Here is a 68886-nt window from a genome sequence, read left to right on the forward strand (position 1 = left end):
GGTGTTCTCATGGTAGCAGTGCTACGATGGCACAGTGCTCTAATGGGGGCAGTGCTCTGATGGGAGCTGTGCTCTGGTGGAAGCAGTGCTCTGGTGGGAGCAGTGCTTCGATGGGGACTGTGCTCTGATGGGGACAGTGCTTTGATAGGGACAGTGCTCTGATGGAGGCAGTGCTCTGTGGAGTCAGTGCACTGATGGGAGCAGTGCTCTGGTGGAAGCAGTGCTCTGGTGGGAGCAATGCTCTGATGGGGGCAGTGCTCTGATGGGGGCAGTGCTCTGATGGGGGCAGTGCTCTGATGGGGGCAGTGCAACGATGGGGCAGTGCTCTGATGGGGGCAGTGCTCTGATGGGGGTAGTGCTCTGGTGGAAGCAGTGCTCTGATGGGAGCAGTGCTTCGATGGGGACAGTGCTCTGATGGAGGCAGTGCTCTGAAAGGGGCAGTGATACGATGGGGCAGTGCTCTGATGGGAGCAGTGCTCTGATGGAAGCAGGGCTCTGATGGGAGCAGTGCTCTGATGGAAGCAGGGCTCTGATGGAAGCAGTGCTCTGGTGGAAGCTTTGCTTCGATGGGGCAGTACTACGATTGGGCAGTGCTCTGATGGAGGTGGTGTTCTGATGGAAGCACAGCTCTGGTGGAATCAGTGCTCTGATGAGAGCAATGCTCTGATGGGAGCAGTGCTCTGGTGGAAGCAGTGCTCTGGTGGAAGCAGTGCTCTGGTGGGGACAGTGCTCTGGTGGAAGTAGTGCTCTGGTGGAGGCAGTGCCATGATGGGGCATTGCTCTGATGGGAGCAGTGCTCTGATGGAAACAGTGCTCTGATGGGAGCAATGCTCTGATGGGAGCAGTACTTCGATGCGGACAGAGCTCTGATGGAGGCTGTGCTCTGATGGGGGCAGTGCTCTGATGGGAGCAGTGCTCTGGTGGGGGCTGTGCTCTGATGGAGGCAGTGCTCTGGAAGGGGCAGTGCTACGATGGGGCAGTGCTCTGATGGGGACAGTGCTCTGATGGTGCTCTGCTGGAGGCAGTGCTCTGATGGAGGCTGTGATCTGATGGAGGCAGTGCTCTGATAGTGCTCTTTTGGGGGCAGTGCTCTGATGGGGGCAGTGCTCTGATGGGGAAAGTGCTCTGATGGGAGCTGTGCTCTGATGGGGACAGTGCTCTCGTGGGGACAGTGCTCAGGTGGGAGCTGTGCTCTGGTGGAAGCAGTGCTCTGATGGGGGCACTGCTCTGACAGTGCTCTGATAGTACTCTGATGGGGGCAGGGCTCTGATGGGGACAGTGCTCTGATCTGATGAAGGCAGTGCTCTCATAGTGCTCTGTTGGCGTCAGTGCTCTGATGGGGGCAGTGCTGTGTTGGTGCTCTGTGGGAGGCAGTGCTCTGATGGGGGCAGTGCTTCGATGGGGACAGTGCACAGATGGAGGCAGTGCTCTGTTGGGGCTGTGTTCTGATGGAGTCTGTGCTCTGATGGGAGCAGTGCTCTGTTGGAAGCAGTGCTCTGATGGAAGCACAGCTCTGGTGGAATGAGTGCTCTGATGGGAGCAGTGTTCTGACGGGGACAGTGCTCTGATGGGAGCAATGCTCTGATGGGAGCACTGCACTGGTGGAAGCAGTGCTCTGGTGGAAGCAGTGCTCTGGTGGGGACAGTGCTCTGATGGGAGCAGTGCTCTGATGGAAACAGTGCTCTGGTGGAAGCAGTGCTCTGATTGGGAGCAGTGCTTCGATGGGTCAGTGCTAGAATGCGACAATGCTCTGATGGAGGCAGTGCTCTGATGGGAGCAGTGCTTTGATGGGGACTGTGCTCTGATGGGAGCAGTGCTCTGATGGGAGCAGTGCTTCAATGGGGCAGTGCTACAATGGGGCAGTGCTCTGGTTGAGGCAGTGCTATGATGGTGCTCTGATGAAAGCAGTGCTCTGATGGAGGCAGGTCTCTGATGGGAGCAGTGCTCTGATGGGAGCAGTGCTCTGGTGGAAGCAGTGCTCTAATGGGAGCAGTGCTCTGATGGGAGCAGTGCTCTGATGGGAGCAGTGCTCTGGTGGAAGCAGTGCTCTAATGGGAGCAGTGCTCTGATGGAGGCAGTGCTGTATTGGTGCTCTGTTGGAGGCAGTGCTCTGATGGGGGCAGTGCCGTGTTGGGGCTCTGATGGGAGCCGTGCTCTGATGGAGGCAGTGCTAAAAAGGGGCAATGCTCTGCTGGGGGTGGTGTTCTCATGGTAGCAGTGCTACGATGGCACAGTGCTCTAATGGGGGCAGTGCTCTGATGGGGACAGTGCTCTGATGGGAGCAGTGCTCTGGTGGAAGCAGTGCACTGGTGGGAGCAGTGCTTCGATGGGGACAGTGCTCTGATGGGGACAGTGCTTTGATAGGGACACTGCTCTGATGGAGGCAGTGCTCTGTGGAGGCAGTGCAATGATGGGAGCAGTGCTCTGATGGGGGCAGTGCTACGATGGGGCAGTGCTCTGATGGGGGCAGTGCTACGATGGGGCAGTGCTCTGATGGGGGCAGTGCAACGATGGGGCAGTGCTCTGATGGGGGCAGTGCTCTGACGGGGGTAGTGCTCTGGTGGAAGCAGTGCTCTGAAGGGAGCAGTGCTTCGATGGGGACAGTGCTCTGATGGAGGCAGTGCTCTGAAAGGGGCAGTGCTACGATGGGGCAGTGCTCTGATGAGGACAGTGCTCTGATGGTGCTCTGCTGGAGGCAGTGCTATGATGGAGGCTGTGCTCTGATGGAGGCAGTGCTCTGATGGGAGCAGTGCTCTGATAGTGTTCTTTTGGGGGCAGTGCTCTGATGGGGGCAGTGCTGTTTTGGTGCTCTGATGGAAGCGGTGTTCTGACAGTGCTCTGATAGTGCTCTGATGGGGACAGTGCTCTGATCCGATGAAGGCAGTGTTCTGATAGTGCTCTGTTGGGGCCAGTGCCCTGATGGGGGCAGTGCTGTGTTGGTGCTCTGTTGGGGGCAGTGCTCTGATGGAAGCAGGGCTCTGATGGGAGCAGTGCTCTGATGGGGGCAGTGCTCAGATGGGAGCAGTGCTCGGATGGGAGCAGTGCTCTGATGGAGGCATTGCTCTAATGGGGGCAGTGCTCTGATGGGAGCAGTGCTCTGATGGAAGCATTGCTCTGGTGGAAGCTGTGCTTCGAAGGGGCAGTACTACGATGGGGCAGTGCTCTGATGGGAGCAATGCTCTGATGGAAGCACAGCTCTGGTGGAATGAGTGCTCTGATGGGAGCAGTGTTCTGACGGGGTCAGTGCTATGATGATAGCAATCCTCTGATGGGAGCAGTGCTCTGGTGGAAGCAGTGCTCTGGTGGAAGCAGTGCTCTGGTGGGGACAGTGCTCTGATGGGAGCAGTGCTCTGATGGAAACAGTGCTCTGGTGGAAGCAGTGCTCTGAATGGGGCAGTGCTCTGGTGGAAGCAGTGCTCTGGTGGAGGCAGTGCCACGATGGGGCTTTGCTCTGATGGGGGCAGTGCTCTGATGGGAGCAGTGCTCTGGTGGAAGCAGTGCTCTGGTGGAGGCAGTGCCAATATGGGGCATTGCCCTGATCGGAGCAGTGCTCTGGTGGAAGCAGTGCTCTGATGGGAGCAGTGCTTCGATGGGGACAGTGCTCTGATGGGGGCAGTGCTCTGATGGGAGCAGTGCTCTGGTGGAAGCAGTGCTCTGATGGGAGCAGTGCTTCAATGGGGACAGTGCTCTGATGGAAACAGTGCTCTGATGGGAGCAGTGCTCTGGTGGAAGCAGTGCTCTGATGGGAGCAGTGCTTCGATGGGGACAGTGCTCTGATGGGGGCAGTGCTCTGAAGAGAGCAGTGCTCTGATAGAAGCAGTGCTCTGTTGGGGGCAGTGCTCTGATGGGGGCCGTGCTGTGTTGGTGCTCTGGTGGAAGCAGTGCTACGATGGGGCAGTGCTCTGGTGGGAGCAGTGCTCTGGTGGAAGCAGTGCTCTGATGGGGGCAGTGCTCTGACAGTGCTCTGATAGTGCTCTGATGGGGGCAGGGCTCTGATGGGGACAGTGCTCTGATCTGATGAAGGCAGTGCTCTCATAGTGCTCTGCTGGCGTCAGTGCTCTGATGGGGGCAGTGCTATGTTGGTGCTCTGTTGGAGGCAGTGCTCTGATGGGGGCAGTGCTATGTTGGTGTTCTGATGGGAGCCATGCTCTGATGGAGGCAATGCTACGATGGGGCAGTGCTCTGGTGGAAGCAGTGCTCTGATGGGAGCAGTGCTTCGATGGGGCAGTGCTACAATGCGACAATGCTCTGATGGAGGCAGTGCTCTGATGGGAGCAGTGCTCTGATGGGGACTGTGCTCTGATGGGAGCAGTGCTCTGATGGGGACTGTGCTCTGATGGGAGCAGTGCTCTGATGGGGACTGTGCTCTGATGGGAGCAGTGCTCTGATGGGAGCAGTGCTTCAATGGGGCAGTGCTACAATGGGGCAATGCTCTGGTGGAGGCAGTGCTCTGATGGTGCTCTGATGAAAGCAGTGCTCTGATGGAGGCAGGTCTCTGATGGGGCAGTGCTCTGATGGGGACAGTGCTCTGATGGAGGCAGTGCTCTGATGGGAGCAGTGCTCTTGTGGAAGCAGTGCTCTGATGGGGGCAGAGCTCTGACAGTGCTCTGAAACTGCTCTGATGGGGGCAGGGCTCTGATGGGGACAGTGCTCTGATCTGATGAAGGCAGTGCTCTCATAGTGCTCTTTTGGTGTCAGTGCTCTGATGGGGGCAGTGCTGTGTTGGTGCTCTGTTGGAGGCAGTGCTCTGATGGCAGCAGTGCTCTGATGGAGGCAGTGCTCTGATGGGAGCAGTGCTCTGATGGGAGCAGTGCTTCGATGGGCCAGTGCTACAATGGGGCAATGCTCTGTTGGAGGCAGTGCTCTTATGTTGCTCTAATGAAAGCAGTGCTCTGATGGAGGCAGTTCTCTGATGGGGCAGTTTCCTGATGGGGACAGTGCTCTGATGGAGGCAGTGCTCTGATGGGAGCAGTGCTCTGGTGGAAGCAGTGCTCTGATGGGAGCAGTGCTCTGATGGGGGCAGTGCTGTATTGGTGCTCTGTTGGAGGCAGTGCTCTGATGGGGGCAGTGCCGTGTTGGGGCTCTGATGGGAGCCGTGCTCTGATGGAGGCAGTGCTAAAAAGGGGCAATGCTCCGCTGGGGGTGGTGTTCTCATGGTAGCAGTGCTACAATGGGGCAGTGCTCTAATGGGGGCAGTGAAATGATGGGGACAGGGCTCTGATGGGAGCAGTGCTCTGTTGGAAGCAGTGCTCTGGTGGGAGCAGTGCTTCGATGGGGACAGTGCTCTGATGGGGACAGTGCTTTGATAGGGACAGTGCCCTGATGGAGGCAGTGCTCTGTGGAGGCAGTGCTCTGATGGGGGCAGTGCTCTGAGGGGAGTAGTGCTCTGGTGGAAGAAGTGCTCTGGAGGGAGCAGTGCACTGATGGGAGCAGTGCTCTGGTGGAATCAGTGCTCTGGTGGGAGCAGTGCTCTGATGGGGGCAGTGCTCAGATGGGGGCAGTGCTACGATGGGGCAGTGATCTGATGGGCGCAGTGCTCTGATGGGGGCAGTGCTACGATGGGGCAGTGCTCTGATGGGGGCAATGCTCTGACGGGGGCAGTGCTCTGGTGGAAGCAGAACTCTGATGGGAGCAGTGCTTCGATGGGGACAGTGCTCTAATGGAGGCCGTGCTCTGATGGAGGCAGTGCTCTAATGGTGGCAGTGCTCTGACCGGGGCAGTGCTCTGGTGGAAGCAGTGCTCTGATGGGAGCAGTGCTTCGATGGGGACAGTGCTCTGATGGAGGCTGTGCTCTGATGGAGGCAGTGCTCTGATGGGGGCAGTGCTCTGACCGGGGCAGTGCTCTGGTGGAAGCAGTGCTCTGATGGGAGCAGTGCTTCGATGGGGACAGTGCTCTGATGCAGGCAGTGCTCTTTTGGGCGCAGTGCTACGATGGGGCAGTGCTCTGATGTGGGCAGTGCTCTAATGGGGACAGTGCTCTGATGGTGCTCTGATGGAGGCAGTGCTCTGATGGAGGCAGTGCTGTTTTGGTGCTCTGTAGGGGGCAGTGCTCTGATGGGGACAATGCTCTGATGGGGGCAGTGCTCTGTTGGTTCTCTGTTGGGGGCAGTGCTGTGTTGGTGCTCTGATGGGAGCAGAGCTCTGATGGAAACAAGGCTCTGATGGAAGCAGTGCTCTGATGGGAGCAGTGCTTTGGTTGGGACAGTGCTCTGATGGGAGCAGTGCTCTGATGGAAACAGTGCTCTGATGGGGGCAGTGCTCTGGTGGAAGCAGTGCTCTGATGGAGGCAGTGCTGTTTTGGTGCTCTGTAGGGGGCAGTGCTCTGATGGGGGCAGTGCTCTGATGGGGGCAGTGCTCTGATGGAAGCATTGCTCTGGTGGAAGCTGTGCTTCGAAGGGGCAGTACTACGATGGGGCAGTGCTCTGTTGGGAGCAATGCTCTGATGGAAGCACAGCTCTGGTGGAATGAGTGCTCTGATGGGAGCAGTGTTCTGACGGGGTCAGTGCTATGATGGGAGCAATCCTCTGATGGGAGCAGTGCTCTGTTGGAAGCAGTGCTCTGGTGAAAGCAGTGCTCTGGTGGGGACAGTGCTCTGATGGGAGCAGTGCTCTGATGGAAACAGTGCTCTGGTGGAAGCAGTGCTCTGAATGGGGCAGTGCTCTGGTGGAAGCAGTGCTCTGGTGGAGGCAGTGCCACGATGGGGCTTTGCTCTGATGGGGGCAGTGCTCTGATGGGAGCAGTGCTCTGGTGGAAGCAGTGCTCTAGTGGAGGCAGTGCCAATATGGGGCATTGCCCTGATCGGAGCAGTGCTCTGGTGGAAGCAGTGCTCTGATGGGAGCAGTGCTCTGATGGGGACTGTGGCCTGATGGGAGCAGTGCTCTGATGGGGACTGTGCTCTGATGGGAGCAGTGCTCTGATGGGAGCAGTGCTCTGATGGGGACAGTGCTCTGATGGGAGCAGTGCTCTGATGGGAGCAGTGCTTCAATGGGGCAGTGCTACAATGGGGCAATGCTCTGGTGGAGGCAGTGCTCTGATGGTGCTCTGATGAAAGCAGTGCTCTGATGGAGGCAGGTCTCTGATGGGGCAGTGCTCTGATGGGGACAGTGCTCTGATGGAGGCAGTGCTCTGATGGGAGCTGTGCTCTGGTGGAAGCAGTGCTCTGATGGGAGCAGTGCTTCGATGGGGACAGTGCTCTGATGGAAACAGTGCTCTGATGGGAGCAGTGCTCTGAAGAGAGCAGTGCTCTGGTGGAAGCAGTGCTCTGTTGGGGGTAGTGCTCTGATGGGGGCCGTGCTGTGTTGGTGCTCTGGTGGAAGCAGTGCTACGATGGGGCAGTGCTCTGATGGGCGCAGTGCTCTGATGGGGACAGTGCTCTGGTGGGGACAGTGCTCTGGTGGGAGCAGTGCTCTGGTGGAAGCAGTGCTCTGATGGGGGCAGTGCTCTGACAGTGCTCTGATAGTGCTCTGATGGGGGCAGGGCTCTGATGGGGACAGTGCTCTGATCTGATGAAGGCAGTGCTCTCATAGTGCTCTGCTGGCGTCAGTGCTCTGATGGGGGCAGTGCTATGTTGGTGCTCTGTTGGAGGCAGTGCTCTGATGGGGGCAGTGCTATGTTGGTGTTCTGATGGGAGCCATGCTCTGATGGAGGCAATGCTACGATGGGGCAGTGCTCTGGTGGAAGCAGTGCTCTGATGGGAGCAGTGCTTCGATGGGGCAGTGCTACAATGCGACAATGCTCTGATGGAGGCAGTGCTCTGATGGGAGCAGTTCTCTGATGGGGACTGTGCTCTGATGGGAGCAGTGCTCTGATGGCGACTGTGCTCTGATGGGAGCAGTGCTCTGATGGGGACTGTGCTCTGATGGGAGCAGTGCTCTGATGGGAGCAGTGCTTCAATGGGGCAGTGCTACAATGGGGCAATGCTCTGGTGGAGGCAGTGCTCTGATGGTGCTCTGATGAAAGCAGTGCTCTGATGGAGGCAGGTCTCTGATGGGGCAGTGCTCTGATGGGGACAGTGCTATGATGGAGGCAGTGCTCTGATGGGAGCAGTGCTCTTGTGGAAGCAGTGCTCTGATGGGGGCAGAGCTCTGACAGTGCTCTGAAACTGCTCTGATGGGGGCAGGGCTCTGATGGGGACAGTGCTCTGATCTGATGAAGGCAGTGCTCTCATAGTGCTCTGTTGGCGTCAGTGCTCTGATGGGGGCAGTGCTGTGTTGGTGCACTGTTGGAGGCAGTGCTCTGATGGGGGCAGTGCTATGTTGGTGTTCTGATGGGAGCCGTGCTCTGATGGAGGCAATGCTACGATGGGGCAGTGCTCTGGTGGAAGCAGTGCTCTGATGGGAGCAGTGCTTCGATGGGACAGTGCTACAATGCGACAATGCTCTGATGGAGGCAGTGCTCTGATGGGGACTGTGCTCTGATGGGAGCAGTGCTCTGATGGGAGCAGTGATCTGATTGAAGCAGTGCTCTGATGGGAGCAGTGCTCTGATGGGGGCAGTGCTTCGATGGGGACAGCGCTCTGATAGAGGCAGTGCTCTGAAAGGGGCAGTGATACGATGGGGCAGTGCTCTGATGGGAGCAGAGCTCTGCTGGAGGCAGTGCTCTGATGGGGGCAGTGCTCTGATTGAGGCAGTGCTCTGATGGGAGCAGTGTTCTGATAGTGCTCTTGTGGGGGCAGTGCTCTGATGGGGGCAGTGCTGTTTTGGTGCTCTGATGGGAGCGGTGCTCTGACAATGCTCTGATAGTGCTCTGATGGGGACTGTGCTCTGATGGGAGCAGTGCTCTGATGGGAGCAGTGCTTCAATGGGGCAGTGCTACAATGGGGCAGTGCTCTGGTGGAGGCAGTGCTCTGATGGTGCTCTGATGAAAGCAGTGCTCTGATGGAGGCAGGTCTCTGATGGGGCAGTGCTCTGATGGGGACAGTGCTCTGATGGAGGCAGTGCTCTGATGGGAGCAGTGCTCTTGTGGAAGCAGTGCTCTGATGGGGGCAGAGCTCTGACAGTGCTCTGAAAGTGCTCTGATGGGGGCAGGGCTCTGATGGGGACAGTGCTCTGATCTGATGAAGGCAGTGCTCTCATAGTGCTCTGTTGGCGTCAGTGCTCTGATGGGGGCAGTGCTGTGTTGGTGCACTGTTGGAGGCAGTGCTCTGATGGAGGCAGTGCTATGTTGGTGTTCTGATGGGAGCCGTGCTCTGATGGAGGCAATGCTAAGATGGGGCAGTGCTCTGGTGGAAGCAGTGCTCTGATGGGAGCAGTGCTTCGATGGGACAGTGCTACAATGCAACAATGCTCTGATGGAGGCAGTGCTCTGATGGGGACTGTGCTCTGATGGGAGCAGTGCTCTGAGGGGAGTATTGCTCTGGTGGAAGAAGTGCTCTGGAGGGAGCAGTGCACTGATGGGAGCAGTGCTCAGATGGGGGCAGTGCTACGATGGGGCAGTGATCTGATGGGGGCAGTGCTCTGATGGGGGCAGTGCTACGATGGGGCAATGCTCAGATGGGGGCAGTGCTACGATGGGGCAGTGATCTGATGGGGGCAGTGCTCTGATGGGGGCAGTGCTACGATGGGGCAGTGCTCTGATGGGGGCAGTGCTCTGACGGGGGAAGTGCTCTGGTGGAAGCAGAACTCTGATGGGAGCAGTGCTTCGATGGGGACAGTGCTCTAATGGAGGCTGTGCTCTGATGGAGGCAGTGCACTAATGGGGGCAGTGCTCTGACTGGGGCAGTGCTCTGGTGGAAGCAGTGCTCTGTTGGGAGCAGTGCTTCGATGGGGACAGTGCTCTGATGGAGGCTGTGCTCTGATGGAGGCAGTGCTCTGATGGGGGCAGTGCTCTGACCGGGGCAGTGCTCTGGTGGAAGCAGCGCTCTGATGCGAGCAGTGCTTCGACGGGGACAGTGCTCTGATGCAGGCAGTGCTCATTTGGGCGCAGTGCTACGATGGGACAGTGCTCTGATGTGGGCAGTGCTCTAATGGGGACAGTGCTCTGATGGTGCTCTGATGGGAGCAGTGCTCTGATGGGAGCAGTGCTCTGATGGGAGCAGTGCTTCGATGGGGCAGTGCTACAATGGGGCAATGCTCAGGTGGAGGCAGTGCTCTGATGGTGCTCTGATGAAATCAGTGCTCTGATGGAGGCAGTTCTCTGATGGGGCAGTGCTCTGATGGGGACAGTGCTCTGATGGAGGCAGTGCTCTGATGGGAGCAGTGCTCTGGTGGAAGCAGTGCTCTGATGGGAGCAGTGCTCTGATGGGGGCAGTGCTGTATTGGTGCTCTGTTGGAGGCAGTGCTCTGATGGGGGCAGTGCCGTGTTGGGGCTCTGATGGGAGCCGTGCTCTGATGGAGGCAGTGCTAAAAAGCGGCAATGCTCTTCTGGGGGTGGTGTTCTCATGGTAGCAGTGCTACGATGGGGCAGTGCTCTAATGGGGGCAGTGCTCTGATGGGGACAGTGCTCTGATGGGAGCAGTGCTCTGTTGGAAGCAGTGCTCTGGTGGGAGCAGTGCTTCGATGGGGACAGTGGTCTGATGGGGACAGTGCTTTGATAGGGACAGTGCCCTGATGGAGGCAGTGCTCTGTGGAGGCAGTGCTCTGATGGGGGCAGTGCTCTGAGGGGAGTAGTGCTCTGGTGGAGGAAGTGCTCTGGAGGGAGCAGTGCACTGATGGGAGCAGTGCTCTGGTGGAATCAGTGCTCTGGTGGGAGCAGTGCTCTGATGGGGGCAGTGCTCAGATGGGGGCAGTGCTACGATGGGGCAGTGCTCTGATGGAGGCAGTGCTGTTTTGGTGCTCTGTAGGGGGCAGTGCTCTGATGGGGGCAGTGCTCTGATGGGAGCAGTGCTTCGATGGGGAGAGTGCTCTGATGGGGGCAGTGCTCTGATGGGTTTCAGTGCTCTGGTGGGGGCTTTGCTCTGATGAGGGCATTGCTCTGATGGGGGCTGTGCTCGGATGGGAGCATTGCTCTGGCGGAAGCAGTGCTCTGATGGGAGCAGTGCTTCGATGGGGACAGTGCTCTGATGGAGGCTGTGCTCTGATGGAGGCAGTGCTCTGATGGGGGCAGTGCTCTGACCGGGGCAGTGCTCTGGTGGAAGCAGTGCTCTGATGGGAGCAGTGCTTCGATGGGGACAATGCTCTGATGCAGGCAGTGCTCTTTTGGGCGCAGTGCTACGATGGGGCAGTGCTCTGATGTGGGCAGTGCTCTAATGGGGACAGTGCTCTGATGGTTCTCTGATGGAGGCAGTGCTCTGATTGAGGCAGTGCTCTGATGGAGGCAGTGCCACGATGGGGCAGTGCTCTGATGGAGGCAGTGCTGTTTTGGTGCTCTGTAGGGGGCAGTGCTCTGATGGGGACAATGCTCTGATTGGGGCAGTGCTGTGTTGGTTCCCTGTTGGGGGCAGTGCTGTGTTGGTGCTCTGATGGGAGCAGAGCTCTGATGGAAACAGGGCTCTGATGGAAGCAGTGCTCTGATGGGATGAGTGCTTTGGTTGGGACAGTGCTCTGATGGGAGCAGTGCTCTGATGGAAACAGTGCTCTGATGGGGGCAGTGCTCTGGTGGAAGCAGTGCTCTGGTGGAGGCAGTGCCACGATGGGGCAGTGCTCTGATGGAGGCAGTGCTGTTTTGGTGCTCTGTAGGGGGCAGTGCTCTGATGGGGGCAGTGCTCTGATGGGAGCAGTGCTTCGATGGGGAGAGTGCTCTGATGGGGGCAGTGATCTCATGGGTTTCAGTGCTCTGGTGGGGGCTTTGCTCTGATGAGGGCATTGCTCTGATGGGAGCAGTGCTTCGATGGGGACAGTGCTCTGATGTGGACAGTGCTCTGATGGGAGCAGTGCTCTAATGGAGGCAGTGCTCTAATGGGGACAATGCTCTGATGGGAGCAGTGCTCTGATGGGGACAGTGCTCTGACAGTGCTCTGATAGTGCTCTGATGGGGGCAGGGCTCTGATGGGGACAGTGCTCTGATCTGATGAAGGCAGTGCTCTCATAGTGCTCTTTTGGTGTTAGTGCTCTGATGGGGGCAGTGCTGTGTTGGTGCTCTGTTGGAGGCAGTGCTCTGATGGCAGCAGTGCTCTGATGGAGGCAGTGCTCTGATGGGAGCAGTGCTCTGATGGGAGCAGTGCTTCGATGGGGCAGTGCTACAATGGGGCAATGCTCTGGTGGAGGCAGTGCTCTGATGGTGTTCTGATGAAAGCAGTGCTCTGATGGAGGCAGTTCTCTGATGGGGCAGTGCTCTGATGGGGACAGTGCTCTGATGGAGGCAGTGCTCTGATGGGAGCAGTGCTCTGGTGGAAGCAGTGCTCTGATGGGAGCAGTGCTCTGATGGGGGCAGTGCTGTATTAGTGCTCTGTTGGAGGCAGTGCTCTGATGGGGGCAGTGCCGTGTTGGGGCTCTGATGGGAGCCGTGCTCTGATGGAGGCAGTGCTAAAAAAGGGCAATGCTCTGCTGGGGGTGGTGTTCTCATGGTAGCAGTGCTACGATGGGGCAGTGCTCTAATGGGGGAAGTGCTCTGATGGGGACAGTGCTCTGATGGGAGCAGTGCTCTGGTGGAAGCAGTGCTCTGATGGGAGCAGTGCTACAATGGGACAGTGCTCTGATGGGGGCAGTGCTCTGATGGGGACAGTGCTCTGATGGGGGCAATGCTCTGACGGGAGCAGTGCTCTGATGGAAACAGTGCTTTGATGCGAGCAGTGCTCTGGTGGAAGCAATGCTCTGATGGAAGCAGTGCTTCGATGGGGACAGTGCTCTGATGGGGGCAGTGCTCTGATGGGAGCAGTGCTCTGATAGGGGCTGTTCTCTGATGGGAGCAGTGCTCTAGTGGAAGCAGTGCTCTGATGGGAGCAGTGCTTCGATGGGGCAGTGCTCCGATGGGGGCAGTGCTCTGATGGGGGCTGTGCTCTGATGGGAGCATTGCTCTGGTGGAAGCAGTGCTCAGATGGGAGCATTGCTACAATGGGACAGTGCTCTGATGGGAGCAGTGCTACAATGGGGCAGTGCTCTGATGGGAGCAGTGCTCTGATGTGGACAGTGCTCTGATGGGAGCAGTGCTACAATGGGGCAGTGCTGTGATGGCAGCAGTGCTCTGATGGTGACAGTGCTCTGATGGGGGCAGTGCTCTAATGGAGGCAGTGCTCTAATGGGGACAATGCTCTGATGGGAGCAGTGCTCTGATGCGGACAGTGCTCTGATGGGTACAGTGCTCTGATGGGGACAGTGCTCTGATGGGGACAGTGCTCTAATGGAGGCAGTGCTCTAATGGGGATAATGCTCTGATGGGAGCAGTGCTCTAATGGGGACAATGCTCTGATGGGAGCAGTGCTACGATGGGGCAATGCTCTGATGGGGACAGTGTTCTGATGGGGGCAGTGCTCTGACGGGGGCAGGGCTCTGATGGGGACAGTGCTCTGATGGTGCTCTGATGGAGGCAGTGCTCTGATGGAGACAGTGCTCTGATGGTGCTCTGATGGAGGGAGTGCTCTGATGAAGACAGTGCTCTGATGGGATCAGGGCTCTGATGGGGACAGTGCTCTGATCTGATGAAGGCAGTGTTCTCATAGTCCTCTGTTGGAGGCAGTGCTCTGAAGGGGGCAGTGCTATGTTGGTGTTCTGATGGGAGCCGTGCTCTGATGGAGGCAATGCTACGATGGGGCAGTGCTCTGGTGGAAGCAGTGCTCTGATGGGAGCAGTGCTTCGATGGGGCAGTGCTACAATGCGACAATGCTCTGATGGAGGCAGTGCTCTGATGGGAGCAGTGCTCTGATGGGGACTGTGCTCTGATGGGAGCAGAGCTCTGATGGGAGCAGTGCTTCGATGGGGCAGTGCTACAATGGGGCAATGCTCTGGTGGAGGCAATGCTCTGATGGTGCTCTGATGAAAGCAGTGCTCTGATGGAGGCAGTTCTCTGATGGGGCAGTGCTCTGATGGGGACAGTGCTCTGATGGAGGCAGTGCTCTAATGGGGACAATGCTCTGATGGGAGCAGTGCTCTAATGGGGACAATGATCTGATGGGAGCAGGGCTGCGATGGGGCAATGCTCTGATGGGGACAGTGTTCTGATGGGGGCAGTGCACTGACGGGGGCAGTGCTCTGATGGGGACAGTGCTCTGATCGTGCTCTGATGGGGGCAGTGCTCTGATGGAGACAGTGCTCTGATGGTGCTCTGATGGAGGCAGTGCTCTGATGGAGACAGTGCTCTGATGGTGCTCTGATGGGCAGTGCTACAATGGGGCAATGCTTTGATGGAGGCAGTGCTAGATGGGAGCAGTGCTCTGGTGGAAGCAGTGCTCTGATGGGAGCAGTGCTTCGATGGGGACAGAGCTCTGATGGAGGCAGTGCTCTGTTGGGGCAGTGTTCTGATGGAGTCTGTGCTCTGATGGGAGCAGTGCTCTGGTGGAAGCAGTGCTCTGATGGAAGCAGTGCTCTGATGGAGCAGTGCTCTGATGGGGACAGTGCTCTGATCTGATGAAGGCAGTGCTCTCATAGTGCTCTGTTGGCGTCAGTGCTCTGATGGGGGCAGTGCTGTGTTGGTGCTCTGTTGGAGGCAGTGCTCTGATGGGGGCAGTGCTTCGATGGGGACAGTGCTCTGATGGTGGCGGTGCTCTGATGAGAGCAGTGCTACAATGGGGCAGTTCTCTGATGGAGGTGGTGTTCTGATGGAAGCAGTGCTCTGATGGGGGCAGTGCTGTGTTGGTACTCTGAGGGGAGCAGTGCCACGATGGGGCAATGCTAAAATGGAGGAGGTGTTCTGATAGAAGCAGTGCTCTGATGGGAGCAGTGCTTCGATGGGGCAGTGCTACAATGGTGCAATGCTCTGATGGAGGCATTGCTCTGATGGGGGCAGTGCTCTGATGGGGAGTGTGCTCTGATGGGGGCAGTGCTCTGATGGTGGCAGTGCTCTAATGGGGACAGTGCTCTGATGGTGCTCTGATGGAGGCAGTGCTCTGATGGAGGCAGTGCCACGATGGGGCAGTGCTCTGATGGAGGCAGTGCTGTTTCGGTGCTCTGTAGGGGGCAGTGCTCTGATGGGGACAATGCTCTGATGGGGGCAGTGCTGTGTTGGTTCTCTGTTGGGGGCAGTGCTGTGTTGGTGCTCTGATGGGAGCAGAGCTCTGATGGAAACAGTGCTCTGATGGAAGCAGTGCTCTGATGGGACCAGTGCTTTAGTGGGGCCAGTGCTCTGATGGGAGCAGTGCTCTGATGGAAACAGTGCTCTGATGGGGGCAGTGCTCCGGTGGAAGCAGTGCTCTGGTGGAGGCATTGCCACGATGGGTCAGTGATCTGATGGGGGCAGTGATCTGATGGAAACAGTGCACTGATGGGAGCTGTGCTATGATGGAAACAGTGCTCTGATGGGGACAGTGCTCTGATGGTAGCAGTGCTTCGATGGGGACAGTGCTCTGATGGGGGCAGTGTTCTGATGGGAGCAGTGCTCTGGTGGGGGCTTTGCTGTGATGAGGGCAGTGCTCTGATGGGGGCTGTGCTCTGATGGGAGCATTGCTCTGGTGGAAGCAGTTCTCTGATGGGGGCAGTGCTCTGGTGGAAGCAGTGCTCTGTTGGAGGCTGTGCCACGATGGGGCAGTGCTTTGATGGGGGCAGTGCTCTGATGGAAACAGTGCTCTGATGGGAGCAGTGCTCTGATGGAAACAGTGCTCTGATGGGAGCAGTGCTTCGATGGGGCAGTGCTCTGATGGGGGCAGTGCTCTAATGGGGGCTGTGCTCTGATGGGAGCAGTGCTACAATGTGACAGTGCTCTGATGGGAGCAGTGCTACAATGGGGCAGTGCTCTGATGGGAGCAGTGCTCTGATGGGGACAGTGCTCTGATAGGAGCAGTGCTACAATGGGGCAGTGCTCTGATGGGAGCAGTGCTCTGATGGGGACAATGCTCTGATGGGAGCAGTGCTCTAATGGAGGCAGTGCTCTAATGGGGACAATGCTCTGATGGGAGCATTGCTCTGATGGGGACAGTGCTCTGATGGGGACAGTGATCTGATGGGGACAGTGCTCTGATGGGGACAGTGCTCTAATGGAGGCAGTGCTCTAATGGGGACAATGCTCTGATCGGAGCAGTGCTCTAATGGGGACAATGCTCTGATGGGAGCAGTGCTACAATGGGGCAATGCTCTGTTGGGGACAGTGTTCTGATGGGGGCAGTGCTCTGACGGGGGCAGTGCTCTGGTGGAAGCAGTGCTCTGATGGGAGCAGTGCTCTGATGGAAACAGTGCTCTGATGGGATCAGTGCTCTGACAGTGCTCTGATAGTGCTCTGGTGGAAGCAGTGCTCTGAAGGGAGCAGTGCTCTGATGGAAACAGTGCTCTGATGGGGGCAGTGCTCTGACAGTGCTCAGATAGTGCTCTGATGGGGGCAGGGCTCTGATGGGGACAGTGCTCTGATCTGATGAAGGCAGTGCTCTCATAGTGCTCTGTTGGCGTCAGTGCTCTGATGGGGGCAGTGCTGTGTTGGTGCTCTGTTGGAGGCAGTACTCTGATGGGTGCAGTGCTATGTTGGTGTTCTGATGGGAGCCGTGCTCTGATGGAGGCAATGCTAAGATGGGGCAGTGCTCTGGTGGAAGCAGTGCTCTGATGGGAGCAGTGCTTCGATGGGGCAGTGCTACAATGGGGCAAAGGTCTGGTGGAGGCAGTGCTCTGATGGTGCTCTGATGAAAGCAGTGCTCTGATGGAGGCAGTTCTCTGATGGGGCAGTGCTCTGATGGGGACAGTGCTCTGATGGAGGCAGTGCTCTGATGGGAGCAGTGCTGTGGTGGAAGCAGTGCTCTGATGGGAGCAGTGCTCTGGTGGAAGCAGTGCTCTGGTGGAGGCAGTGCCACGATGGGGCATTGCACTGATGGGGGCAGTGCTCTGATAGGAGCAGCGCTCTGGTGGAAGCAGTGCTCTGGTGGAGGCAGTGCCATGATGGGGCATTGCTCTGATGGGGGCAGTGCTCTGATGGGAACAGTGCTCTGATGGAAACAGTGCTCTGATGGGAGGAATGCTCTGGTGGAGGCAGTGCTCTGATGGGAGCAGTGCTCTGATGGAAACAGTGCTTTGATGCGAGCAGTGCTCTGGTGGAAGCAATGCTCTGATGGAAGCAGTGCTTCGATGGGGACAGTGCTCTGATGGTGGCAGTGCTCTGATGGGAGCAGTGCTCTGATAGGGGCTGTTCTCTGATGGGAACAGTGCTCTGGTGGAAGCAGTGCTCTGATGGGAGCAGTGCTTCGATGGGGCAGTGCTCCGATGGGGGCAGTGCACTGATGGGGGCTGTGCTCTGATGGGAGCAGTGCTCTGGTGGAAGCAGTGCTCAGATGGGAGCAGTGCTACAATGGAACAGTGCTCTGATGGGAGCAGAGCTACAATGGGGCAGTGCTCTGATGGGAGCAGTGCTCTGATGGGGACAGTGCTCTGATGGGAGCAGTGCTACAATGGGGCAGTGCTCTGATGGCAGCAGTGCTCTGATGGGGACAGTGCTCTGATGCGGACAGTGCTCTGAAGGGGACAGTGCTATGATGGGGATAGTGCTCTGATGGGGACAGTGCTCTAATGGAGGCAGTGCTCTAATGGGGACAGTGCTCTGATGGGAGCAGTGCTCTAATGGGGACAATGCTCTGATGGGAGCAGTGCTACGATGGGGCAATGCTCTGATGGGGACAGTGTTCTGATGGGGACAGTGCTCTGATGGTGCTCTGATGGAGGCAGTGCTCTGATGGAGACAGTGCTCTGATGGTGCTCTGATGGAGGGAGTGCTCTGATGAAGACAGTGCTCTGATGGGATCAGGGCTCTGATGGGGACAGTGCTCTGATCTGATGAAGGCAGTGCTCTCATAGTCATCTGTTGAAGGCAGTGCTCTGAAGGGGGCAGTGCTTCGATGGGGCAGTGCTACAATGGGGCAATGCTCTGGTGGAGGCAGTGCTCTGATGGTGCTCTGATGAAAGCAGTGCTCTGATGGAGGCAGTTCTCTGATGGGGCAGTGCTCTGATGGGGACAGTGCTCTGATGGAGGCAGTGCTCTGATGGGACAGTGCTCTGGTGAAGCAGTGCTCTGGTGGGAGCAGTGCTTCGATGGGGACAGTGCTCTGATGGGGACAGTGCTTTGATAGGGACAGTGCTCTGATGGAGGCAGTGCTCTGTGGAGGCAGTGCTCTGTGGAAGCACTGCGCTGAAGGGGGCAGTGCTCTGAGGGGAGCAGTACTCTGGTGGAAGCAGTGCTCTGGTGGGTGCAGTGCTCTGATGGGGGCAGTGCTACGATGGGGCAGTGCTCTGATGGGGGCTGTGCTGTGATGGGGGCAGTGCTACGGTGGGGCAGTGCTCTGATGGGGGCAGTGCTCTGACGGGGGCAGTGCTCTGGTGGAAGCAGTGCTCTGATGGGAGCAGTGCTTCGATGGGGACAGTGCTCTGATGGAGGCTGTGCTCTGATGGAGGCAGTGCTCTGATGGGGGCAGTGCTCTGACCGGGGCAGTGCTCTGGTGGAAGCAGTGCTCTGATGGTAGCAGTGCTTCAATGGGGACAGTGCTCTGATGGAGGCAGTGCTCTGAAAGGGGCAGTGCTACGATGGGGCAGTGCTCTGATGGGGGCAGTGCTCTGATGGAGGCTGTGCTCTAATGGAGGCCGTGCTCTGATGGGAGCAGTGCTCTGGTGGAAGCAGTGCTCTGATGGGAGCAGTGCTCTGGTGGAAGCAGTGCTCTGATGTGAGCAGTGCTTCGATGGGGACAGTGCTCTGGTGGAAGCAGTGCGTCGATGGGGCAATACTACGATGGGGCAGTGCTCTGATGGAGGTGGTGTTCAGATGGAAGCACAGCTCTGGTGGAATCAGTGTTCTGATGGGAGCAGTGCTCTGATGGGAGCAGTGCTCTGATGGGAGCAGTGCTCTGGTGGAAGCAGTGCTCTGGTGGGGATAGTGCTATGATGGGAGCAGTGCTCTGATGGAAACAGTGCTCTGATGGGAGCAATGCTCTGGTGGAAACAGTGCTCTGATGGGAGCAGTGCTCGGGTGCAAGCAGTGCTCTGATGGGAGCAATGCTCTGATGGGAGCAGTGCTCTGGTGGAAGCAGTGCTCTGCTGGAAGCAGTGCTCTGGTGGGGACAGTGCTCTGGTGGAAGCAGTGCTCTGGTGGAGGTAGTGCCATGATGGGGTATTGCTCTGATGGGGGCAGTGCTCTGATGGAAACAGTGCTCTGATGGGAGCAGTGCTCTGGTGGAAGCAGAGCTCTGATGGGAGCAGTGCTTCGATGGGGACAGTGCTCTGATGAAGGCAGTGCTCTGATGGGAGCAGTGCTCTGATGGGGGCTGTGCTCTGATGGGAGCAGTGCTCTGGTGGAAGCAGTGCTCTGATGGGAGCAGTGCTTCGATGGGGACAGTGCTCTAATGGAGGCTGTGCTCTGATGGGGGCAGTGCTCTGAAAGGGGCAGTGTTACGATGGGGCAGTGCTCTGATGGGGACAGTGCTCTGATGGTGCTCTGCTGGAGGCAGTGCTCTGATGGAGGCTGTGCTCTGATGGAGGCAGTGCTCTGATGGGAGCAGTGCTCTGACAGTGCTCTGATGGGGGCAGTGCTCTGATCTGATGAAGGCAGTGCTCTGATAGTGCTCTGTTGGGGCCAGTGCCCTGATGGGGGCAGTGCTGTGTTGGTGCTCTGTTGGGGGCAGTGCTCTGATGGAAGCAGGGCTCTGATGGGAGCAGTGCTCTGATGGAAGCTTTGCTCTGGTGGAAGCAGTGCTTCGATGGGGCAGTACTACGATGGGGCAGTGCTCTGATGGAGGTGGTGTTCTGATGGGGGCAGTGCCGTGTTGGTGCTCTGATGGGAGCCGTGCTCTGATGGAGGCAGTGCTAAAAAGGGGCAATGCTCTGCTGGGGGTGGTGTTTTCATGGTAGCAGTGCTACGATGGGGCAGTGCTCTAATGGGGGCAGTGCTCTGATGGGGACAGTGCTCTGATGGGAGCAGTGCTCTGGTGGAAGCAGTGCTCTGGTGGGAGCAGTGCTTCGATGGGGACAGTGCTCTGATGGGGTCAGTGCTTTGATAGGGACAGTGCTCTGAAGGAGGCAGTGCTCTGTGGAGGCAGTGCTCTGTGGAAGCACTGCGCTGAAGGGGGCAGTGCTCTGAGGGGAGCAGTGCTCTGGTGGAAGCAGTGCTCTGGCGGGAGCAGTGCTCTGATGGGGGCAGTGCTACGATGGGGCAGTGCTCTGATGGGGGCTGTGCTCTGATGGGTGCAGTGCTACGATGGGGCAGTGCTCTGATGGGGGCAGTGCTCTGACGGGTGCAGTGCTCTGGTGGAAGCATTGCTCTGATGGGAGCAGTGCTTCGATGGGGACAGTGCTCTGATGGAGGCTTTGCTCTGATGTAGGCAGTGCTCTGATGGGGGCTGTGCTCTGATGGGGCCAGTGCTACGATGGGGCAGTGCTCTGATGGTGGCAGTGCTCTGACGGGGGCAGTGCTCTGGTGGAAGCAGTGCTCTGATGGGAGCAGTGCTTCGATGAGGACAGTGCTCTGATGGAGGCAGTGCTCTGAAAGGGGCAGTTCTACGATGGGGCAGTGCTCTGATGGGGGTTGTGCTCTTTTGGTGCTCTGATGGAAGCGGTGCTCTGATAGTGCTCTGATGGGGGCAGTGCTGTTTTGGTGCTCTGATGGGAGCGGTGCTCTGACAGTGCTCTGATAGTGCTCTGATGGGGGCAGTGCTCTGATCTGATGAAGGCAGTGCTCTGATAGTGCTCTGTTGGAGCCAGTGCCCTGATGGGGGCAATGCTGTGTTGGTGCTCTGTTGGGGGCAGTGCTCTGATGGGAGCAGTGCTCTGATGGAGGGATTGCTCTGATGGAGGCTGTGCTCTGATGGAGGCAGTGCTCTGATGGGAGCAGTGCTCTGATAGTGCTCTTTTGGGGACAGTGCTCTGATGGGGGCAGTGCTTTTTGGTACTCTGATGGGAGCGGTGCTCTGACAGTGCTCTGACAGTGCTCTGATGGGGGCAATCTTCTGATCTGATGAAGGCAGTGCTCTGATAGTGCTCTGTTGGGGCCAGTGACCTGATGGGGGCAGTGCTGTGTTGGTGCTCTGCTGGGGGCAGTGCTCTGATGGAAGCAGGGCTCTGATGGGAGCAGTGCTCGGATGGAGGCATTGCTCTGATGGGGGCAGTGCTCTGATGGGAGCAGGGCTCTGATGGAAGCATTGCTCTGGTGGAAGCAGTGCTTCGATGGGGCAGTACAACGATGGGGCAGTGCTCTGATGGAGTTGGTGTTCTGATGGAAGCACAGCTCTGGTGGAATCAGTGCTCTGATGGGAGCAATGCTCTGGTGGAGGCAGTCCCACGATGGGGCATTGCTCTGATGGGGGCAGTGCTCTGATGGGAGCAGTGCTCAGGTGGAAGCAGTGCTCTGGTGGAAGCAGTGCTCTGGTGGAGGCAGTGCCACGATGGGGCATTGCTCTGGTGGAAGCAGTGCTCTGATTGGGGCAGTGCTCTGGTGGAAGCAGTGCTCTGGTGGAGGCAGTGCCACGATGGGGCATTGCTCTGATGGGGGCAGTGCTCTGATGGAAACAGTGCTCTGATGGGAGCAGTGCTCCGGTGGAAGCAGTGCTCTGGTGGGGACAGTGCTCTGATGGGAGCATTGCTCTGGGGGAAGCAGTGCTCTGGTGGAGGCAGTGCCACGATGGGGCTTTGCTCAGATGGGGGCAGTGCTCTGATGGAAACAGTGCTCTGCTGGGAGCACTCCTCTGGTGGAAGCAGTGCTCTGATGGGAGCAGTGCTTCGATGCGGACAGTGCCCTGATGGGAGCAGTGCTCTGATGGCGGCCGTGCTCTGGTGGAAGCAGTGCTCTGATGGGAGCTTTGCTACGATGTGGTCAGTGCTCTGATGGGGGCAGTGCTCTGAAGAGAGCAGTGCTCTTTTGGAAGCAGTGCTCTGTTGGGGGCAGTGCTCTGATGGGGGCCGTGCTGTGTTGGTGCTCTGGTGGAAGCAGTGCTCCAATGGGGCAGTGCTCTGATGCGGGCAGTGCTCTGATGGGAGCTGTGCTCTGATGGGGACAGTGCTCTGGTGGGGACAGTGCTCTGGTGGGAGCAGTGCTCTGGTGGAAGCAGTGCTCAGATGGGGGCAGTGCTCTTACAGTGCTCTGATAGTGCTCTGTTGGGGCCAGTGCCCTGATGCGGGTAGTGCTCTGATGGAGGCAGTGCTCTGATGGGATCAGTGCTCGGATAGTGCTCTTTTGGGGGCAGTGCTCTGATGGGGGCAGTGCTGTTTTTGTGCTCTGATGGAAGCGGTGCTCTGACAGTGCTCTGATGGGGGCAGTGCTCTGATCTGATGAAGGCAGTGAACTGATAGTGCTCTGTTGGGGCCATTGCCCTGATGGGGGCAGTGCTGTGTTGGTGCTCGGTTGGGGTCAGTGCTCTGATGGAAGCAGTGCTCTGGTGGAAGCAGTGCTCTGGTGGAGGCAGTGCCATGATGGGGCATTGCTCTGATGGGGACAGTGCTCTGATGGGAGCAGTGCTCTGATGGGAGCAGTGCTCTGGTGGAAGCAGTGATCTGATGGGAGCAGTGCTTCGATGGGGACAGTGCACTGATGGGGGCAGTGCTCTAATGGGAGCAGTGCTCTGGTGGAAGCAGTGCTTCGATGGGAACAGTGCTTCGATGGGGACAGTGCTCTGATGGGGGCTGTGCTCTGATGGGAGCAGTGCTCTGTTGGAAGCAGTGCTCTGATGGGAGCAGTGCTTCGATGGGGACAGTGCTCTGATGGAGGCTGTGCTCCGATGGAGGCAGTGCTCTGATGGGAGCAGTGCTCTGATAGTGCTCTTTTGGGGGCAGTGCTCTGATGGGGGCAGTGCTGTTTTGGTGCTCTGATGGGAGCGGTGCTCTGACAGTGCTCTGATAGTGCTCTGATGGGGGCAGTGCTCTGATCTGATGAAAGCAATGCTCTGATAGTGCTCTGTTGGGGCCAGTGACCTGATGGGGGCAGTGCTGTGTTAGTGCTCTGTTGGGGGCAGTGCTCTGATGGAAGCAGTGCTCTGATGGGAGCAGTGCTCTGATGGAAGCATTGCTCTGGTGGAAGCAGTGCTTCGATGGGGCAGTACTACGATGGGGCAGTGCTCTAATGGAGGTGGTGTTCTGATGGAAGCACAGCTCTGGTGGAATCAGTGCTCTGATGGGAGCAGTGCTCTGATGGAAACAGTGCTCTGGTGGAAGCAGTGCTTTGATTGGTGCAGTGCTCTGGTGGAAGCAGTGCTCTGGTGGAGGCAGTGCCACGACGGCCATTGCTCTGATGGGGGCAGTGCTCTGATGGGAGCAGGGCTCTGGTGGAAGCAGTGCTCTGGTGGAGGCAGTGCCATGATGGGGCATTGCTCTGATGGGGGCAGTGCTCTGATGGAAACAATGCTCTGATGGGAGCATTGCTCTGGTGGAAGCAGTGCTCTGGTGGAAGCAGTGCTCTGGTGGGGACAGTGCTCTGATGGGAGCAGTGCTCTGATGGGAGCAGTGCTCTGGTGGAAGCAGAGCTCTGATGGGAGAAGTGCTTCGATGGGGACAGTGCTCTGATGGGGGCAGTGCTCTGATGGGAGCATTGCTCTGATGGGGGCCGTGCTCTGATTGAAGCCCTGCTCTGGTTGTAGCAGTGCTCTGATGGGAGCAGTGCTCTGGTGGAAGCAGTGCTCTGATGGGAGCAGTGCTCTGGTGGAAGCAGAGCTCTGATGGGAGAAGTGCTTCGATGGGGACAGTGCTCTGATGGGGGCAGTGCTCTGATGGGAGCATTGCTCTGATGGGGGCCGTGCTCTGATTGAAGCCCTGCTCTGGTTGTAGCAGTGCTCTGATGGGAGCAGTGCTCTGGTGGAAGCAGTGCTCTGATGGGAGCAGTGCTCTGGTGGAAGCAGTGCTCTGATGGGAGCAGTGATTCGATGGGGACAGTGCTCTGATGGGAGCAGTGCTCTGATGGGGGCTGTGCTCTGATTTGAGCAGTGCTCTGGTGGAAGCAGTGCTCTGATGGGAGCAGTGCTCTGATGGGGACAGTGCTCTGACGGGGGCAGTTCTCTGATGGGAGCAGTGCTCTGATGGGAGCAGTGCTTCGATGGGGACAGTGCTCTGATGGAGGCTGTGCTCTGATGGGGGCAGTGCTCTGATGGGAGCAGTGCTCTGGTGGGTGCTGTGCTCTGATGGAGGCAGTGCTCTGAAAGGGGCAGTTCTACGATGGGGCACTGCTCTGAAGGGGACAGTGCTCTGCTGGAGGCCGTGCTCTGATGGAGACTGTGCTCTGATGGGGCAGTGCTCCGATGGGAGCAGTGCTCGGGTGGAAGCAGTGCTCTGGTGGAAGCAGTGCTCTGGTGGGGACAGTGCTCTGGTGGAAGCAGTGCTCTGGTGGAGGTAGTGCCATGATGGGGCATTGCTCTGATGGGGGCAGTGCTCTGATGGAAACAGTGCTCTGATGGGAGCAGTGCTCTGGTGGAAGCAGTGATCTGATGGGAGCAGTGCTTCGATGGGGACAATGCTCTGATGGGGGCAGTGCTCTGATGATAGCAGTGCTCTGATGGGGCCTGTGCTCTGATGGGAGCAGTGCTCTGGTGGAAGCATTTTTCTGATGGGAGCAGTGCTTCGATGGGGACCGTGCTCTGATGGAGGCTGTGCTCTGATGGAGGCAGTGCTCTGATGGGAGCAGTGCTCTGATAGTGCTCTTTTGGGGGCAGTGCTCTGATGGGGGCAGTGCTCTGATCTGATGAAGGCAGTGCTCTGATAGTGCTCTGTTGGGGCCTGTGCCCTGATGGGGGCAGTGCTTTGTTGGTGCTCTGTTGGGGGCAGTGCTCTGATGGAAGCAGGGCTCTGATGGGAGCAGTGCTCTGATGGAAACAGTGCTCTGGTGCAAGCAGTGCTCTGGTGGAGGCAGTGCCACGATGGGGCATTGCTCTGATGGGGGCAGTGCTCTGATGGGAGCAGTGCTCTGGTGGAAGCAGTGCTCTGGTGGAAGCATTGCAATGATGGGGCAATGGTCTGATGGGGGCAGTGCTCTGATGGAAACAGTGCTCTGATGGGAGAAGTGCTCTGGTGGAAGCAGTGATCTGATGGGAGCAGAGCTTCGAAGGGGACAGTGCTCTGATGGGTGCGGTGCTCTGATGGGGGCAGTGCTCTGATGGGAGCAGTGCTCTGGTGGAAGCAGTGCTCTGATGGGAACAGTGCTTCGATGGGGACAGTGCTCTGATGGGGGCGGTGCTCTGATGGGGACAGTGCTCTGATGGGGGCGGTGCTATGATGGGGCAGTGCTCTGATGAGGACAGTGCTCTGATGGTGCTCTGCTGTAGGCAGTGCTCTGATGGAGGCTGTGCTCTGATGGAGGCAGTGCTCTGATAGTGCTCTTTTGGGGGCAATGCTCTGATGGGGGCAGTGCTGTTTTGGTGCTCTGATGGGAGCGGTGCTCTGATAGTGCTCTGATAGTGCTCTGATGGGGGCAGTGCTCTGATCTGATGAAGGCAGTGCTCTGATAGTGCTCTGTTGGGGCCAGTGACCTGATGGGGGCAGTGCTGTGTTGGTGCTCTGTTGGGGGCAGTGCTCTGATGGAAGCAGGGCTCTGATGGGAGCAGTGCTCGGATGGAGACATTGCTCTTATGGGGGCAGTGCTCTGATGGGAGCAGTGCTCTGATGGAAGCATTGCTCTGGTGGAAGCAGTGCTCTGATGGGAGCAGTGCTCTGGTGGAAGCAGTGGTCTGGTGGGAGCAGTGCTTCGATGGGGACAGTGCTCTGATGAGGGCAGGGCTCTGATGGGAGCAGTGCTCTGATGGGGGCCGTGCTCTGATGGGAGCAGTGCTCTGATGGCAGCAGTGCTCGGGAGGAAGCAGTGCTCTGATGGGAGCAATGCTCTGATGGGAACAGTGTTCTGGTGGAAGCAGTGCTCTGGTGGAAGCAGTGCTCTGGTGGGGACAGTGCTCTGGTGGAAGCAGTGCTCTGGTGGAGCGAGTGCCATGATGAGGCATTGCTCTGATGGGGGCAGTGCTCTGATGGAAGCAGTGCTCTGAGGGGAGCAGTGCTTCGATGGGGACAGCGCTCTGATGGGGGCAGTGCTCTGATGGGAGCAGTGCTCTGGTGGAAGCAGTGCTCTGATGTGAGCAGTGCTTCGATGGGGACAGTGTTCTGTTGGAGGCTGTGCTCTGATGGGAGCAGTGCTTCGATGGGGACAGTGCTCTGATGGAGGCTGTGCTCTGATGGAGGCAGTGCTCTGATGGGAGCAGTGCTCTGATAGTGCTCTTTTGGGGGCAGTGCTCTGATGGGGGCAGTGCTGTTTTGGTGCTCTGATGGAAGCGGTGCTCTGACAGTGCTCTGACAGTGCTCTGATGGGGGCAATGCTCTTATCTGATGAAGGCAGTGCTCTGATAGTGCTCTGTTGGGGCCAGTGCCCTGATGGGGGCAGTGCTGTGTTGGTGCTCGGTTGGGGGCAGTGCTCTGATGGAAGCAGTGCTCTGATGGAAGCATTGCTCTGGTGGAAGCAGTGCTTCAATGGGGCAGTACTACAATGGGGCAGTGCTCTGATGGAGGTGGTGTTCTGATGGAAGCACAGCTCAGGTGGAATCAGTGCTCTGATGGGAGCAGTGCTCTGATGGAAACTGTGCTCTGGTGGAAGCAGTGCTCCGGTGGAGGCAGTGCCACGATGGGGCATTGCTCTGATGTGGGCAGTGCTCTGATGGGAGCAGTGCTCTGGTGGAAGCAGTGCTCTGGAGGAGGCAGTGCCATGATGGGGCAATGCTCTGATGGGGGAAGTGCTCTGATGGAAACAGTGCTCTGATGGGAGCAGTGCTCTGGTGGAAGCAGTGATCTGATGGGAGCAGTGCTTCGATGGGGACAGTGCTCTGATGGGGGCAGTGCTCTGATGGGAGCAGTGCTCTGGTGGAAGCAGTGTTCTGATGGGAACAGTGCTTCGATGGGGACAGAGCTCTGATGGGGGCTGTGCTCTGATAGGAGCAGTGCTCTGGTGGAAGCAGTGCTCTGATGGGTGCACTGCTTCGATGGGGACAGTGCTCTGATGGTGCTCTGCTGGAGGCAGTGCTCTTTGGAGGCTGTGCTCTGATGGAGGCAGTGCTCTGATGGCAGCAGTGCTCTGATAGAGCTATTTGGGGGCAGTGGTCTGATGGGGGCAGTGCTGTTTTGGTGCTCTGATGGGAGCGGTGCTCTGACAGTGCTCTGATAGTGCTCTGATGGGGGCAGTGCTCTGATCTGATGAAGGCAGTGCTCTGATAGTGCTCTGTTGGGGCCAGTTACCTGATGGGGGCAGTGCTGTATTGGTGCTCTGTTGGGGGCAGTGCTCTGATGGAAGCAGGGCTCTGATGGGAGCAGTGCTCTGATGGAAGCATTGCTCTGGTGGAAGCAGTGCTTCGATGGGGTAGTACTACGATGGGGCAGTGCTCTGATGGAGGTGGTGTTCTGATGGAAGCACAGCTCTGGTGGAATCAGTGCTCTGATGGGAGCAGTGCTTTGATTGGTGCAGTGCTCTGGTGGAAGCAGAGCTCTGGTGGAGGCAGTGCCACGACGGGGCATTGCTCTGATGGGGGCAGTGCTCTGATGGGAGCAGTGCTCTGGTGGAAGCAGTGCTCTGATGGGAGCAGTGCTCTGGTGGAAGCAGTGGTCTGGTGGGAGCAGTGCTTCGATGGGGACAGTGCTCTGATGGGGGCAGGGCTCTGATGGGAGCAGTGCTCTGATGGGGGCCGTGCTCTGATGGGAGCAGTGCTCTGGTGGAAGCAGTGCTCTGATGGGAGCAGTGCTCTGGTGGAAGCAGTGCTCTGGTGGAGGCAGTGCCATGATGGGGCATTGCTCTGATGGGGGCAGTGCTCTGATGGGAGCAGTGCTCTGATGGAAACAGTGCTCTGATGGGAGCAGTGCTCGGGAGGAAGCAGTGTTCAGATGGGAGCAATGCTCTGATGGGAACAGTGTTCTGGTGGAAGCAGTGCTCTGGTGGAAGCAGTGCTCTGGTGGGGACAGTGCTCTGGTGGAAGCAGTGCTCTGGTGGAGCGAGTGCCATGATGGGGCATTGCTTTGATGGGGGCAGTGCTCTGATGGAAGCAGTGCTCTGAGGGGAGCAGTGCTTCGATGGGGACAGCGCTCTGATGGGGGCAGTGCTCTGATGGGAGCAGTGCTCTGGTGGAAGCAGTGCTCTGATGGGAGCAGTGCTTCGATGGGGACAGTGTTCTGTTGGAGGCTGTGCTCTGATGGGAGCAGTGCTTCGATGGGGACAGTGCTCTGATGGAGGCTGTGCTCTGATGGAGGCAGTGCTCTGATGGGAGCAGTGCTCTGATAGTGCTCTTTTGGGGGCAGTGCTCTGATGGGGGCAGTGCTGTTTTGGTGCTCTGATGGAAGCGGTGCTCTGATAGTGCTCTGATGGGGGCAATGCTCTTATCTGATGAAGGCAGTGCTCTGATAGTGCTCTGTTGGGGCCAGTGCCCTGATGGGGGCAGTGCTGTGTTGGTGCTCTGTTGGGGGCAGTGCTCTGATGGAAGCAGGGCTCTGATGGGAGCAATGCTCGGATGGAGGCATTGCTCTGATGGGGGCAGTCCTCTGATGGGAGCAGTGCTCTGATGGAAGCATTGCTCTGGTGGAAGCAGTGCTTCGATGGGGCAGTACTACGATGGGGCAGTGCTCTGATGGAGGTGATGTTCTGATGGAAGCACAGCTCAGGTGGAATCAGTGCTCTGATGGGAGCAGTGCTCTGATGGAAACAGTGCTCTGGTGGAAGCAGTGCTCTGGTGGAGGCAGTGCCACGATGGGGCATTGCTCTGATGGGGGCAGTGCTCTGATGGGAGCAGTGCTCTGGTGGAAGCAGTGCTCTGGTGGAGGCAGTGCCATGATGGGGCAATGCTCTGATGGGGGAAGTGCTCTGATGGAAACAGTGCTCTGATGGGAGCAGTGCTCTGGTGGAAGCAGTGCTCTGATGGGAGCAGTGCTTTGATGGGGACAGTGCTCTGATGGAGGCTGTGCTCTGATGGGGGCAGTGCTCTGATGGGAGCAGTGCTCTGGTGGGTTCTGTGCTCTGATGGAGGCAGTGCTCTGAAAGGGGCAGTGCTACGATGGGGCTGTGCTCTGATGGGGACAGTGCTCTGATGGTGCTCTGCTGGAGGCAGTGCTCTGATGGGAGCAGTGCCCTGATAGTGCTCTTTTGGGGGCAGTGCTCTGATGGGGGCAGTGCTGTTTTGGTGCTCTGATGGGAGCGGTGCTCTGACAGTGCTCTGATAGTGCTCTGATGGGGGCAGTGCTCTGATCTGATGAAGGCAGCGCTCTGATAGTGCTCAGTTGGGGCCAGTGACCTGATGGGGGCAGTGCTGTGTTGGTGCTCTGTTGGGGGCAGTGCTCTGATGGAAGCAGGGCTCTGATGGGAGCAGTGCTCTGATGGAGGCATTGCTCTGATGGGGCCAGTGCTCTGATGGGAGCAGTGCTCTGATGGAAGCATTGCTCTGGTGGAGGCAGTGCCCTGGTGGGAACAGTGCTCTGATGGGAGCAGTGCTTCGATGGGGACAGTGCTCTGATGGGGGCAGTGCTCTGATGGGAGCAGTGCTCTGATGGAAGCATTGCTCTGGTGGAAGCAGTGCTTCGATGGGGCAGTACTACGATGGGGCAGTGCTCTGATGGAGGTGGTGTTCTGATGGAAGCACAGCTCTGGTGGAATCAGTGCTCTGATGGGAGCAGTGCTCTGATGGGGGCTGTGCTCTGATGGGAGCACTGCTCTGGTGGAAGCAGTGCTCTGATGGGAGCAGTGCTTCGATGGGGCAGTGCTCTGATGGGGGCTGTGCTCTGATGGGGGCAGTGGTACGATGGGGCAATGCTCCGATGGGGACAGTGCTCTGACGGGGGCAGTGCTCGGGAGGAAGCAGTGCTCTGATGGGAGCAATGCTCTGATGGGAGCAGTGTTCTGGTGGAAGCAGTGCTCTGGTGGAAGCAGTGCTCTGGTGGGGACAGTGCTCTGGTGGAAGCAGTTCTCTGGTGGAGAGAGTGCCATGATGGGGCATTGCTCTGATGGGGGCAGTGCTCTGATGGAAGCAGTGCTCTGAGGGGAGCAGTGCTTCGATGGGGACAGTGCTCTGATGGGGGCAGTGCTCTGATGGGAGCAGTGCTCTGATTGTGGCTGTGATCTGATGGGATCAGTGCTCTGGTGGAAGCAGTGCTCTGATGGGAGCAGTGCTTCGATGGGGACAGTGTTCTGATGGAGGCTGTGCTCTGATGGGAGCAGTGCTTTGAAGGGGACAGTGCTCTGATGGGAGCAGTGCTCTGATAGTGCTCTTTTGGGGGCAGTGCTCTGATGGGGGCAGTGCTGTTTTGGTGCTCTGATGGAAGCGGTGCTCTGACAGTGCTCTGACAGTGCTCTGATGGGGGCAATGCTCTTATCTGATGAAGGCAGTGCTCTGATAGTGCTCTGTTGGGGCCAGTGACCTGATGGGGGCAGTGCTGTGTTGGTGCTCTGTTGGGGGCAGTGCTCTAATGGAAGCAGGGCTCTGATGGGAGCAATGCTCGGATGGAGGCATTGCTCTGATGGGGGCAGTCCTCTGATGGGAGCAGTGCTCTGATGGAAGCATTGCTCTGGTGGAAGCAGTGCTTCGATGGGGCAGTACTATGATGGGGCAGTGCTCTGATGGAGGTGGTGTTCTGATGGAAGCACAGCTCAGGTGGAATCAGTGCTCTGATGGGAGCAGTGCTCGGATGGAAACAGTGCTCTGGTGGAAGCAGTGCTCTGGTGGAGGCAGTGCCACGATGGGCCATTGCTCTGATGTGGGCAGTGCTCTGATGGGAGCAGTGCTCTGGTGGAAGCAGTGCTCTGGTGGAGGCAGTGCCATGATGTGGCAATGCTCTGATGGGGGAAGTGCTCTGATGGAAACAGTGCTCTGATGGGAGCAGTGCTCTGGTGGAAGCAGTGATCTGATGGGAGCAGTGCTTCGATGGGGACAGTGCTCTGATGGAGGCTGTGCTCTGATGGGGGCAGTGCTCTGATGCGAGCAGTGCTCTGGTGGGTGCTGTGCTCTGATGGAGGCAGTGCTCTGAAAGGGGCAGTGCTACGATGGGGCTGTGCTCTGATGGGGACAGTGCTCTGATGGTGCTCTGCTGGAGGCAGTGCTCTGATGGGAGCAGTGCTCTGATAGTGCTCTTTTGGGGGCAGTGCTCTGATGGGGGCAGTGCTGTTTTGGTGCTCTGAAGGGAGCGGTGCTCTGACAGTGCTCTGATAGTGCTCTGATGGGGGCAGTGCTCTTATCTGATGAAGGCAGTGCTCTGATAGTGCTCTGTTGGGGCCAGTGACCTGATGGGGGCAGTGCTGTGTTGGTGCTCTGTTGGGGGCAGTGCTCTGATGGAAGCAGGGCTCTGATGGGAGCAGTGCTCTGATGGAAGCATTGCTCTGGTGGAAGCAGTGCTCTGATTGGAGCAGTGCTCTGATGGGAGCAGTGCTTCGATGGGGGCAGTGCTCTGATGGGAGCAGTGCTCTGATGGGGGCTGTGCTCTGATGGGAGCAGTGCTCTGGTGGAAGCAGTGCTCTGATGGGAGCAGTGCTTCGATGGGTTAGTGCTCCGATGGGGGCAGTGCTCTGATGGGAGCAGTGCTCTGATGGAAGAATTGCTGTGGTGGAAGCAGTGCGTCGATGGGGCAGTACTACGATGGTGCAGTGCTCTGATGGAGGTGGTGTTCTGATGGAAGCACAGCTCTTTTGGAATCAGTGCTCTGATGGGAGCAATGCTCTGATGGGAGCAGTGCTCTGTTGGAAGGAGTGCTCTGGTGGAAGCAGTGCTCTGGTGGGGGCTGTGCTCTGATGGGGGCTGTGCTCTGATGGGAGCAGTGCTCTGTTGGAAGGAGTGCTCTGATGGAAACAGTGCTCTGGTGGAAGCAGTGCTCTGATTGGGGCCGTGCTCTGGTGGAAGAAGTGCTCCGGTGGAGGCAGTGCCACGATGGGGCATTGCTCTGATGGGGAGGGTGCTCTGATGGGAGCAGTGCTCTGGTGGAAGCAGTGCTCTGGTGGAGGCAGTGCCATGATGGGGCATTGCTCTGATGGGGGCAGTGCTCTGATGGGAGCAGTGCTCTGATGGAAACAGTGCTCTGATGGGAGCAGTGTTCTCGTGGAAGCAGTGCTCTGGTGGAAGCAGTGCTCTGGTGGGGGCAGTGCTGTTTTGGTGCTCTGATGGAAGCGGTGCTCTGACAGTGCTCTGACAGTGCTCTGATGGGGGCAATGCTCTTATCTGATGAAGGCAGTGCTCTGATAGTGCTCTGTTGGGGCCAGTGCCCTGATGGGGGCAGTGCTGTGTTGGTGCTCTGTTGGGGGCAGTGCTCTGATGGAAGCAGGGCTCTGATGGGAGCAATGCTCGGATGGAGGCATTGCTCTGATGGGGGCAGTCCTCTGATGGGAGCAGTGCTCTGATGGAAGCATTGCTCTGGTGGAAGCAGTGCTTCGATGGGGCAGTACTACGATGGGGCAGTGCTCTGATGGAGGTGGTGTTCTGATGGAAGCACAGCTCAGGTGGAATCAGTGCTCTGATGGGAGCAGTGCTCTGATGGAAACAGTGCTCTGGTGGAAGCAGTGCTCTGGTGGAGGCAGTGCCACGATGGGGCATTGCTCTGATGGGGGCAGTGCTCTGATGGGAGCAGTGCTCTGGTGGAAGCAGTGCTCTGGTGGAGGCAGTGCCATGATGGGGCAATGCTCTGATGGGGGAAGTGCTCTGATGGAAACAGTGCTCTGATGAGAGCAGTGCTCTGGTGGAAGCAGTGATCTGATGGGAGCAGTGCTTTGATGGGGACAGTGCTCTGATGGAGGCTGTGCTCTGATGGGGGCAGTGCTCTGATGGGAGCAGTGCTCTGGTGGGTGCTGTGCTCTGATGGAGGCAGTGCTCTGAAAGGGGCAGTGCTACGATGGGGCTGTGCTCTGATGGGGACAGTGCTCTGATGGTGCTCTGCTGGAGGCAGTGCTCTGATGGGAGCAGTGCCCTGATAGTGCTCTTTTGGGGGCAGTGCTCTGATGGGGGCAGTGCTGTTTTGGTGCTCTGATGGGAGCCGTGCTCTGACAGTGCTCTGACAGTGCTCTGATGGGGGCAGTGCTCTGATCTGATGAAGGCAGTGCTCTGATAGTGCTCAGTTGGGGCCAGTGACCTGATGGGGGCAGTGCTGTGTTGGTGCTCTGTTGGGGGCAGTGCTCTGATGGGAGCAGTGCTCTGATGGAAGCATTGCTCTGGTGGAAGCAGTGCTTTGATGGGGCAGTACTACGATGGGGCAGTGCTCTGATGGAGGTGGTGTTCTGATGGAAGCACAGGTCTGGTGGAATCAGTGCTCTGGTGGAGGCAGTGCCCTGGTGGGGACAGTGCTCTGATGGGAGCAGTGCTTCGATGGGGACAGTGCTCTGATGGGGGCTGTGCTCTGATGGGGGCAGTGGTACGATGGGGCAGTGCTCCGATGGAGACAGTGCTCTGACGGGGGCAGTGCTCGGGAGGAAGCAGTGCTCTGATGGGAGCAATGCTCTGATGGGAGCAGTGTTCTGGTGGAAGCAGTGCTCTGGTGGAAGCAGTGCTCTGGTGGGGACAGTGCTCTGGTGGAAGCAGTTCTCTGGTGGAGAGAGTGCCATGATGGGGCATTGCTCTGATGGGGGCAGTGCTCTGATGGAAGCAGTGCTCTGAGGGGAGCAGTGCTTCGATGGGGACAGTGCTCTGATGGGGGCAGTGCTCTGATGGGAGCAGTGCTCTGATGGGGGCTGTGATCTGATGGGATCAGTGCTCTGGTGGAAGCAGTGCTCTGATGGGAGCAGTGCTTCGATGGGGACAGTGTTCTGATGGAGGCTGTGCTCTGATGGGAGCAGTGCTTTGAAGGGGACAGTGCTCTGATGGGAGCAGTGCTCTGATAGTGCTCTTTTGGGGGCAGTGCTCTGATGGGGGCAGTGCTGTTTTGGTGCTCTGATGGAAGCGGTGCTCTGACAGTACTCTAACAGTGCTCTGATGGGGGCAATGCTCTTATCTGATGAAGGCAGTGCTCTGATAGTGCTCTGTTGGGGCCAGTGACCTGATGGGGGCAGTGCTGTGTTGGTGCTCTGTTGGGGGCAGTGCTCTAATGGAAGCAGGGCTCTGATGGGAGCAATGCTCGGATGGAGGCATTGCTCTGATGGGGGCAGTCCTCTGATGGGAGCAGTGCTCTGATGGAAGCATTGCTCTGGTGGAAGCAGTGCTTCGATGGGGCAGTACTACGATGGGGCAGTGCTCTGATGGAGGTGGTGTTCTGATGGAAGCACAGCTCAGGTGGAATCAGTGCTCTGATGGGAGCAGTGCTCGGATGGAAACAGTGCTCTGGTGGAAGCAGTGCTCTGGTGGAGGCAGTGCCACGATGGGCCATTGCTCTGATGTGGGCAGTGCTCTGATGGGAGCAGTGCTCTGGTGGAAGCAGTGCTCTGGTGGAGGCAGTGCCATGATGTGGCAATGCTCTGATGGGGGAAGTGCTCTGATGGAAACAGTGCTCTGATGGGAGCAGTACTCTGGTGGAAGCAGTGATCTGATGGGAGCAGTGCTTCGATGGGGACAGTGCTCTGATGGAGGCTGTGCTCTGATGGGGGCAGTGCTCTGATGGGAGCTGTGCTCTGGTGGGTGCTGTGCTCTGATGGAGGCAGTGCTCTGAAAGGGGCAGTGCTACGATGGGGCTGTGCTCTGATGGGGACAGTGCTCTGATGGTGCTCTGCTGGAGGCAGTGCTCTGATGGGAGCAGTGCTCTGATAGTGCTCTTTTGGGGGCAGTGCTCTGATGGGGGCAGTGCTGTTTTGGTGCTCTGATGGGAGCGGTGCTCTGACAGTGCTCTGACAGTGCTCTGATGGGGGCAGTGCTCTTATCTGATGAAGGCAGTGCTCTGATAGTGCTCTGTTGGGGCCAGTGACCTGATGGGGGCAGTGCTGTGTTGGTGCTCTGTTGGGGGCAGTGCTCTGATGGAAGCAGGGCTCTGATGGGAGCAGTGCTCTGATGGAGGCATTGCTCTGATGGGGCCAGTGCTCTGATGGGAGCAGTGCTCTGATGGAAGCATTGCTCTGGTGGAAGCAGTGCTCTGATGGGAGCAGTGCTCTGGTGGAAGCAGTGCTCTGATGGGAGCAGTGCTTCGATGGGGGCAGTGCTCTGATGGGATCAGTGCTCTGGTGGAAGCAGTGCTCTGATGGGAGCAGTGCTCCGATGGGGGCAGTGCTCTGATGGGGGCTGTGCTCTGATGCGAGCGGTGCTCTGGTGGAAGCAGTGCTCTGATGGGAGCAGTGCTACAATGGGACAGTGCTCTGATGGGAGCAGTGCTCTGACGGGGACAGTGCACTGATGGGAGCAGTGCTACGATGGGGCAGTGCTCTGATGGGGACTGTGCTCTGATGGGGGCAGTGGTACGATGGGGCAGTGCTCCGATGGGGACAGTGCTCTGACGGGGGCAGTGCTCTGGTGGAAGCAGTGCTCTGATAGGAGCAGTGCTTCGATGGGGACAGTGCTCTGATGGAGGATGTGCTCTGATGGATGCAGTGCTCTGATGGGGGACGTGCTCTGACGGCTTCAGTGCTCTGGTGGAAGCAGTGCTCGGATGGGAGCAGTGCTTCGATGGGGACAGTGCTCTGATGGAGGCTGTGCTCTGAAAGGGGCAGTTCTACGATGGGGCAATGCTCTGATGGGAGCAGTGCTCTGCTGGACTCCGTGCTCTGATGGAGGCTGTGCTCCGATGGAGGCAGTGCACTGATGGGAGCAGTGCTCTGATAGTGCTTTTTTGGGGGCAGTGCTCTGATGGGAGCAGTGCTGTTTTGGTGCTCTGATGGGAGCGGTGCTCTGACAGTGCTCTGATAGTGCTCTGATGGGGGCAGTGCTCTGATGGAAGCAGGGCTCTGATGGGAGCAGTGCTCTGATGGGAGCAGTGCTCTGATGGAAGAATTGCTGTGGTGGAAGCAGTGCGTCGATGGGGCAGTACTACGATGGTGCAGTGCTCTGATGGAGGTGGTGTTCTGATGGAAGCACAGCTCTGGTGGAATCAGTGCTCTGATGGGAGCAGTGCTCTGATGGGAGCAGTGCTCTGTTGGAAGGAGTGCTCTGGTGGAAGCAGTGCTCTGGTGGGGATAGTGCTATGATGGGAGCAGTGCTCTGATGGAAACAGTGCTCTGGTGGAAGCAGTGCTCTGATTGGGGCCGTGCTCTGGTGGAAGAAGTGCTCCGGTGGAGGCAGTGCCACGATGGGGCATTGCTCTGATGGGGGCAGTGCTCTGATGGGAGCAGTGCTCTGGTGGAAGCAGTGCTCTGGTGGAGGCAGTGCCATGATGGGGCATTGCTCTGATGGGGGCAGTGCTCTGATGGGAGCAGTGCTCTGATGAAAACAGTGCTCTGATGGGAGCAGTGCTCGGGTGGAAGCAGTGCTCTGATGGGAGCAATGCTCTGATGAGAGCAGTGTTCTGGTGGAAGCAGTGCTCTGGCGGAAGCAGTGCTCCGGTGGGGACAGTGCTCTGGTGGAAGCAGTGCTCTGGTGGAGGTAGTGCCATGATGGGGCATTGCTCTGATGGGGGCAGTGTTCTGATGGAAACAGTGCTCTGATGGGAGCAGTGCTCTGGTGGAAGCAGTGCTCTGATGGGAGCAGTGCTTCGATGGGGACAGTGGTCTGATGGGGGCAGTACTCTGATGGGAGCAGTGCTCTGATGGGGGCTGTGCTCTGATGGGAGCAGTGCTCTGGTGGAAGCAGTGCTCTGATGGGAGCAGTGCTTCAATGGGGACAGTGCTCTGATGGAGGCTGTGCTCTGATGGGAGCAGTGCTTCGATGGGGACAGTGCTCTGATGGAGGCTGTGCTCTGATGGAGGCAGTGCTCTGATGGGAGCAGTGCTCTGATAGTGCTCTTCTGGGGGCAGTGCTCTGATGGGGGCAGTGCTGTTTTGGTGCTCTGATGGAAGCGGTGCTCTGACAGTGCTCTGACAGTGCTCTGATGGGGGCAGTGCTCTGATCTGATGAAGGCAGTGCTCTGATAGTGCTCTGTTGGGGCCAGTGCCCTGATGGGGGCAGTGCTGTGTTGGTGCTCTGTTGGGGGCAGTGCTCTGATGGAAGGAGGGCTCTGATGGGAGCAGTGCTCTGATGGAAGCATTGCTCTGGTGGAAGCAGTGCTTCGATGGGGCAGTACTACAATGGGGCAGTGCTCTGATGGAGGTGGTGTTCTGATGGAAGCACAGCTCTGGTGGAATCAGCGCTCTGATGGGAGCAGTGCTCTGATGGAAACAGTGCTCAGGTGGAAGCAGTGCTCTGGTGGAGGCAGTGCCACGATTGCGCATTGCTCTGATGGGGGCAGTGCTCTGATGGGAGCTGTGCTCTGGAGGAAGCAGTGCTCTGGAGGAAGCAGTGCTCTGATTGGGGCAGTGCTCTGGTGGAAGCAGTGCTCTGGTGGAGGCAGGGCCACGATGGGGCATTGCTCTGATGGGGGCAGTGCTCTGATGGAAACAGTGCTCTGAGGGGAGCAGTACTCCGGTGGAAGCATTGCTCTGGTGGGGACAGTGCTCTGATGGGAGCATTGCTCTGGTGGAAGCAGCGCTCTGGTGGAAGCAGTGATCTGATGGGAGCAGTGCTTCGATGGGGGCAGTGCTCTGATGGGGGCTGTGCTCTGATGGGAGCAGTGCTCTGGTGGAAGCAGTGCTCTGATGGGAGCAGTGCTTCGATGGGGACAGTGCCCTGATGGGGGCAGTGCTCTGATGGGAGCAGTGCTCTGATTGGGGCCGTGCTCTGATGGGAGCAGTGCTCTGATGGAAGCATTGCTCTGGTGGAAGCAGTGCTTCGATGGGGCAGTACTACGATGGGGCAGTGCTCTGATGGAGGTGGTGTTCTGATGGAAGCACAGCTCAGGTGGAATCAGTGCTCTGATGGGAGCAGTGCTCGGATGGAAACAGTGCTCTGGTGGAAGCAGTGCTCTGGTGGAGGCAGTGCCACGATGGGCCATTGCTCTGATGTGGGCAGTGCTCTGATGGGAGCAGTGCTCTGGTGGAAGCAGTGCTCTGGTGGAGGCAGTGCCATGATGTGGCAATGCTCTGATGGGGGAAGTGCTCTGATGGAAACAGTGCTCTGATGGGAGCAGTACTCTGGTGGAAGCAGTGATCTGATGGGAGCAGTGCTTCGATGGGGACAGTGCTCTGATGGAGGCTGTGCTCTGATGGGGGCAGTGCTCTGATGGGAGCTGTGCTCTGGTGGGAGCTGTGCTCTGATGGAGGCAGTGCTCTGAAAGGGGCAGTGCTACGATGGGGCTGTGCTCTGATGGGGACAGTGCTCTGATGGTGCTCTGCTGGAGGCAGTGCTCTGATGGGAGCAGTGCTCTGATAGTGCTCTTTTGGGGGCAGTGCTCTGATGGGGGCAGTGCTGTTTTGGTGCTCTGATGGGAGCGGTGCTCTGACAGTGCTCTGACAGTGCTCTGATGGGGGCAGTGCTCTTATCTGATGAAGGCAGTGCTCTGATAGTGCTCTGTTGGGGCCAGTGACCTGATGGGGGCAGTGCTGTGTTGGTGCTCTGTTGGGGGCAGTGCTCTGATGGAAGCAGGGCTCTGATGGGAGCAGTGCTCTGATGGAGGCATTGCTCTGATGGGGCCAGTGCTCTGATGGGAGCAGTGCTCTGATGGAAGCATTGCTCTGGTGGAAGCAGTGCTCTGATGGGAGCAGTGCTCTGGTGGAAGCAGTGCTCTGATGGGAGCAGTGCTTCGATGGGGGCAGTGCTCTGATGGGAGCAGTGCTCTGGTGGAAGCAGTGCTCTGATGGGAGCAGTGCTCCGATGGGGGCAGTGCTCTGATGGGGGCTGTGCTCTGATGCGAGCGGTGCTCTGGTGGAAGCAGTGCTCTGATGGGAGCAGTGCTACAATGGGACAGTGCTCTGATGGGAGCAGTGCTCTGACGGGGACAGTGCACTGATGGGAGCAGTGCTACGATGGGGCAGTGCTCTGATGGGGACTGTGCTCTGATGGGGGCAGTGGTACGATGGGGCAGTGCTCCGATGGGGACAGTGCTCTGACGGGGGCAGTGCTCTGGTGGAAGCAGTGCTCTGATAGGAGCAGTGCTTCGATGGGGACAGTGCTCTGATGGAGGATGTGCTCTGATGGATGCAGTGCTCTGATGGGGGACGTGCTCTGACGGCTTCAGTGCTCTGGTGGAAGCAGTGCTTGGATGGGAGCAGTGCTTCGATGGGGACAGTGCTCTGATGGAGGCTGTGCTCTGAAAGGGGCAGTTCTACGATGGGGCAATGCTCTGATGGGAGCAGTGCTCTGCTGGACTCCGTGCTCTGATGGAGGCTGTGCTCCGATGGAGGCAGTGCACTGATGGGAGCAGTGCTCTGATAGTGCTTTTTTGGGGGCAGTGCTCTGATGGGAGCAGTGCTGTTTTGGTGCTCTGATGGGAGCGGTGCTCTGACAGTGCTCTGATAGTGCTCTGATGGGGGCAATGCTCTTATAGTGCTCTGTTGGGGGCAGTGCTCTGATGGAAGCAGGGCTCTGATGGGAGCAGTGCTCTGGTGGAGGCATTGCTCTGATGGGGGCAGTGCTCTGATGGGAGCAGTGCTCTGATGGAAGAATTGCTGTGGTGGAAGCAGTGCGTCGATGGGGCAGTACTACGATGGTGCAGTGCTCTGATGGAGGTGGTGTTCTGATGGAAGCACAGCTCTGGTGGAATCAGTGCTCTGATGGGAGCAGTGCTCTGATGGGAGCAGTGCTCTGTTGGAAGGAGTGCTCTGGTGGAAGCAGTGCTCTGGTGGGGATAGTGCTATGATGGGAGCAGTGCTCTGATGGAAACAGTGCTCTGGTGGAAGCAGTGCTCTGATTGGGGCCGTGCTCTGGTGGAAGAAGTGCTCCGGTGGAGGCAGTGCCACGATGGGGCATTGCTCTGATGGGGGCAGTGCTCTGATGGGAGCAGTGCTCTGGTGGAAGCAGTGCTCTGGTGGAGGCAGTGCCATGATGGGGCATTGCTCTGATGGGGGCAGTGCTCTGATGGGAGCAGTGCTCTGATGAAAACAGTGCTCTGATGGGAGCAGTGCTCGGGTGGAAGCAGTGCTCTGATGGGAGCAATGCTCTGATGAGAGCAGTGTTCTGGTGGAAGCAGTGCTCTGGCGGAAGCAGTGCTCCGGTGGGGACAGTGCTCTGGTGGAAGCAGTGCTCTGGTGGAGGTAGTGCCATGATGGGGCATTGCTCTGATGGGGGCAGTGTTCTGATGGAAACAGTGCTCTGATGGGAGCAGTGCTCTGGTGGAAGCAGTGCTCTGATGGGAGCAGTGCTTCGATGGGGACAGTGGTCTGATGGGGGCAGTACTCTGATGGGAGCAGTGCTCTGATGGGGGCTGTGCTCTGATGGGAGCAGTGCTCTGGTGGAAGCAGTGCTCTGATGGGAGCAGTGCTTCAATGGGGACAGTGCTCTGATGGAGGCTGTGCTCTGATGGGAGCAGTGCTTCGATGGGGACAGTGCTCTGATGGAGGCTGTGCTCTGATGGAGGCAGTGCTCTGATGGGAGCAGTGCTCTGATAGTGCTCTTCTGGGGGCAGTGCTCTGATGGGGGCAGTGCTGTTTTGGTGCTCTGATGGAAGCGGTGCTCTGACAGTGCTCTGACAGTGCTCTGATGGGGGCAGTGCTCTGATCTGATGAAGGCAGTGCTCTGATAGTGCTCTGTTGGGGCCAGTGCCCTGATGGGGGCAGTGCTGTGTTGGTGCTCTGTTGGGGGCAGTGCTCTGATGGAAGGAGGGCTCTGATGGGAGCAGTGCTCTGATGGAAGCATTGCTCTGGTGGAAGCAGTGCTTCGATGGGGCAGTACTACAATGGGGCAGTGCTCTGATGGAGGTGGTGTTCTGATGGAAGCACAGCTCTGGTGGAATCAGCGCTCTGATGGGAGCAGTGCTCTGATGGAAACAGTGCTCAGGTGGAAGCAGTGCTCTGGTGGAGGCAGTGCCACGATTGCGCATTGCTCTGATGGGGGCAGTGCTCTGATGGGAGCTGTGCTCTGGAGGAAGCAGTGCTCTGGTGGAAGCAGTGCTCTGATTGGGGCAGTGCTCTGGTGGAAGCAGTGCTCTGGTGGAGGCAGGGCCACGATGGGGCATTGCTCTGATGGGGGCAGTGCTCTGATGGAAACAGTGCTCTGAGGGGAGCAGTACTCCGGTGGAAGCATTGCTCTGGTGGGGACAGTGCTCTGATGGGAGCATTGCTCTGGTGGAAGCAGTGCTCTGGTGGAAGCAGTGATCTGATGGGAGCAGTGCTTCGATGGGGGCAGTGCTCTGATGGGGGCTGTGCTCTGATGGGAGCAGTGCTCTGGTGGAAGCAGTGCTCTAATGGGAGCAGTGCTTCGATGGGGACAGTGCCCTGATGGGGGCAGTGCTCTGATGGGAGCAGTGCTCTGATTGGGGCCGTGCTCTGATGGGAGCAGTGCTCTGGTGGAAGCAGTGCTCTGATGGGAGCAGTGCTCTGGTGGAAGCAGTGCTCTGATGGGAGCAGTGCTTCGATGCGGCAGTGCTCTGATGGGGGCAGTGCTCTGAAGAGAGCAGTGCTCTGGTGGAATCAGTGCTCTGTTGGGGGCAGTGCTCTGATGGGGGCCGTGCTTTGTTGGTGCTCTGGTGGAAGCAGTGCTCCGATGTGGCAGTGCTCTGATGGGGGCAGTGCTCTGATGGGGACAGTGCTCTGATGGGAGCTGTGCTCTGATGGGGACAATGCTCTAGTGGGGACAGAGCTCTGGTGGGAGCAGTGCTCAGGTGGAAGCAGTGCTCTGATGGGGTCAGTGCTCTGACAGTGCTCTGATAGTGCTCTGATGGGGGCAGGGCTCTGATGGGGACAGTGCTCTGATCTGATGAAGGCAGTGCTCTGATAGTGCTCTGTTGGGGCCAGTGCCCTGATGGGGGCAGTGCTCTGATGGAGGCATTGCTCTGATGGGAGCAGTGCTCTGATGGAGGCATTGCTCTGATGGAGGCTGTGCTCTGATGGAGGCAGTGCTCTGATGGGAGCAGTGCTCTGATGGAAGCAGGGCTCTGGTGGAATCAGTGCTCTGGTGGAAGCAGTGCTCTGGTGGGGATAGTGCTATGATGGTAGCAGTGCTCTGATGGAAACAGTGCTCTGGTGGAAGCAGTGCTCTGATTGGGGCAGTGCTCTGGTGGATGCAGTGCTCTGGTGGAGGCAGTGCCACGATGGGGCATTGCTCTGATGGGGGAAGTGCTCTGATGGGAGCAGTGCTCTGATGGAAGCAGTGCTCTGGTGGAAGCAGTGCTCTGATGGTACAGTGCTTCGATGGGGACAGTGCTCTGATGGAGGCTGTGCTCTGATGGGAGCAGTGCTCTGGTGGGTGCTGTGCTCTGATGGAGGCAGTGCTCTGAAAGGGGCAGTGCTACGATGGGGCTGTGCTCTGATGAGGACAGTGCTCTGATGGTGCTCTGCTGGAGGCAGTGCTCTGATGGGAGCAGTGCTCTGATAGTGCTCTTTTGGGGGCAATGCTCTGATGGGGGCAGTGCTGTTTTGGTGCTCTGATGGGAGCGGTGCTCTGACAGTGCTCTGATAGTGCTCTGATGGGGGCAGTGCTCTCATCTGATGAAGGCAGTGCTCTGATAGTGCTCTGTTGGGGCCAGTGACCTGATGGGGGCAGTGCTCTGTTGGTGCTCTGTTGGGGGCAGTGCTCTGATGGAAGCAGGGCTCTGATGGGAGCAGTGCTCTGATGGAAGCAGTGCTCTGGTGGAGGCAGTGCCATGATGGGGCATTGCTCTGATGGGGGCAGTGCTCTGATGGGAGCAGTGCTCTGATGGGAGCAGTGCTCTGGTGGAAGCAGTGCTCTGATGGGAGCAGTGCTTCGATGGGGACAGTGCTCTGATGGGGTCAGTGCTCTGAAGGGAGCAGTGCTCTGGTGGAAGCAGTGCTCTGGTGGAAGCAGTGCTCTGATGGTACAGTGCTTCGATGGGGACAGTGCTCTGATGGAGGCTGTGCTCTGATGGGAGCAGTGCTCTGTTGGAAGCAGTGCTCTGATGGGAACAGTGCTTCGATGGGGACTGTGCTCTGATGGGGGCAGTGGTACGATGGGGCAGTGCTCCGATGGGGACAGTGCTCTGACGGGGGCAGTGCTCTGGTGGAAGCAGTGCTCTGATAGGAGCAGTGCTTCGATGGGGACAGTGCTCTGATGGAGGATGTGCTCTGATGGATGCAGTGCTCTGATGGGGGACGTGCTCTGACGGCTTCAGTGCTCTGGTGGAAGCAGTGCTCGGATGGGAGCAGTGCTTCGATGGGGACAGTGCTCTGATGGAGGCTGTGCTCTGAAAGGGGCAGTTCTACGATGGGGCAATGCTCTGATGGGAGCAGTGCTCTGCTGGACTCCGTGCTCTGATGGAGGCTGTGCTCCGATGGAGGCAGTGCACTGATGGGAGCAGTGCTCTGATAGTGCTCTGTTGGGGGCAGTGCTCTGATGGGAGCAGTGCTCTGGTGGGTGCTGTGCTCTGATGGAGGCAGTGCTCTGAAAGGGGCAGTGCTACGATGGGGCTGTGCTCTGATGAGGACAGTGCTCTGATGGTGCTCTGCTGGAGGCAGTGCTCTGATGGGAGCAGTGCTCTGATAGTGCTCTTTTGGGGGCAATGCTCTGATGGGGGCAGTGCTCTGATGGGAGCAGTGCTCTGATAGTGCTCTTTTGGGGGCAATGCTCTGATGGGGGCAGTGCTGTTTTGGTGCTCTGATGGGAGCGGTGCTCTGACAGTGCTCTGATAGTGCTCTGATGGGGGCAGTGCTCTCATCTGATGAAGGCAGTGCTCTGATAGTGCTCTGATGGGGGCAGTGCTCTCATCTGATGAAGGCAGTGCTCTGATAGTGCTCTGTTGGGGCCAGTGACCTGATGGGGGCAGTGCTCTGTTGGTGCTCTGTTGGGGGCAGTGCTCTGATGGAAGCAGGGCTCTGATGGGAGCAGTGCTCGGATGGAGGCATTGCACTTATGGGGGCAGTGCTCTGATGGGAGCAGTGCTCTGATGGAAGCATTGCTCTGGTGGAAGCAGTGCTTTGATAGTGCAGTACTACAATGGGGCAGTGCTCTGATGGAGGTGGTGTTCTGATGGAAGCACAGCTCTGGTGGAATCAGTGTTCTGATGGGAGCAGTGTTCTGATGGAAACAGTGCTCTGGTAGAAGCAGTGCTTTGATTGGTGCAGTGCTCTGGTGGAAGCAGTGCTCTGGTGGAGGCAGTGCCACGATGGGGCATTGCTCTGATGGGGGCAGTGCTCTGATGGGAGCAGTGCTCTGGTGGAAGCAGTGCTCTGGTGGAGGCAGTGCCATGATGGGGCATTGCTCTGATGGGGGCAGTACTCTGATGGAAACAGTGCTCTGATGGGAGCATTGCTCTGGTGGAAGCAGTGCTCTGGAGAAAGCAGTGCTCTGGTGGGGACAGTGCTATGATTGGAGCAGTGCTCTGATGGAAAGTGCTCTGGTGGAAGCAGTGCTCTGATTGGGGCAGTGCTCTGGTGGAAGCAGTGCTCTGGTGGGGGCAGTACCATGATGGGGCATTGCTCTGATGGGGGAAGTGCTCTGAGGGGAGCAGTGCTCTGGTGGAAGCAGTGCTCTGGTGGAGGCAGGGCCATGATGGGGCATTGCTCTGATGGGGGCAGTGCTCTGATGGGAGCAGTGCTCTGATGGGAGCAGTGCTCTGGTGGAAGCAGTGATCTGATGGGAGCAGTGCTTCAATGGGGACAGTGCTCTGATGGGGGCAGTGCTCTGATGGGAGCAGTGCTCTGGTGGAAGCAGAGCTCTGATGGGAACAGTGCTTCGATGGGGACAGTGCTCTGATGGGGGCTGTGCTCTGATGGGAGCAGTGCTTCGATGGGACAGTGCTCTGATGGAGGCTGTGCTCTGATGGGGGCAGTGCTCTGAAAGGGGCAGTGCTACGATGGGGCAGTGCTCTGATGGGGACAGTGCTCTGATGGTGCTCTGCTGGAGGCAGTGCTCTGATGGAGGCTGTGCTCTTTGGAGGCTGTGCTCTGATGGAGGCAGTGCTCTGATGGGAGCAGTGCTCTGATAGTGCTCTTTTGGGGGCATTGCTCTGATGGGGGCAGTGCTGTTTTGGTGCTCTGATGGGAGCGGTGCTCTGACAGTGCTCTGATAGTGCTCTGATGGGGACAGTGCTCTGATCTGATGAAGGCAGTGCTCTGATAGTGCTCTGTTGGGGCCAGTGCCCTGATGGGGGCAGTGCTGTGTTGGTGCTCTGTTGGGGGCAGTGCTCTGATGGAAGCAGGGTTCTGATGGGAGCAGTGCTCTGATGGGGGCAGTGCTCTGATGGGAGCAGTGCTCTGATGGAAGCAGGGCTCTGATGGGAGCAGTGCTCTGATGGGGGCAGTGCTCTGATGGAAGCATTGCTCTGGTGGAAGCAGTGCTTCGATGGGGCAGTACTCTGGTGGAAGCAGTGCTCTGGTGGAGGTAGTGCCATGATGGGGCATTGCTCTGATGGGGGCAGTGTTCTGATGGAAACAGTGCTCTGATGGGAGCAGTGCTCTGGTGGAAGCAGTGCTCTGATGGGAGCAGTGCTTCGATGGGGACAGTGGTCTGATGGGGGCAGTGCTCTGATGGGGGCTGTGCTCTGATGGGGGCTGTGCTCTGATGGGAGCAGTGCTCTGGTGGAAGCAGTGCTCTGATGGGAGCAGTGCTTCAATGGGGACAGTGCTCTGATGGAGGCTGTGCTCTGATGGGAGCAGTGCTTCGATGGGGACAGTGCTCTGATGGAGGCTGTGCTCTGATGGAGGCAGTGCTCTGATGGGAGCAGTGCTCTGATAGTGCTCTTCTGGGGGCAGTGCTCTGATGGGGGCAGTGCTGTTTTGGTGCTCTGATGGAAGCGGTGCTCTGACAGTGCTCTGACAGTGCTCTGATGGGGGCAGTGCTCTGATCTGATGAAGGCAGTGCTCTGATAGTGCTCTGTTGGGGCCAGTGCCCTGATGGGGGCAGTGCTGTGTTGGTGCTCTGTTGGAGGCAGTGCTCTGATGGAAGGAGGGCTCTGATGGGAGCAGTGCTCTGATGGAAGCATTGCTCTGGTGGAAGCAGTGCTTCGATGGGGCAGTACTACAATGGGGCAGTGCTCTGATGGAGGTGGTGTTCTGATGGAAGCACAGCTCTGGTGGAATCAGCGCTCTGATGGGAGCAGTGCTCTGATGGAAACAGTGCTCAGGTGGAAGCAGTGCTCTGGTGGAGGCAGTGCCACGATTGCGCATTGCTCTGATGGGGGCAGTGCTCTGATGGGAGCTGTGCTCTGGAGGAAGCAGTGCTCTGGTGGAAGCAGTGCTCTAATTGGGGCAGTGCTCTGGTGGAAGCAGTGCTCTGGTGGAGGCAGGGCCACGATGGGGCATTGCTCTGATGGGGGCAGTGCTCTGATGGAAACAGTGCTCTGAGGGGAGCAGTACTCCGGTGGAAGCATTGCTCTGGTGGGGACAGTGCTCTGATGGGAGCATTGCTCTGGTGGAAGCAGTGCTCTGGTGGAGGCAGTGCCACGATGGGGCATTGCTCTGATGGGGGCAGTGCTCTGATGGAAACAGTGCTCTGCTGGGAGCAGTGCTCTGGTGGAAGCAGTGCTCTGATGGGAGCAGTGCTTCGATGGGGACAGTGCCCTGATGGGGGCAGTGCTCTGATGGGAGCAGTGCTCTGATTGGGGCCGTGCTCTGATGGGAGCAGTGCTCTGGTGGAAGCAGTGCTCTGATGGGAGCAGTGCTCTGATGGAAGCAGGGCTCTGATGGGAGCAATGCTCGGATGGAGGCATTGCTCTGATGGGGGCAGTGCTCTGATGGGAGCAGTGCTCTGATGGAAGCATTGCTCTGGTGGAAGCAGTGCTTCGATGGGGCAGTACTACAATGGGGCAGTGCTCTGATGGAGGTGGTGTTCTGATGGAAGCACAGCTCTGGTGGAATCAGCGCTCTGATGGGAGCAGTGCTCTGATGGAAACAGTGCTCAGGTGGAAGCAGTGCTCTGGTGGAGGCAGTGCCACGATTGCGCATTGCTCTGATGGGGGCAGTGCTCTGATGGGAGCTGTGCTCTGGAGGAAGCAGTGCTCTGGTGGAAGCAGTGCTCTGATTGGGGCAGTGCTCTGGTGGAAGCAGTGCTCTGGTGGAGGCAGGGCCACGATGGGGCATTGCTCTGATGGGGGCAGTGCTCTGATGGAAACAGTGCTCTGAGGGGAGCAGTACTCCGGTGGAAGCATTGCTCTGGTGGGGACAGTGCTCTGATGGGAGCATTGCTCTGGTGGAAGCAGTGCTCTGGTGGAAGCAGTGATCTGATGGGAGCAGTGCTTCGATGGGGGCAGTGCTCTGATGGGGGCTGTGCTCTGATGGGAGCAGTGCTCTGGTGGAAGCAGTGCTCTGATGGGAGCAGTGCTTCGATGGGGACAGTGCCCTGATGGGGGCAGTGCTCTGATGGGAGCAGTGCTCTGTTGGTGCTCTGTTGGGGGCAGTGCTCTGATGGGAGCAGTGCTCTGATGGAAGCATTGCTCTGGTGGAAGCAGTGCTTTGATTGGTGCAGTGCTCTGGTGGAAGCAGTGCTCTGGTGGAGGCAGTGCTTTGATAGTGCAGTACTACAATGGGGCAGTGCTCTGATGGAGGTGGTGTTCTGATGGAAGCACAGCTCTGGTGGAATCAGTGTTCTGATGGGAGCAGTGTTCTGATGGAAACAGTGCTCTGGTAGAAGCAGTGCTTTGATTGGTGCAGTGCTCTGGTGGAAGCAGTGCTCTGGTGGAGGCAGTGCCACGATGGGGCATTGCTCTGATGGGGGCAGTGCTCTGATGGGAGCAGTGCTCTGGTGGAAGCAGTGCTCTGGTGGAGGCAGTGCCATGATGGGGCATTGCTCTGATGGGGGCAGTACTCTGATGGAAACAGTGCTCTGATGGGAGCATTGCTCTGGTGGAAGCAGTGCTCTGGAGAAAGCAGTGCTCTGGTGGGGACAGTGCTATGATTGGAGCAGTGCTCTGATGGAAAGTGCTCTGGTGGAAGCAGTGCTCTGATTGGGGCAGTGCTCTGGTGGGGGCAGTACCATGATGGGGCATTGCTCTGATGGGGGAAGTGCTCTGAGGGGAGCAGTGCTCTGGTGAAAGCAGTGCTCTGGTGGAGGCAGGGCCATGATGGGGCTTTGCTCTGATGGGGGCAGTGCTCTGATGGGAGCAGTGCTCTGATGGGAGCAGTGCTCTGGTGGAAGCAGTGATCTGATGGGAGCAGTGCTTCAATGGGGACAGTGCTCTGATGGGGGCAGTGCTCTGATGGGAGCAGTGCTCTGGTGGAAGCAGAGCTCTGATGGGAACAGTGCTTCGATGGGGACAGTGCTCTGATGGGGGCTGTGCTCTGATGGGAGCAGTGCTTCGATGGGACAGTGCTCTGATGGAGGCTGTGCTCTGATGGGGGCAGTGCTCTGATGGGAGCGGTGCTCTGGTGGGTGCTGTGCTCTGATGGAGGCAGTGCTCTGAAAGGGGCAGTGCTACGATGGGGCAGTGCTCTGATGGGGACAGTGCTCTGATGGTGCTCTGCTGGAGGCAGTGCTCTGATGGGAGCAGTGCTCTGATAGTGCTCTTTTGGGGCCAGTGCTCTGATGGGGGCAGTGCTGTTTTGGTGCTCTGATGGAAGCGGTGCTCTGATAGTGCTCTGATGGGGGCAGTGCTCTGATCTGATGAAGGCAGTGCTCTGATAGTGCTCTGTTGGGGCCAATGAACTGATGGGGGCAGTGCTGTGTTGGTGCTCTGTTGGGGGCAGTGCTCTGATGGGAGCAGTGCTCTGATGGAAGCAGGGCTCTGATGGGAGCAGTGCTCTGATGGGGGCAGTGCTCTGATGGAAGCATTGCTCTGGTGGAAGCAGTGCTTCGATGGGGCAGTACTACGATGGGGTAGTGCTCTGATGGAGGTGGTGTTCTGATGGAAGCACAGCTCTGGTGGAATCAGTGCTCTGATGGAAACAGTGCTCTGGTGGAAGCAGTGCTCTGGTGGAGGCAGTGCCACGACGGGGCATTGCTCTGATGGGGGCAGTGCTCTGATGGGAGCAGTGCTCTGGTGGAAGCAGTGCTCTGGTGGAGGCAGTGCCATGATGGGGCCTTGCTCTGATGGGGGCAGTGCTCTGATGGAAACAGAGCTCTGATGGGAGCAGTGCTCTGGTGGAAGCAGTGCTCTGATGGGAGCAGTGCTTCGATGGGGACAGTGCTCTGATGGGGGCAGTGCTCTGACGGGAGCAGTGCTCTGATGGGGGCCGTGCTCTGATGGGAGCAGTGCTCTGGTGGAAGCAGTGCTCTGATGGGAGCAGAGCTCTGGTGGAAGCAGTGCTCTGGTGGAGGCAGTGCCATGATGGGGCATTGCTCTGATGGGGGCAGTGCTCTGATGGGAGCAGTGCTCTGATGGAAACACTGCTCTGGTGGAAGCAGTGATCTGATGGGAGCAGTGCTTCGATGGGGACAGTGCTCTGATGGGGGCTGTGCTCTGATGGGAGCAGTGCTCTGGTGGAAGCAGTGCTACGATGGGAACAGTGCTTCGATGGGGACAGTGCTCTGATGGGGGCTGTGCTCTGATGGGGGCAGTGCTCTGATGGGAGCAGTGGTCTGGTGGGTGCTGTGCTCTGATGGAGGCAGTGCTCTGAAAGGGGCAGTGCTACGATGGGGCTGTGCTCTGATGAGGACAGTGCTCTGATGGTGCTCCGCTGTAGGCAGTGCTCTGATGGAGGCTGTGCTCTGATGGGGACAGTGCTCTGATGGGAGCAGTGCTTCGATGGGGACACTGCTCTGATGGAGGCTGTGCTCTGATGGAGGCAGTGCTCTGATGGGGACAGTGCTCTGATGGGAGCAGTGCTTCGATGGGGACACTGCTCTGATGGAGGCTGTGCTCTGATGGAGGCTGTGCTCTGATGGGAGCAGTGCTCTGATAGTGCTTTTTTGGGGGCAGTGCTCTGATGGGGACAGTGCTGTTTTGGTGCTCTGATGGGAGCGGTGCTCTGACAGTGCTCTGATAGTGCTCTGATGGGGGCAGTGCTCTGATCTGATGAAGGCAGTGCCCTGATAGTGCTCTGTTGGGGCCAGTGACCTGATGGGGGCAGTGCTGTGTTGGTGCTCTGTTGGGGGCAGTGCTCTGATGGAAGCAGGGCTCTGATGGGAGCAATGCTCGGATGGAGGCAGTGCTCTGATGGAAGCAGGGCTCTGATGGGAGCAATGCTCGGATGGAGGCATTGCTCTGATGGGGTAGTCCTCTGATGGGATCAGTGCTCTGATGGAAGCATTGCTCTGGTGGAAGCAGTGCTTCGATGGGGCAGTACTACGATGGGGCAGTGCTCTGATGGAGGCAGTGCTCTGATGGGAGCAGTGCTCTGATGGCGACTGTGCTCTGATGGGAGCAGTGCTCTGATGGGAGCAGTGCTTCGATGGGGCAGTGCTACAATGGGGCAATGCTCTGGTGGAGGCAGTGCTCTGATGGTGCTCTGATGAAAGCAGTGCTCTGATGGAGGCAGTTCTCTGATGGGGCAGTGCTCTGATGGGGACAGTTCTCTGATGGAGGCAGTGCTCTGATGGGAGCAGTGCTCTGATGGGGGCAGTGCTGTATTGATGCTCTGTTGGAGGCAGTGCTCTGATGGGGGCAGTGCCGTGTTGGTGCTCTGATGGGAGCCGTGCTCTGATGGAGGCAGTGCTAAAAAGGGGCAATGCTCTGCTGGGGGTGGTTTTCTCATGGTAGCAGTGCTACGATGGGGCAGTGCTCTAATGGGGGCAGTGCTCTGATGGGACCAGTGCTCTGGTGGGACCAGTGCTCTGGTGGAAGCAGTGCTCTGGTGGGAGCAATGCTTCGATGGGGACAGTGCTCTGATGAGGACAGTGCTTTGAAAGGGACAGTGCTCTGATGGAGGCAGTGCTCTGTGGAGGCAGTGCTCTGTGGAAGCACTGCGCTGAAGGGGGCAGTGCTCTGAGGGGAGCAGTGCTCTGGTGGAAGCAGTGCTCTGGAGGGAGCAGTGCTCTGATGGGCGCAGTGCTACGATGGGGCAGTGCTCTGATGGGGGCAGTGCTCTGATGGGGGCAGTGCTACGATGGGGCAGTGCTCTGATGGGGGCAGTGCTCTGATGGGGGCAGTGCTGTGGTGGAAGCAGTGCTCTGATGGGAGCAGTGCTTCGATGGGGACAGTGCTCTGATGGAGGCAGTGCTCTGAAAGGGGCAGTTCTACGATGGGGCAGTGCTGTGATGGGAGCAGTGCTGTTTTGGTGCTCTGATGGGAGCGGTGCTCTGATGGGGGCTGTGCTCTGATGGTAGCAGTGCTCTGATGGGTTGCAAAGCTATGATGGGAGCAGTGCTCTGGTGGAAGCAGTGCTCTGGTGGAAGCAGTGCTCTGGTGGGGATAGTGCTATGATAGGAGCAGTGCTCTGATGGAAACAGTGCTCTGGTGGAAGCAGTGCTCTGATTGGGGCAGTGCTCTGGTGGAAGAAGTGCTCTGGTGGAGGCAGTGCCACAATGGGGCATTGCTCTGATGGGGGCAGTGCTCTGATGGGAGCAGTGCTCTGGTGGAAGCAATGCTCTGGTGGAGGCAGTGCCATGATGGGGCATTGCTCTGATGGGGGCAGTGCTCGGATGGGAGCTGTGCTCTGATGGAAACAGTGCTCTGATGGGAGCAATGCTCTGATGGGAGCAGTGCTCAATTGGGGACAGTGCTCTGGTGGAAGCAGTGCTCTGATGGGAGCAGTGCTTCGATGGGGACAGTGCTCTGATGGGGGCAGTGCTCTGATGGGAGCAGTGCTCTGATGGGGGCTGTGCTCTGATGGGAGCAGTGCTCTGGTGGAAGCAGTGCTCTGATGGGAGCAGTGCTTCGATGGGGACAGTGCTCTGATGGAGGCTGTGCTCTGATGGGGGCTGTGCTCTGATGGGAGCAGTGCTCTGGTGGGGGCGGTGCTCTGATGGAGGCAGTGCTCTGAAAGGGGCAGTGCTATGATGGGGCAGTGCTCTGATGGAAACAGTGCTCTGATGGGAGCAGTGCTCTGGTGGAAGCAGTGCTCTGATGGGAGCAGTGCTCTGATGGGGGCCATGCTCTGAAAGGAGCCGTGCTCTGGTGGAAGCAGTGCTCGGATGGGAGCAGTGCTCTGGTGGAAGCAGTGCTCTGATGGGAGCAGTGCTTCGATGGGGGCAGAGCTCTGATGTAAACAGTGCTCTGATGGGAGCAGTGCTATGATGGAAACAGTGCTCTGATGGGGACAGTGCTCTGATGGGAGCAGTGCTTCGATGGGGACAGTGCTCTGATGGGGGCAGTGCTCTGATGGGAGCAGTGCTCTGGTGGGGGCTTTGCTGTGATGAGGGCAGTGCTCTGATGGGGGCTGTGCTCTGATGGTAGCATTGCTCTGGTGGAAGCAGTTCTCTGATGGGGGCAGTGCTCTGGTGGAAGCAGTGTTCTGTTGGAGGCTGTGCCACGATGGGGCAGTGCTTTGATGGGGGCAGTGCTCTGATGGATACAGTGCTCTGATGGGACCAGTGCTCTGATGGAAACAGTGCTCTGATGGGAGCAGTGCTTCGATGGGGCAGTGCTTTGATGGGGGCAGGGCTCTAATGGGGGCTGTGCTCTGATGGCAGCAGTGCTCTGGTGGAAGCAGTGCTCTGATGGGAGCAGTGCTACAATGGGGCAGTGCTCTGATGGGAGCAGTGCTCTGATGGGGACAGTGCTCTGATGGGAGCAGTGCTACAATGGGGCAGTGCTCTGATGGGAGCAGTGCTCTGATGGGGACAGTGCTCTGATGGGAGCAGTGCTCTAATGGAGGCAGTGCTCTAATGGGGACAATGCTCTGATGGGAGCAGCGCTCTGATGGGGACAGTGCTCTGATGGGGACAGTGATCTGATGCAGGCAGTGCTCTAATGGGGACAATGCTCTGCTGGGATCAGTGCTACAATGGGGCAATGCTCTGATGGGGACAGTGTTCTGATGGGGGCAGTGCTCTGACGAGGGCAGTGCTCTGGTGGAAGCAGTGCTCTGATGGGAGCAGTGCTCTGATGGAAACAGTGCTCTGAAGGGAGCAGTGCTCTGACAGTGCTCTGATAGTGCTCTGGTGGAAGCAGTGCTCTGATGGGAGCAGTGCTCTGATGGAAATAGTGCTCTGATGGGGGCAGTGCTCTGACAGTGCTCTGATAGTGCTCTGATGGCGGCAGGGCTCTGATGGGGACAGTGCTCTGATCTGATGAAGGCAGTGCTCTCATAGTGCTCTGTTGGCGTCAGTGCTCTGATGGGGGCAGTGCTGTGTTGGTGCTCTGTTGGAGGCAGTACTCTGATGGGGGCAGTGCTATGTTGGTGTTCTGATGGGAGCCGTGCTCTGATCGAGGCAATGCTAAGATGGGGCAGTGCTCTGGTAGAAGCAGCGCTCTGATGGGAGCAGTGCTTCGATGGGGCAGTGCTACAATGCGACAAAGCTCTGATGGAGGCAGTGCTCTGATGGGAGCAGTGCTCTGATGGCGACTGTGATCTGATGGGAGCAGTGCTCTGATGGGAGCAGTGCTTCGATGGGGCAGTGCTACAATGGGGCAATGCTCTGGTGGAGGCAGAGCTCTGATGGTGCTCTGATGAAAGCAGTGCTCTGATGGAGGCAGTTCTCTGATGGGGCAGTGCTCAGATGGGGACAGTGCTCTGATGGAGGCAGTGCTCTGATGGGAGCAGTGCTCTGGTGGAAGCAGTGCTCTGATGGGAGCAGTGCTCTGGCGGAAGCAGTCCTCTGATGGGGGCAGTGCCACGATGGGGCAGTGCTACAATGCGACAATGCTCTGATGGAGGCAGTGCTCTGATGGGAGCAGTGCTCTGATGGGAGCAGTGCTTCGATGGGGCAGTGCTACAATGGGGCAATGCTCTGGTGGAGGCAGTGCTCTGATGGTGCTCTGATGAAAGCAGTGCTCTGATGGAGGCAGTTCTCTGATGGGGCAGTGCTCTGATGGGAGCCATGCTCTGATGGAGGCAATGCTACGATGGGGCACTGCTCTGGTGGAAGCAGTGCTCTAATGGGAGCAGTGCTTCGATGGGGCAGTGCTACAATGCGACAATGCTCTGATGGAGGCAGTGCTCTGATGGGAGCAGTGCTCTGATGGGGACTGTGCTCTGATGGGAGCAGAGCTTTGATGGGAGCAGTGCTTCGATGGGGCAGTGCTACAATGGGGCAATGCTCTGATGGAGGCAGTGCTCTGATGGTGCTCTGATGAAAGCAGTGCTCTGATGGAGGCAGTTCTCTGATGGGGCAGTGCTCTGATGGGGACAGTGCTCTGATGGAGGCAGTGCTCTGATGGGAGCAGTGCTCTGATGGGGACAGTGCTGTATTAGTGCTCTGTTAGAGGCAGTGCTCTGATGGGGGCAGTGCCGTGTTGGTGCTCTGATGGGAGCCGTGCTCTGATGGAGGCAGTGCTAAAAAGGGGCAATGCTCTGCTGGGGGTGGTGTTCTCATGGTAGCAGTGCTACAATGGGGCAGTGCTCTAATGGGGGCAGTGCTCTGATGGGGACAGTGCTCTGATGGGAGCAGTGCTCTGGTGGAAGCAGTGCTCTGGTGGGAGCAGTGCTTCGATGGGGACAGTGCTCTGATGGGGACAGTGCTTTGATAGGGACAGTGCTCTGATGGGGGCAGTGCTCTGATGGGAGCAGTGCTCTGATGGGGGCCGTGCTCTGATGGGAGCAGTGCTCTGGTGGAAGCAGTGCTCTGATGGGAGCAGTGCTCTGGTGGAAGCAGTGCTCTGTTGGGACTAGTGCTTCGATGTGGACAGTTCTCTGATGGGGGCAGTGCTCTGAAGAGAGCAGTGCTCTGGTGGAAGCAGGGCTCTGTTGGGGGCAGTGCTCTGATGGGGGCCGTGCTGTGTTGGTGCTCTGGTGGAAGCAGTGCTCCTTTGGGGCAGTGCTCTGATGGGGGAAGTGCTCTGATGGGGACAGTGCTCTGATGGGAGCTGTGCTCTGATGGGGACAGTGCTCTGGTGGGGACAGTGGTCTGGTGGGAGCAGTGCTCTGTTGGAAGCAGTGCTCTGATGGGGGCAGTGCTCTGACAGTGCTCTGATAGTGCTCTGATGGGCGCAGGGCTCTGATGGGGACAGTGCTCTGATCTGATGAAGGCAGTGCTCTGATAGTGCTCTGTTGAGGCCAGTGCCCTGATGGGGGCAGTGCTCTGATGGAGGCAGTGCTCTGATGGGAGCAGTGCACTGATAGTGCTCTTTTGGGTGCAGTGCTCTGATGGGGGCAGTGCTCTTTTGGTGCTCTGATGGGAGCGGTGCTCTGACAGTGCTCTGAGAGTGCTCTGATGGGGGCAGTGCTCTGATCTGATGAAGGCAGTGCTCTGATAGTGCTCTGTTGTGGCCATTGCCCTGATGGGGGCAGTGCTGTGTTGGTGCTCTGTTGGGGGCAGTGCTCTGATGGAAGCAGGTCTCTCGTGGAAGCAGTGCTCTGGTGGAAGAAGTGCTCAGGTAGGGACAGTGCTATGATGGGAGCAGTGCTCTGATGGAAACAGTGCTCTGGTGGAAGCAGTGCACTGATTGGGGCAGTGCTCTGGTGGAAGCAGTGCTCTGTTGGAGGCAGTGCCACGATGGGGCATTGCTCTGATGGGGGAAGTGCTCTGATGGGAGCAGTGCTCTGGTGGAAGCAGTGCTCTGGTGGAGGCAGAGCCATGATGGGGCATTGCTCTGATGGGGGCAGTGCTCTGATGCGAGCAGTGCTCTGATGGAAACAGTGCTCTGATGGGAGCAGTGCTCTGGTGGAAGCAGTGCTCTGATGGGAGCAGTGCTCTGATGGGGACTGTGCACTGATGGGAACAGTGCTCTGATGGGAGCAGTGCTTCGATGGGGCAGTGCTACAATGGGGCAATGCTCTGGTGGAGGCAGTGCTCTGATGGTGCTCTGATGAAAGCAGTGCTCTGATGGAGGCAGTTCTCTGATGGGGCAGTGCTCTGATGGGGACAGTGCTCTGATGGAGGCAGTGCTCTGATGGGAGCAGTGCTCTGATGGGGGCAGTGCTGTATTGGTGCTCTGTTGGAGGCAGTGCTCTGATGGGGGCAGTGCCGTGTTGGGGCTATGATGGGAGCCGTGCTCTGATGGAGGCAGTGCTAAAAAGGGGCAATGCTCTGCTAGGGGTGGTGTTCCCATGATAGCAGTGCTACGATGGGGCAGTGCTCTAATGGGGGCAGTGCTCTGATGGGGACAGTGCTCTGATGGGACCAGTGCACTGGTGGAAGCAGTGCTCTGGTGGGAGCAGTGCTTCGATGGGGACAGTGCTCTGATGGGGACAGTGCTTTGATAGGGACAGTGCTCAGATGGAGGCAGTGCTCTGTGGAGGCAGTGCTCTGTGGAAGCACTGCGCTGAAGGGGAAAGTGCTATGAGGGGAGCAGTGCTCTGGTGGAAGCAGTTCTCTGGTGGGAGCAGTGCTCTGATGGGGGCAGTGCTACGATGGGGCAGTGCTCTGATGGGGGCTGTGCTCTGATGGGGGCAGTGCTACGATGGGGCAGTGCTCTGATGGGGGCAGTGCTCTGACGGGGGCAGTGCTCTGGTGGAAGCAGTGCTCTGATGGGAACAGTGCTTCGATGGGGACAGTGCTCTGATGGAGGCTGTGCTCTGATGGAGGCAGTGCTCTGATGGGGGCAGTGCTCTGACGGGGGCAGTGCTCTGGTGGAAGCAGTGCTATAATGGGAGCAGTGCTTCGATGGGGACAGTGCTCTGATGGAGGCAGTGCTCTGAAAGGGGCAGTTCTACGATGGGGCAGTGCTCTGATGGGAGCAGTGCTCTGCTGGAGGCCGTGCTCTGATGGGAGCAGTGCTCTGATGGGGGCAGTGATGTATTGGTGCTCTGTTGGAGGCAGTGCTCTGATGGGGGCAGTGCCGTGTTGGTGCTCTGATGGGAGCCGTGCTCTGATGGAGGCAGTGCTAAAAAGGGGCAATGCTCTGCTGGGGTTTGGTGTTCTCATGGTAGCAGTGCTACGATGGGGCAGTGCTCTAATGGGGGCAGTGCTCTGATGGGGACAGTGCTCTGATGGGACCAGTGCTCTGGTGGAAGCAGTGCTCTGGTGGGAGCAGTGCTTCGATGGGGACAGTGCTCTGATGGGTACAGTGCTTTGATAGGGACAGTGCTCAGATGGAGGCAGTGCTCTGTGGAGGCAGTGCTCTGTGGAAGCACTGCGCTGAAGGGGGCAGTGCTCTGAGGGGAGCAGTACTCTGGTGGAAGCAGGGCTCTGATGGGAGCAGTGCTCTGATGGGGGCAGTGCTACGATGGGGCAGTGCTCTGATGGGGGCAGTGCTCTAACGGAGGCAGTGCTCTGGTGGAAGCAGTGCTCTGATGGGAGCAGTGCTTCGATGGGGACAGTGCTCTGATGGAGGCTGTGCTCTGATGGAGGCAGTGCTCTGATGGGGGCAGTGCTCTGACGGGGGCAGTGCTCTGGTGGAAGCAGTGCTCTGATGGGAGCAGTGCTCTGATGGGGGCAATGCTATGATGGGCAGTGGTCTGATGGGGGCAGTGCTCTGACGGGAGCAGTGCTCTGGTGGAAGCAGTGCTCTGATGGGAGCAGTGCTTCGATGGGGACAGTGCTCTGATGGAGGCTGTGCTCTGATGGAGGCAGTGCTCTAATGGGGGCCATGCTCTGATGGGGACAGTGCTCTGATGGTACCAGTGCACTGGTGGAAGCAGTGCTCTGGTGGGAGCAGTGCTTCGATGGGGATAGTGCTCTGATGGGGACAGTGCTTTGATAGGGACAGTGCTCAGATGGAGGCAGTGCTCTGTGGAGGCAGTGCTCTGTGGAAGCACTGCGCTGAAGGGGAAAGTGCTCTGAGGGGAGCAGTGCTCTGGTGGATGCAGTTCTCTGGTGGGAGCAGTGCTCTGATGGGGGCAGTGCTACGATGGGGCAATGCTCTGATGGGGGCTGTGCTCTGATGGGGGCAGTGCTACGATGGGGCAGTGCTCTGATGGGGGCAGTGCTCTGACGGGGGCAGTGCTCTGAGGGGAGCAGTACTCTGGTGGAAGCAGGGCTCTGATGGGAGCAGTGCTCTGATGGGGGCAGTGCTACGATGGGGCAGTGCTCTGATGGGGGCAGTGCTCTAACGGAGGCAGTGCTCTGGTGGAAGCAGTGCTCTGATGGGAGCAGTGCTTCGATGGGGACAGTGCTCTGATGGAGGCTGTGCTCTGATGGAGGCAGTGCTCTGATGGGGGCAGTGCTCTGACGGGGGCAGTGCTCTGGTGGAAGCAGTGCTCTGATGGGAGCAGTGCTCTGATGGGGGCAGTGCTATGATGGGCAGTGGTCTGATGGGGGCAGTGCTCTGACGGGGGCAGTGCTCTGGTGGAAGCAGTGCTCTGATGGGAGCAGTGCTTCGATGGGGACAGTGCTCTGATGGAGGCTGTGCTCTGATGGAGGCAGTGCTCTAATGGGGGCCATGCTCTGATGGGGACACTGCTCTGATGGTACCAGTGCCCTGGTGGAAGCAGTGCTCTGGTGGGAGCAGTGCTTCGATGGGGACAGTGCTCTGATGGGGACAGTGCTTTGATAGGGACAGTGCTCAGATGGAGGCAGTGCTCTGTGGAGGCAGTGCTCTGTGGAAGCACTGCGCTGAAGGGGAAAGTGCTCTGAGGGGAGCAGTGCTCTGGTGGATGCAGTTCTCTGGTGGGAGCAGTGCTCTGATGGGGGCAGTGCTACGATGGGGCAATGCTCTGATGGGGGCTGTGCTCTGATGGGGGCAGTGCTACGATGGGGCAGTGCTCTGATGGGCCAGTGCTCTGACGGGGGCAGTGCTCTGGTGGAAGCAGTGCTCTGATGGGAGCAGTGCTTCGATGGGGACAGTGCTCTGATGGAGGCTGTGCTCTGATGGGGGCAGTGCTCTGATCTGATGAAGGCAGTGCTCTGATAGTGCTCTGTTGGGGCCAGTGCCCTGATGGGGGCAGTGCTGTGTTGGTGCTCTGATGGGATCAGTGCTCTGATGGAGGCATTGCTCTGATGGGGGCAGTGCTCTGATGGTAGTAGTGCTCTGATGGAAGAATTGCTCTGGTGGAAGCAGTGCGTCGATGGGGCAATACTACGATGGGGCAGTGCTCTGATGGAGGTGGTGTTCTGATGGAAGCACAGCTCTGGTGGAATCAGTGCTCTGATGGGAGCAGTGCTCTGATGGGAGCAATGCTCTGATGGGAGCAGTGCTCTGGTGGAAGCAGTGCTCTGGTGGAAGCAGTGCTCTGGTGGGGATAGTGCTATGATGGGAGCAGTGCTCGGGTGGAAGCAGTGCTCTGATGGGAGCAATGCTCTGATGGGACCATGCTCTGGTGGAAGCAGTGCTCTGGTGGAAGCAGTGCTCTGATGGGAGCAGTGCTTCGATGGGGACTGTGCTCTGATCGGGGCAGTGCTCTGATGGGAGCAGTGCTCTGATGTGGGCTCCAGTGCTCTGATGGGAGCAGTGCTTCGATGGGGCAGTGCTACAATGGGGCAATGCTCTGGTGGAGGCAGTGCTCTGATGGTGCTCTGATGAAAGCAGTGCTCTGATGGAGGCAGTTCTCTGATGGGGCAGTGCTCTGATGGGGACAGTGCTCTGATGGAGGCAGTGCTCTGATGGGAGCAGTGCTCTGATGGGGGCAGTGCTGTATTGGTGCTCTGTTGGAGGCAGTGCTCTGATGGGGGCAGTGCCGTGTTGGTGCTCTGATGAGAGCCGTGCTCTGATGGAGGCAGTGCTAAAAAGGGGCAATGCTCTGCTGGGGGTGGTGTTCTCATGGTAGCAGTGCTACGATGGCGCCGTGCTCTAATGGGGGCAGTGCTCTGATGGGGACAGTGCTCTGATGGGACCAGTGCTCTGGTGGAAGCAGTGCTCTGGTGGGAGCAGTGCTTCGATGGAGACAGTGCTCTGATGGGGACAGTGCTTTGATAGGGACAGTGCTCTGATGGAGGCAGTGCTCTGTGGAGGCAGTGCTCTGTGGAAGCACTGCGCTGAAGGGGGCAGTGCTCTGAAGGGAGCAGTGCTCTGGTGGAAGCAGTGCTCTGATGGGAGCAGTGCTTCGATGGGGACAGTGCTCTGATGGGGGCAGTGCTCTGATGGGAGCAGTGCACTGATGGGGGCCGTGCTCTGATGGGAGCAGTGCTCTGGAGGAAGCTGTGCTCTGATGGGAGCAGTGCTCTGGTGGAAGCAGTGCTCTGTTGGGACCAGTGCTTCGATGTGGACAGTGCTCTGATGGGGGCAGTGCTCTGAAGAGAGCAGTGCTCTGGTGGAAGCAGTGCTCTGTTGGGGGCAGTGCTCTGATGGGGGCAGTGCTCTGACGGGGGCAGTGCTCTGAGGGGAGCAGTACTCTGGTGGAAGCAGGGCTCTGATGGGAGCAGTGCTCTGATGGGGGCAGTGCTACGATGGGGCAGTGCTCTGATGGGGGCAGTGCTCTAACGGAGGCAGTGCTCTGGTGGAAGCAGTGCTCTGATGGGAGCAGTGCTTCGATGGGGACAGTGCTCTGATGGAGGCTGTGCTCTGATGGAGGCAGTGCTTTGATGGGGGCAGTGCTCTGACGGGGGCAGTGCTCTGGTGGAAGCAGTGCTCTGATGGGAGCAGTGCTCTGATGGGGGCAGTGCTATGATGGGCAGTGGTCTGATGGGGGCAGTGCTCTGACGGGGGCAGTGCTCTGGTGGAAGCAGTGCTCTGATGGGAGCAGTGCTTCGATGGGGACAGTGCTCTGATGGAGGCTGTGCTCTGATGGAGGCAGTGCTCTAATGGGGGCCATGCTCTGATGGGGACACTGCTCTGATGGTACCAGTGCCCTGGTGGAAGCAGTGCTCTGGTGGGAGCAGTGCTTCGATGGGGACAGTGCTCTGATGGGGACAGTGCTTTGATAGGGACAGTGCTCAGATGGAGGCAGTGCTCTGTGGAGGCAGTGCTCTGTGGAAGCACTGCGCTGAAGGGGAAAGTGCTCTGAGGGGAGCAGTGCTCTGGTGGATGCAGTTCTCTGGTGGGAGCAGTGCTCTGATGGGGGCAGTGCTACGATGGGGCAATGCTCTGATGGGGGCTGTGCTCTGATGGGGGCAGTGCTACGATGGGGCAGTGCTCTGATGGGCCAGTGCTCTGACGGGGGCAGTGCTCTGGTGGAAGCAGTGCTCTGATGGGAGCAGTGCTTCGATGGGGACAGTGCTCTGATGGAGGCTGTGCTCTGATGGGGGCAGTGCTCTGATCTGATGAAGGCAGTGCTCTGATAGTGCTCTGTTGGGGCCAGTGCCCTGATGGGGGCAGTGCTGTGTTGGTGCTCTGATGGGATCAGTGCTCTGATGGAGGCATTGCTCTGATGGGGGCAGTGCTCTGATGGTAGTAGTGCTCTGATGGAAGAATTGCTCTGGTGGAAGCAGTGCGTCGATGGGGCAATACTACGATGGGGCAGTGCTCTGATGGAGGTGGTGTTCTGATGGAAGCACAGCTCTGGTGGAATCAGTGCTCTGATGGGAGCAGTGCTCTGATGGGAGCAATGCTCTGATGGGAGCAGTGCTCTGGTGGAAGCAGTGCTCTGGTGGAAGCAGTGCTCTGGTGGGGATAGTGCTATGATGGGAGCAGTGCTCGGGTGGAAGCAGTGCTCTGATGGGAGCAATGCTCTGATGGGACCATGCTCTGGTGGAAGCAGTGCTCTGGTGGAAGCAGTGCTCTGATGGGAGCAGTGCTTCGATGGGGACTGTGCTCTGATCGGGGCAGTGCTCTGATGGGAGCAGTGCTCTGATGGGGGCTCCAGTGCTCTGATGGGAGCAGTGCTTCGATGGGGCAGTGCTACAATGGGGCAATGCTCTGGTGGAGGCAGTGCTCTGATGGTGCTCTGATGAAAGCAGTGCTCTGATGGAGGCAGTTCTCTGATGGGGCAGTGCTCTGATGGGGACAGTGCTCTGATGGAGGCAGTGCTCTGATGGGAGCAGTGCTCTGATGGGGGCAGTGCTGTATTGGTGCTCTGTTGGAGGCAGTGCTCTGATGGGGGCAGTGCCGTGTTGGTGCTCTGATGAGAGCCGTGCTCTGATGGAGGCAGTGCTAAAAAGGGGCAATGCTCTGCTGGGGGTGGTGTTCTCATGGTAGCAGTGCTACGATGGCGCCGTGCTCTAATGGGGGCAGTGCTCTGATGGGGACAGTGCTCTGATGGGACCAGTGCTCTGGTGGAAGCAGTGCTCTGGTGGGAGCAGTGCTTCGATGGAGACAGTGCTCTGATGGGGACAGTGCTTTGATAGGGACAGTGCTCTGATGGAGGCAGTGCTCTGTGGAGGCAGTGCTCTGTGGAAGCACTGCGCTGAAGGGGGCAGTGCTCTGAAGGGAGCAGTGCTCTGGTGGAAGCAGTGCTCTGATGGGAGCAGTGCTTCGATGGGGACAGTGCTCTGATGGGGGCAGTGCTCTGATGGGAGCAGTGCACTGATGGGGGCCGTGCTCTGATGGGAGCAGTGCTCTGGAGGAAGCTGTGCTCTGATGGGAGCAGTGCTCTGGTGGAAGCAGTGCTCTGTTGGGACCAGTGCTTCGATGTGGACAGTGCTCTGATGGGGGCAGTGCTCTGAAGAGAGCAGTGCTCTGGTGGAAGCAGTGCTCTGTTGGGGGCAGTGCTCTGATGGGGGCAGTGCTCTGGTGGAAGCAGTGCTCTGATGGGAGCAGTGCTTCGATGGGGACAGTGCTCTGGTGGAAGCAGTGCTCTGTTGGGGGCAGTGCTCTGATGGGGGCAGTGCTCTGGTGGAAGCAGTGCTCTGATGGGAGCAGTGCTTCGATGGGGACAGTGCTCTGGTGGAAGCAGTGCTCCTTTGGGGCAGTGCTCTGATGGGGGAAGTGCTCTGATGGGGACAGTGCTCTGATGGGAGCTGTGCTCTGATGGGGACAGTGCTCTGGTGGGGACAGTGCTCTGATGGGACCAGTGCTCTGGTGGAAGCAGTGCTCTGGTGGGAGCAGTGCTTCGATGGGGACAGTGCTCTGATGGGTACAGTGCTTTGATAGGGACAGTGCTCAGATGGAGGCAGTGCTCTGTGGAGGCAGTGCTCTGTGGAAGCACTGCGCTGAAGGGGGCAGTGCTCTGAAGGGAGCAGTACTCTGGTGGAAGCAGGGCTCTGATGGGAGCAGTGCTCTGATGGGGGCAGTGCTACGATGGGGCAGTGCTCTGATGGGGGCAGTGCTCTAACGGAGGCAGTGCTCTGGTGGAAGCAGTGCTCTGATGGGAGCAGTGCTTCGATGGGGACAGTGCTCTGATGGAGGCTGTGCTCTGATGGAGGCAGTGCTCTGATGGGGGCAGTGCTCTGACGGGGGCAGTGCTCTGGTGGAAGCAGTGCTCTGATGGGAGCAGTGCTTCGATGGGGACAGTGCTCTGGTGGAAGCAGTGCTCCTTTGGGGCAGTGCTCTGATGGGGGAAGTGCTCTGATGGGGACAGTGCTCTGATGGGAGCTGTGCTCTGATGGGGACAGTGCTCTGGTGGGGACAGTGCTCTGATGGGACCAGTGCTCTGGTGGAAGCAGTGCTCTGGTGGGAGCAGTGCTTCGATGGGGACAGTGCTCTGATGGGTACAGTGCTTTGATAGGGACAGTGCTCAGATGGAGGCAGTGCTCTGTGGAGGCAGTGCTCTGTGGAAGCACTGCGCTGAAGGGGGCAGTGCTCTGAAGGGAGCAGTACTCTGGTGGAAGCAGGGCTCTGATGGGAGCAGTGCTCTGATGGGGGCAGTGCTACGATGGGGCAGTGCTCTGATGGGGGCAGTGCTCTAACGGAGGCAGTGCTCTGGTGGAAGCAGTGCTCTGATGGGAGCAGTGCTTCGATGGGGACAGTGCTCTGATGGAGGCTGTGCTCTGATGGAGGCAGTGCTCTGATGGGGGCAGTGCTCTGACGGGGGCAGTGCTCTGGTGGAAGCAGTGCTCTGATGGGAGCAGTGCTCTGATGGGGGCAGTGCTATGATGGGCAGTGGTCTGATGGGGGCAGTGCTCTGACGGGGGCAGTGCTCTGGTGGAAGCAGTGCTCTGATGGGAGCAGTGCTCTGATGGAAACAGTGCTCTGATGGGAGCAGTGCTCTGGTGGAAGCAGTGCTCTGATGGAAAAAGTGCTCTGGTGGAAGCAGTGCTCTGGTGGGGATAGTGCTATGATGGGAACAGTGCTCGGGAGGAAGCAGTGCTCTGATGGGAGCAATGCTCTGATGGGACCATGCTCTGGTGGAAGCAGTGCTCTGGTGGAAGCAGTGCTCTGGTGGATGCAGTGCTCTGATGGGAGCAGTGCTTCGATGGGGACGGTGCTCTGATCGGGGCAGTGCTCTGATGGGAGCAGTGCTCTGATGGGGGCTCCAGTGCTCTGATGGGAGCAGTGCTTCGATGGGGCAGTGCTACAATGGGGCAATGCTCTGGTGGAGGCAGTGCTCTGATGGTGCTCTGATGAAAGCAGTGCTCTGATGGAGGCAGTTCTCTGATGGGGCAGTGCTCTGATGGGGACAGTGCTCTGATGGAGGCAGTGCTCTGATGGGAGCAGTGCTCTGATGGGGGCAGTGCTGTATTGGTGCTCTGTTGGAGGCAGTGCTCTGATGGGGGCAGTGCCGTGTTGGTGCTCTGATGAGAGCCGTGCTCTGATGGAGGCAGTGCTAAAAAGGGGCAATGCTCTGCTGGGGGTGGTGTTCTCATGGTAGCAGTGCTACGATGGCGCCGTGCTCTAATGGGGGCAGTGCTCTGATGGGGACAGTGCTCTGATGGGACCAGTGCTCTGGTGGAAGCAGTGCTCTGGTGGGAGCAGTGCTTCGATGTGGACAGTGCTCTGATGGGGGCAGTGCTCTGAAGAGAGCAGTGCTCTGGTGGAAGCAGTGCTCTGTTGGGGGCAGTGCTCTGATGGGGGCAGTGCTCTGGTGGAAGCAGTGCTCTGATGGGAGCAGTGCTTCGATGGGGACAGTGCTCTGGTGGAAGCAGTGCTCTGTTGGGGGCAGTGCTCTGATGGGGGCAGTGCTCTGGTGGAAGCAGTGCTCTGATGGGAGCAGTGCTTCGATGGGGACAGTGCTCTGGTGGAAGCAGTGCTCCTTTGGGGCAGTGCTCTGATGGGGGAAGTGCTCTGATGGGGACAGTGCTCTGATGGGAGCTGTGCTCTGATGGGGACAGTGCTCTGGTGGGGACAGTGCTCTGATGGGACCAGTGCTCTGGTGGAAGCAGTGCTCTGGTGGGAGCAGTGCTTCGATGGGGACAGTGCTCTGATGGGTACAGTGCTTTGATAGGGACAGTGCTCAGATGGAGGCAGTGCTCTGTGGAGGCAGTGCTCTGTGGAAGCACTGCGCTGAAGGGGGCAGTGCTCTGAAGGGAGCAGTACTCTGGTGGAAGCAGGGCTCTGATGGGAGCAGTGCTCTGATGGGGGCAGTGCTACGATGGGGCAGTGCTCTGATGGGGGCAGTGCTCTAACGGAGGCAGTGCTCTGGTGGAAGCAGTGCTCTGATGGGAGCAGTGCTTCGATGGGGACAGTGCTCTGATGGAGGCTGTGCTCTGATGGAGGCAGTGCTCTGATGGGGGCAGTGCTCTGACGGGGGCAGTGCTCTGGTGGAAGCAGTGCTCTGATGGGAGCAGTGCTTCGATGGGGACAGTGCTCTGGTGGAAGCAGTGCTCCTTTGGGGCAGTGCTCTGATGGGGGAAGTGCTCTGATGGGGACAGTGCTCTGATGGGAGCTGTGCTCTGATGGGGACAGTGCTCTGGTGGGGACAGTGCTCTGATGGGACCAGTGCTCTGGTGGAAGCAGTGCTCTGGTGGGAGCAGTGCTTCGATGGGGACAGTGCTCTGATGGGTACAGTGCTTTGATAGGGACAGTGCTCAGATGGAGGCAGTGCTCTGTGGAGGCAGTGCTCTGTGGAAGCACTGCGCTGAAGGGGGCAGTGCTCTGAAGGGAGCAGTACTCTGGTGGAAGCAGGGCTCTGATGGGAGCAGTGCTCTGATGGGGGCAGTGCTACGATGGGGCAGTGCTCTGATGGGGGCAGTGCTCTAACGGAGGCAGTGCTCTGGTGGAAGCAGTGCTCTGATGGGAGCAGTGCTTCGATGGGGACAGTGCTCTGATGGAGGCTGTGCTCTGATGGAGGCAGTGCTCTGATGGGGGCAGTGCTCTGACGGGGGCAGTGCTCTGGTGGAAGCAGTGCTCTGATGGGAGCAGTGCTCTGATGGGGGCAGTGCTATGATGGGCAGTGGTCTGATGGGGGCAGTGCTCTGACGGGGGCAGTGCTCTGGTGGAAGCAGTGCTCTGATGGGAGCAGTGCTCTGATGGAAACAGTGCTCTGATGGGAGCAGTGCTCTGGTGGAAGCAGTGCTCTGATGGAAAAAGTGCTCTGGTGGAAGCAGTGCTCTGGTGGGGATAGTGCTATGATGGGAACAGTGCTCGGGAGGAAGCAGTGCTCTGATGGGAGCAATGCTCTGATGGGACCATGCTCTGGTGGAAGCAGTGCTCTGGTGGAAGCAGTGCTCTGGTGGATGCAGTGCTCTGATGGGAGCAGTGCTTCGATGGGGACGGTGCTCTGATCGGGGCAGTGCTCTGATGGGAGCAGTGCTCTGATGGGGGCTCCAGTGCTCTGATGGGAGCAGTGCTTCGATGGGGCAGTGCTACAATGGGGCAATGCTCTGGTGGAGGCAGTGCTCTGATGGTGCTCTGATGAAAGCAGTGCTCTGATGGAGGCAGTTCTCTGATGGGGCAGTGCTCTGATGGGGACAGTGCTCTGATGGAGGCAGTGCTCTGATGGGAGCAGTGCTCTGATGGGGGCAGTGCTGTATTGGTGCTCTGTTGGAGGCAGTGCTCTGATGGGGGCAGTGCCGTGTTGGTGCTCTGATGAGAGCCGTGCTCTGATGGAGGCAGTGCTAAAAAGGGGCAATGCTCTGCTGGGGGTGGTGTTCTCATGGTAGCAGTGCTACGATGGCGCCGTGCTCTAATGGGGGCAGTGCTCTGATGGGGACAGTGCTCTGATGGGACCAGTGCTCTGGTGGAAGCAGTGCTCTGGTGGGAGCAGTGCTTTGATGGGGACAGTGCTCTGATGGGGACAGTGCTTTGATAGGGACAGTGCTCTGATGGAGGCAGTGCTCTGTGGAAGCACTGCGCTGAAGGGGGCAGTGCTCTGAAGGGAGCAGTGCTCTGGTGGAAGCAGTGCTCTGATGGGAGCAGTGCTTCGATGGGGACAGTGCTCTGATGGGGGCAGTGCTCTGATGGGAGCAGTGCTCTGATGGGGGCCGTGCTCTGATGGGAGCAGTGCTCTGGTGGAAGCTGTGCTCTGATGGGAGCAGTGCTCTGGTGGAAGCAGTGCTCTGTTGGGACCAGTGCTTCGATGTGGACAGTGCTCTGATGGGGGCAGTGCTCTGAAGAGAGCAGTGCTCTGGTGGAAGAAGTGCTCTGTTGGGGGCAGTGCTCTGATGGGGGCAGTGCTCTGGTGGAAGCAGTGCTCTGATGGGAGCAGTGCTTCGATGGGGACAGTGCTCTGGTGGAAGCAGTGCTCCTTTGGGGCAGTGCTCTGATGGGGGAAGTGCTCTGATGGGGACAGTGCTCTGATGGGAGCTGTGCTCTGATGGGGACAGTGCTCTGGTGGGGACAGTGCTCTGGTGGGAAGAGTGCTCTGGTGGAAGCAGTGCTCTGATGGGGGCAGTGCTCTGACAGTGCTCTGATAGTGCTCTGATGGGGGCAGGGCTCTGATGGGGACAGTGCTCTGATCTGACGAAGGCAGTGCTCTGATCGTGCTCTGTTGGGGCCAGTGCCCTGATGGGGGCAGTGCTCTGATGGAGGCAGTGCTCTGATGGGAGCAGTGCTCTGATAGTGCTCTTTTGGGTGCAGTGCTCTGATGGGGGCAGTGCTCTTTTGGTGCTCTGATGGGAGCGGTGCTCTGACAGTGCTCTGAGAGTGCTCTGATGGGGGCATTGCTCTGATCTGATGAAGGCAGTGCTCTGATAGTGCTCTGTTGGGGCCATTGCCCTGATGGGGGCAGTGCTGTGTTGGTGCTCTGTTAGGGGCAGTGCTCTGATGGAAGCAGGTCTCTCGTGGAAGCAGTGCTCTGGTGGAAGCAGTGCTCAGGTGGGGACAGTGCTATGATGGGAGCAGTGCTCTGATGGAAACAGTGCTCTGGTGGGAGCAGTGCTCTGATTGGGGCAGTGCTCTGGTGGAAGCAGTGCTCCGTTGGAGGCAGTGCCACGATGGGGCATTGCTCTGATGGGGGAAGTGCTCTGATGGGAGCAGTGCTCTGGTGGAAGCAGTGCTCTGGTGGAGGCAGAGCCATGATGGGGCATTGCTCTGATGGGGGCAGTGCTCTGATGGGAGCAGTGCTCTGATGGAAACAGTGCTCTGATGCGAGCAGTGCTCTGATGGAAACAGTGCTCTGATGGGAGCAGTGCTCTGGTGGAAGCAGTGCTCTGATGGAAACAGTGCTCTGGTGGAAGCAGTGCTCTGGTGGGGATAGTGCTATGATGGGAACAGTGCTCGGGTGGAAGCAGTGCTCTGATGGGAGCAATGCTCTGATGGGACCATGCTCTGGTGGAAGCAGTGCTCTGGTGGATGCAGTGCTCTGATGGGAGCAGTGCTTCGATGGGGACGGTGCTCTGATCGGGGCAGTGCTCTGATGGGAGCAGTGCTCTGATGGGGGCTCCAGTGCTCTGATGGGAGCAGTGCTTCGATGGGGCAGTGCTACAATGGGGCAATGCTCTGGTGGAGGCAGTGCTCTGATGGGGGCAGTGCTCTGGTGGAAGCAGTGCTCTGATGGGAGCAGTGCTTCGATGGGGACAGTGCTCTGGTGGAGGCTGTGCTCTGATGGAGGCAGTGCTCTGATGGGGGCAGTGCTCTGACGGGGGCAGTGCTCTGGTGGAAGCAGTGCTCTGATGGGAGCAGTGCTCTGATGGGGGCAGTGCTATGATGGGCAGTGGTCTGATGGGGGCAGTGCTCTGACGGGGGCAGTGCTCTGGTGGAAGCAGTGCTCTGATGGGAGCAGTGCTCTGATGGAAACAGTGCTCTGATGGGAGCAGTGCTCTGGTGGAAGCAGTGCTCTGATGGAAAAAGTGCTCTGGTGGAAGCAGTGCTCTGGTGGGGATAGTGCTATGATGGGAACAGTGCTCGGGAGGAAGCAGTGCTCTGATGGGAGCAATGCTCTGATGGGACCATGCTCTGGTGGAAGCAGTGCTCTGGTGGAAGCAGTGCTCTGGTGGATGCAGTGCTCTGATGGGAGCAGTGCTTC

This window comes from Carcharodon carcharias, chromosome 20, assembly GCF_017639515.1.
Source record: "Carcharodon carcharias isolate sCarCar2 chromosome 20, sCarCar2.pri, whole genome shotgun sequence".
NCBI lineage: Eukaryota > Metazoa > Chordata > Chondrichthyes > Lamniformes > Lamnidae > Carcharodon > Carcharodon carcharias.